Source organism: Protomyctophum bolini (assembly GCF_963924005.1).
Source record: "Protomyctophum bolini genome assembly, chromosome: 5".
NCBI classification, from domain to species: domain Eukaryota; kingdom Metazoa; phylum Chordata; class Actinopteri; order Myctophiformes; family Myctophidae; genus Protomyctophum; species Protomyctophum bolini.
Genome location: NC_137866.1, coordinates 48,161,276 through 48,233,364, shown reverse-complemented (window position 1 = coordinate 48,233,364; position 72,089 = coordinate 48,161,276). Strand labels below are relative to the sequence as shown.

The window sequence follows — 72,089 nt, the reverse complement described above, 5'->3', positions numbered from 1 at the left end:
GTGCTTGCCCGTTTTTTTCCTCCCGGAATTTTCCCCAGTGAGGGGGATAACTTTGTAATAATGCTATTGGCTGTTTGTATTCTTTTTGGAAAAATATAAAAAGATACTCCTGTGGAAAGGCTATATTATTTGACTTATATTGAACCTATAAACAATTTAGTATTATTTAGTATATGTAAGGTTTTGCCCACTCAAATGGTACCTCGTCAGATAATCCCCACATATCCTACAACAACTTCTGTGAACAGACTTCTCTGTAGTAGCTTTTCATAAATTATATTTGTTACTTAGGCTGTCTGCTGTCATGAAAGTTTATAGTTAGAGAAATTCTATGTCCAGCCGTCTGCTGTCCAGCCCTCTCCCACCCCTCACTGGGGAAAATTCTGGGAGGAAAACAGAAACTGGGCGAGTAGTCTTGTTACCACATACTGTACGTGCTGTATGTTAAGTATTGCATATGCACAGGAACATCATCATTTCACAGTGTATTATAGTCTTGTCTCTGACAAAAGGAGAAAGCAATGATTTGTAAATGGGTAATCTGACCCAGCCTTGCGTATACCCAGCCTTCATCTGCCATCAATGAATATTACCCCCACTGCCCCAGGCAGATTGGGCTCCATTTTCGTCACCGCTATAAACCCCATATCCCTAAACTTCTTTGCCTTCTTTTTTTTTTTACTATTTCGCAAAACATTTTTGAATAGTTAAAATGGCCAGTCTACAAACTCACAACGTGTCAATGTAGATTGGCTTAGTTGAACTATTCAAAAATGTTTTTACAAATAGTAAAAAAGGCAAAGAAGTTTAGGGATAAGGGGTTTAGTGCGGTGACGAAAATGGAGCCCATTGAGTCTGGCCCTCTCAATTGTGGGAGGAGTTCACGGTCGCCCGAAGTGGTAGCCTGGTAAACCCCTCCCCCTTGAAATCATTACATTTCATTCACTCTGCGATAGAGTGAGAATAACATTTTTGTCTAGCAAGGGGGATAGGTTTACCAGGCTACCGAAGTGGTGGAGGGCCAACCAGATTCGTCTGGAACCAGGCTATAACCAACAAGGGCCCAGTATGCAAATATGGGGCAGGACAATGCAAGAGATTTGTTCCTTTTTCACAACAAAGATGGATGCCACCATAGCAGCAGTAAACGGGACATTTGTGCTCGTACTGGTTAAATGTGATAATGAAACATTATGAATTTCTATCGAATATCTTAGTTACAATTAAATTGCGTTGAAGTGGGGTTTTTTTTTAGGGTAGCTGTTGTGTCTCCGAGGGGAGACCATAGGCTGATATTGTGTTCGACTGTCCGTATATAGGAGACGATGTTTTTTTAGGGAGAGCTTATTTTACACCGTCGGGTACTACTAGTCCCGCGCGATAGAGGGACAGTCAAGGGGGCTGCGCTGCTCTCAGTGCTCTGATTGGTTGTAGGTCTAACCAGGCCCGGCGCCACGAGGGGTCAAAGGGGGTACTTGACCCCTCAAACCGACCTCCTTGAACCCTAAATAAACAGAAGAAATAATAAAGTTTTTTTATTTTTTTTATTTATGTCAATAATAAAATATAAAACTACCTTTTGTGCTGGATTGGTTTTCCAGTGATATTTGGCAGTGATATTCCCTATAGCAGCACTAGTTATAACAACTCGAAACATGCATGCTGTATAAACAAACAAAAAAGTATTCTGCAGGCATGCAAGGAACATCTAACATGGCCATCTCCCATCTGGAAAGAACAGGAAGTATGACATTCCTGAGGCACAGGGATTTAACACATGTTAATTCGGATCAACTGAATGTATGCGTCCGACATGACTGTCTGCCATGGGGGGGGGGGTGCTATTGATGCAGTGGATCAGAGAGAGTGGCAAAGTGGGCTGTGGACCGTGGACTATTGTGGACACGCTGAAGAATGTATTCTCTGAGCACAGACGCACTTAATGCGGTCTGCAGGTTAATATCAGAATACTGATATGTTATTGATTTCAGCTGTTACAATTCCAAACATGCATGCAAACATGACCCGCTTTAATTACTTCAGTCTATATTAATATAGCTTAATGACTAGTACTGTTTTTAGACTACTGTCTTTTTTATGTCCAATATTTTCATTTCAGTTCATAATCATAAAGTGATCATAACATACAAGCTCAAAATGCGTCACACTGCGACACGTTTTGACCTTGTAGATCAGCTATTTTTTACTATATGCATTGTGACCCTCTGGAGTGAGTTTGAAATATAGTGGCCCTCTCCATCATCAAAATTTCCCACCCCTGCCCTGTCCAATGTTTTGTTGCTGTAAAGATGATAATAATCTAATATGATGTGTGTAGTTCTTTATAGATCTAGCCTCTTCATTTTTTATCTCAAAGTGCACCAGATTGAAGCATTTTCATCGCAAAAAAGTAAAATAAAAATGGAGCATTATAATCATGCATATATAGGACCACCTGAGTCCTACAACTGGCATTGCCTGCTTGATATAACAACGCAATGTGATTTTTTTTGGCCCCCCTCAAAAATCTCAATTGACCTAATCTAACCAATAGAGTCCATTTGAATCTTTTGGTAACCGCCCCTTGAACAAAAATCAAATACATATACGCACGGCTAAGGCCTCAATTACACCTATACATCTAGCATACAACAATGTTGCATGGTAGATGTAAGCAAGGTGTAAGTGTCATGGCCGCCCCAATGCATTTCCAATAGAAGTCACATGGTTTGATACAACATTTGTGTTCCTGTGAAGCACCGAGAGGGTAATCAGGGATCACTATTGGCACTGTATACTCACACTGACAGGGCCGGCAGGGATCACTATTGGTGCTGTGTATACTCACACTGACAGGGTCATCAGGGATCACTATTGGTGCTGTGTATACTCACACTGACAGGGTCGGCAGGGATCACTATTGGCGCTGTATAATCACACTGACAGGGTCGGCAGGGATCACTATTGGTGCTGTATACTGACAGGGTCGGCAGGGATCACTATTGGCGCTGTATACTCACACTGACAGGGTCGGCAGGGATCACTATTGGTGCTGTCGTTGGACCCAGAAGAGACGGAGGCACCCAAGGTAGCCAGGCGGGCAGGTGGCAGGGCAGAGAAGCCTGTGGCTCGAAGTCCAGACTGGCCCGGTTTGATCACGGGGGCCTTGTGGGTGGTCGGTGACCCTGGTTTCATCACCAAGGGGGCCTTGTGGGTGGTCGGTGACCTTGGTTTCATCACCAAGGGGGCCTTGTGGGTGGTCGGTGACCTTGGTTTCATCACCACGGGGGCCTTGTGGGTGGTCGGTGACCCTGGTTTGATCACCACGGGGGCCTTGTGGCTGGTCGGTGACCCTGGTTTGATCACGGGGGCCTTGTGGGTGGTCGGTGACCCTGGTTTGATCACCAAGGGGGCCTTGGGGGTGGTCGGTGACCCTGGTTTGATCACCACGGGGGCCTTGTGGGTGGTCGGTGACCCTGGTTTGATCACCAAGGGGGCCTTGTGGGTGGTCGGTGACCCTGGTTTGATCACCAAGGGGGCCTTGTGGGTGGTCGGTGACCCTGGTTTGATCACCAAGGGGGCCTTGTGGGTGGTCGGTGACCTTGGTTTGATCACAGGGGCTTTGTGGGTGGTCGGTGACCCTGGTTTGATCACCACGGGGGCCTTGTGGGTGGTCGGTGACCCTGGTTTGATCACCAAGGGGGCCTTGGGGGTGGTCGGTGACCCTGGTTTGATCACGGGGGCCTTGTGGGTGGTCGGTGACCCTGGTTTGATCACCACGGGGGCCTTGTGGGTGGTCGGTGACACTGGTTTGATCACGGGGGCCTTGGGGGTGGTCTGTGATCCTGACCGTCTGTGATCTGCTTAAAAGATAATATGAGAAGAGGCATGAGATAAACCCCCTATGAAACTCCTGACATAATGCTATACTGATCTTTAAAGTCCAGCCATCTGACTTCCACTTAAGCAATATTACACGAGAGGGTGTGGGTTAACGTGATTATTGCCACGACAGTGATGCGGTCAGGAACGAGACGAAGTCGAGTTCCGCAAGCATCACTGAAGTGAGTGTAATATTGCAATTATACAACAGTTACCCTAAAAACGAAGAAAAAATAAAACAATGACAGATGTAGTCACTACGACCACAAATGTCCCAAGAAACTAGCTAGCCTAGCCACCGAGTTTGCTAGCGCTCTGGGAGAACAGAGCAGCTGAATTATTTGTTTTGATTAGGTGATGAATGGTGCTGGTTTAACCCACGGCTAGAAGGCTGTTTCAACCAATCAAGATTGCTTCCTCGAAACGACCTGTGGTATTAATTTGACACATTCACCTCCCCAGTTTGGATACAGACTAAACCAGTTTGGATACCTGCCTGAGTTAACTATACGGTGAACACTGTGGAGGCCTAATCACTGTGACTAAGCTGTGACTGAAATCATTTGGGTAATCATAATAATCCAATAAGTAACATACAGTATGATCTACTCTACTCTACTGGAAATGAGAAAGCGCTTGCGCGCACACAGACCATTTCCCACAATAGCTTGACCACTCGTTCAGAAAACACTGGCTTGGTAATGACATGGGAGTACAGTATGTATGTACAGTATGTACAGTATGGAAGAATAAGCTCTCGTCATTCTCGTGTCTTCAGTACACGCCAAAAAAATCCATTCGAGATAATTTAACTCCCCGGATTTGACTGTGTAGTAGAAAAGGACATGCATTCTTTTTCTTCTTCTTTTTTGCAAAACAGATAATGACGCTATAGGACAGATAAATACCGGGTCGGAGCTCCGGACCGCCCCAGCCCACTTTCCCCCCTGCAGACAATGACGTAGGACAAGGCTATAAGGAATAAAATTAATTATTCCCAGATAACTTTATTTTTCCTCTTCTAATGATCACTGAATAACAAATTAAACAAAGCACGCTCAAACAATTGTGAATTGTGTTTGGACTGAGAAGTAGAAATGTGCCATTCAGACAGCGGGCAGCCATCTCACCTGGCGAATACTGGACACCTCACCCCGGTGCTTGCCCGTTTTTCCTCCCGGAATTTTCACCAGTGAGGGGGATAACTTTGTAATATGCTATTGGCTGTTTGTATTCTTTTTGGAAAAATATAAAAAGATACTCCTGTGGGAAGGCTATATTATTTTACTTATATTGACCCTATAAACAATTTAGTATTATTTAGTTCAAACAACTTCTGTGAACAGACTTCACTGTAGTAGCTTTTCATAAATTATATTTGTACTTGTAGGCTGTCTGCTGTCATGAAAGTGTATAGTTAGAGGAATTCAAAGTCCAGCCGTCTGCTGTCCAGCCTCACCCACCCCTCACTGGGGAAAATTCTGGGAGGAAAACAGAAACGGGGTTACCCACTTGTTACCCACCTGGCAGGTCCTGGTAGCCGTGGGTGGACACTGCAGCTGCCTGCAGGTCCGACTGGTCGAAGGCCGTCTGAGGTACCCTAGACTTGGTTGAGGTCTGTCTGCTGACAGCCCCCAGACCCAGCGTAGGCCTGAGGGCCCTGGAGGAGTGAAGGTGACCACATGCATCTCGAGAAGGGTGCTGTTGAAGAACAGTAACGTCACAAATGATCACTGCGACACACTGAACATAATACATGTTCAGCGAATGAAACTATGTGAACCATACGACACTGTGAAAAGCCGTTGGCTGTCTAACGAGGGAAACTGAAACAAAATGGTAACACGGTTAAATTACATGACGATTATGACCATACACAAAATCATCAATACTTGTCTTACCTCCTGTAGATATTTCTCTGACAGTTCTCCATGGAAGCTCTCCGATTTTTCACTACTTTTCCGAGGGACAGTGCTGTGTGCAGCCTTCGTGCCAGCCACGGATATGCCTGCCGGGTAATAGCCTGTCTTCTGCATCTCTTGCCGGTCGGAGGAGAGTACATGCGGGGCTTTGAGCTGAGCGGAGCCGACGTTTGGTTCTTTATGAGCTGGGGGACTGCCGGGGCAAGAGGGCAGCTTAGAGGCCTCAAGTGGGGCTTCTGTGACCTGGCCCTTGGTCCGGACATAGCTGGGGGTGATCTTTGGATGGACATCTTTTGGAGAGGACCTCCGAGTCTCAGTTTCTTTCTGTTGGGGAGCAACAGGTTTCAGAATGCTACTGCTCACCTTACTAAGCTGCTTGACACCACCGATTCCACTCTGGGAGGGGTCGCTACGCTTCAAGCCGGGTGCCCTGGTGCCCTGGATCTTGGCTGGAGGAACAGGCGGGGGCCTCTCGTTAGGGGAACATGAGCTTTTGGGGGACGAAGGTGTAGCTGGTGGACTAGGAGTTCCCCGTGGCTCGGTCTCCTGGTCACTGGCACCACACAGAATGGCCCTCCTCTGGTCTTCGGTAGTGTCGTCCGCTGCTGGCTCCGCTGCATCCCCACTGAGAGATACCGTCTGACCACGAAGCTCCTTCCGTTCTCCAAGCCCCTCCTCCCCCACCAGGGGGAGGAGCTCTGGGTCGTCGCTCATTGGCGTCGGCGTCCCCCATCGGATGTCACACGGTCCGGCCGGTTGTTGTTCCACGTCCGCCCCGCCCCCGGGACACTGCAGGGCTCTCCTTGCTCTCTCATTTTACAAACAGCACGCGGGAACAGAACTGAACAATCAATCAACCATCCATCGCATCAGACTAAAAGGTCTGTCTCTCGTTTCAGGGCGTGTCACTAGTCTGAGTGGCACAGTATGAGCCGGACCTGATGCTGGTCACATCCCTCCTATCGGTATTTTCAGAGGGTAGAACACTGATGTTTTTTCACCATGAAATCTCGAGGCCCCTAAATCCTGTACAGAGTAAAGTTGAAAAGAAAAAACAATCACATGCCCGTGTGAACTTTTGAGGGGCGCTCTTCATCATCAAACATCATTCTGGCCATTCACCCCGGGCCAATCACAATTTGCGTCCTCACTTTTCCGTCTTCACTTTTATGCCCTCACTTTTAAGGCCTATTCATAGTCTAGTTTTTCGGTGGTGAGCTGACCACCGGAGCTGAAATAACGTTGAGCGGTGGTGAGTAAAAACAGAGAGAAGGGCTGGAGCGGTGGCGGTGGTTTGCTCTTCACCGCGGCTAGTGACGTCATGTTGTAGTTCAGTTGTCACCCAACCGCACCGAAAATCCAGACTATGTATGAGCCTTTAGCTTCAATATGTACTTTGCTCGGCCATTCAAATCATCGCTACGGGGTAATCAGCCAATGACAAGCCAATGTTTGGGTTCACACAAACCCGGAAAGGAGAAAAAAAACATAGGAGGAAAAAAATAAAGAAAACATTAATTTATACAATGCAAAACACACACACACAAAAAAAACACACCCGTGTGAACTGAGTGGTGCAACTCTGTGTGGGGGGTCCCTGGGAACTTCCAGACCCATATAGGAACGCGCCCAGGGTGAAGGCCCGGTTCCCGGCAAGGCGCCCCCCCCACATCCGAATCGGTCAAGAAATTACAGAGTTATACCGTGTGGGGGAATTAGCAGACAATAACACCCTCTCTCTCACATGAAATAGAGTAGTATTCTCTATCCATCCCTCCCTCCCTCACATAGTAATTAGCAGGCAACAGTTTGGCACCTGTTGGTACCAGGCTAAACATACATTATATAGGGACATAGCACACAGGGACGGACATTGCTGTTCTTTGGAGTGACTGCACCGCTCAAAAATAGCACGCGCACAAACGCACACACACACACACACACACACACACACACACACACACACACATATATATATATATATATATATATATATATATATATATATATATATACATTGTGTATCAGTTACATCCCGAAACCATAATATAGGTTTGAATAATCAAATGCCATCCTGTTTTATTGTTTTTACATGTGTAGGCTACTATGTGCCTTTTTACTGTGTTTGTGTGTTTCATGTTACCTGCCTGTGTTATGCCAATTGCTGTAAACCAAATCGCCCCACGGGGACAAAACAAATACATGAACCTGAACCTGATGAACCTGAAGCTCAATTGCTGCACCGAGGACAGAAAAGTGAAGACGCAAATTGTGATGCAAAAATGTGGGAGGAGCCTGGGAGGTTCACTCACCTGACAACATTCTAAACATAGCAGAACGTGTGTGTGTGCGTGTGTGTGTGTGTGTGTGACAGTGTGCTGGTATGGCCAATTAAATAATTAATTCATGAAGTAATTATTACTTTTGGACTCAGGCCAACTTTAAAAAAATGCCTTTAAAATCCTGAAAAACTTCAAATATTTCTATAGCAGCATAAGATTTTCGTAATTTTTGAATACTGTACATACTGTACAGAACACCAAAAGGGGTTCCCGCCCAGAATGGGTTTTAATATAGCAAACATATAGTTACAACGTGCTTTAAAGACAGGTTATAAACAGCAATCATAAAGGACATCAAAACAACAAAACATCAAGAATCAAAAACAATTGAAAAAAAAACATATTAGGAAAAACACCTTGACATAGAAATGTTTTTAAAAGTGTTTTAACTCTGCTATAGCCTAACAGACAAGGGCAGGGAGTTCCAAAGCAAAGTATAGACATACTAACAGACAAGGGCAGGGAGTTCCAAAGCAAAGTATAGACATAATAGACATCGGAGAGAGAATCACAGGGTGAAATCAGCCGACACTTTTTGTCAACATTCTGTTTGCCACGGACACACAAAATGAGAGGTCAAAAGATATATGTTCACAAATCTTGCTGCCGTGTCTCGTTTTCAAACTCACTTTGAGTGTGTGCAGTGCATTCTCTTACCTGTTCTGGTGTTGCAGTTGAAGGTGTGTGTGTCAGCGTGCAGATATGCAGAAACTGACACACACACACACACACACACGCACGAGCGAGCGCACACACACACACACACACACACACACACACACACACACACACACATACCTCCTAAGGTCCCCATGAAGAGAGATGTACGGAAGCACACAGTGCTGTAAAATATCATAATAGATGGTTGTGTAACTTGTGTTGAGACTCTGGACATGATAAAACACAGTAATATAGGCCATGTCACAGCCATCTTTTACAGTACATTGTGCTTCAGTGTGTTGACAAGCTTCACGGAGATGCAAATTTTTCTTTCCAGCTCGATTTGGCACCTGCCCACAGTGCCAAAACGACACGCAACACATGTCTCGTGTTATTGTAGCCTGGTCCAATGTTCTCTGCATTGTCCTTGACAAATCTAATACATCAATTTAGCTGCCTTTGACAGTCTTCCGTCAATTAAAATCCAAACATTGTCTGCCTTTGTTGGAATTCTCCGTCAATCAATGTACTTTATTGATATGAAACGGGTTAGCAGAAAATCAACTGGCCCGGTTGCTAGGCAATGCCTTCATTGCCTTGCATACCCCCAGCACCAGGAAACGGCCCGGTAATTTCCGTGTGAATTTGGCCAAGACGGGCCCACCACCACCAGCGTGCAGATAGCAGAAACTCTACCGCCCGCTCTGTCGAGGCACACACAAACAGGGCGGCTGTGGCTCAGGAGGTAGAGCAGGGGCCTATTTCACGAAACTTGGATTAGAGATTAAGCCGGGCTTTAACACATATCCTGGCTTAATATATCCTGGATCAGTGCTTAACCGGTTTCATGAAAGCTGGTTGATCTTGCCAGATTAACTTAACCAGTTAACCTGGATATGTTGAGGCTTGATTCGGTTTCATGAAAGTGATGCTACATTAGTTACCATGGAAACTTATGCTTTGGACTTAGCCTGCTCCGGACCAGGCTAACAGCCAGGTTTAACCTAATCCTGATGTCTTTACTGTTCATTAAGCAGTCAAACTGATCACAAACCAATGATGTTTTCCAGATTTATTCAATTATTATGGGTTTATGTTGCCTTATTTGTATCGGTCTGCATTAAAGGACTAATTTAAGCACTATAAAATCAAATAACCAAAATATATAGGCTGCACAACATCATGACAGCTTGTGAGCTTGTAGATCAGCTGCTTTTGGTGAATGTTCCCCATGAATAGGTTTGCTGTCGTGCAAGTGCACGGTTAAGAAGAATTATTATATTATTATTATTTTTTTGTAAAAGTGAAAACCACTAAATATTACCATTACTCATTGTTTAACAACATATTACCATTATAACGTTTCACCCATAGTCCTACATACTTACACCTAGAAACCCCATTCAAACCTATTTAGGTTCATCCTACGGTGGACATGTGTGCCTGAAAAGGAATCTTTGAAATGTTTCCTAGTTTTAGAAATATAGTGCTTTCAAATTTGAGACATTTATAGGCAGATAGTGGCACTTCAAAAAATCACTTTCACCTAGAAACTCCATTCACACTTTGTAAAATTCAGCTTACTGTGGAGACACATGCTGGAACTTTTTACTTTGAAATGTTTTGTAGTTTCTGAGTTATTTAACTTAAACGCCCAATGTATTCTCAATGGCAATAGCACAAATTTTGGCATGCTACATGAACCCATGACCCTCACCAGTCTGGCCCCTGTCTGGACAACAACCCCCTTCCCCAAAGGTAGCTCCCTCAGAGGAGGGAGTTATGGCCAAATATCACAATGCGACAATATTAAGAATTCTGTTTTAAGTTAATAGTAGTGGTAAAATGTAAACTATATTTTTGGGGTAGTTAATCATTCAGTCTATCCACTATTGAGAGTATGTTCTCTCTTTAATTACAGCAGCAGTATTTATTTTAGAAGCTTAAGTCCTTGTATCAGTAAGTCTTGAATAGATTAGTAAAGATAATGAGATATACAGAAGGGGGCTGTAATGCAACTATTAAGGATGCAAACTGCCTAAATACCCAATGAAGAAGAAGGATCAGTAAATCTGTGATCAACATAAAGGGTCTAGAGACAAAAAGCCAGACTGTCTATTAAGCCAGGCTTGCTGATCCCGGCTCGCCAAATCCGTCAATTCTGAGCCTCACTTGCTTTAGTGGAACGGAATAAACCAGGCTGTAAAGATCAGGATTTAAAAAGCCTGGCTTTGGCCTATATCCTGGATTAGTTAATCCAAGATTCGTGAAATAGGCCCCTGGTCGTCCAAATGATCCATGGGTCAGCGGTTCGCATCCCGGCTCGAAGTGTCCTTGAGCAAGACACTGAACCCCAAATTGCTCCCGATGTGCTGGTTGGTGCCTTGCATGGCTTCCGCCGGCAATTGGTGTATGAATGGGTGAATGTAATGCACAATCTATGTAAAGCGCCTTGGATAAAGGTGCTATATAAATGCACCATTTACCAAATAAACAACAAACAACAATACCACCACTTTTACAGAACAACATAAACGATACAAACCAACTGACAGAATGACGATGCTGGCAAAAGGATTCAAGATAGAAGAGGGTATATTTGTCACTCACTCAGTGAAATTATCATGATGGCACTGGCAGAACTGGACTAGCTAGTCCGAATGTATTAGACTAAATCCACTATGAATGCTTCCACCCGTTTATTCATACAGCATATCCACATTACTAATAATCTTTTATCAAATGTCTTACGTCGTGTATGTATGTTATGTAAAATTGCAATGATCAGACATGTGAGTTTGCTCCTTTACTCGAGTAAAAACGCTCATATACTTTCAAGTTTGAATTCCTGTCTCGCCTCATTTCTGTATGGTTTTCCTGAACATGTAGCAGATCCTGCAGATAATAACAGTAGTCTGTCATTTCTAGCAGGGGCGCTGGAAGGTATACCTAGTTAACCGAGTTAATCATAATAACAGTAGCCTATGTGACTCTTATTGTGTTGTTGTTTGGGTTAGATTTATTTAAACCTGGTGCAGGTGAAAGTAAAACTACAATAGGTTTTTGCTGTCTCGTCGTGTTGTGTCTATCTGTCAACTCACTCGCTGTGCATTCTGCATTCATAGCACTCTCTGATAGACTCCCCCCTTCCAGAGCTGATGAAGCTCACAACACATCACGGCATGTTGTGAGCTTGTAGATCAGAAATCCTCTTTTCTTTTTAGCCTCTAATGACATAACCAGAATTGGGACGTCAAGGGTTAAAGTGGTTAGCTATAGTTAGCCAGCGAGACTGTGGGGGAGTTATCCTCTGCATACCTCTGCATTTGTTTTATTGTTTTGAGTTTTTGTTTTGTTTTTGTCTTCTTCCTTTTCTTCTTCTTCTTCTTCTTATTATTATTATTATAATAAGTACTATTATTATTATTATTACTATATACAGTAGGCCAAATCTAAGCCCTGCTTAGATTTATTTTTCTCTGAATCTATGGCCAGAACTTTATAGTTTTTTCTTTATTTTTTTATTTCTTTATTTTTTTTCATGGAATCTAAATCTGACACTATACTCTGCTTAGTGTATTCTGAATCTTGTTCAAACATGGGTAGGCGAAATAAGCCTCGGCTTCAGCCTTCACCTTTTCGGTACCACTAGTAGGCCTACCACTAGTGGAAATGAATGTATGTACTGTAGGTCTGTATGTACTCCTTTTATTAACCAAAATAAAATCTATCTATCTATCTACTGGCAGGTACAGTCCCGAGACAGGCATTATGTGACATACTGTATATCCAAGCCCAAGTATAGGTCCAAGTATATTCCATGTTTGGGATTTCAATAATTGGGTCTTATCAGTACAGTTGCAGGAGAAAAATAAAAGGCCACCTATATAAATGTGAATGGGTGCGTATTAGTATTACAGTATACATATTAAGGTTATTAGTTACAGCAGGTAGATGCATGGCTTCTTAGAGGATAGTGTTGTTACTTAAAATCAATATAACACATTTTACAAGCAAAAACAGCAGCACAAGATTTTCGTTTTTTGGTTACGTATATACTTTTATATACATTTCTGGCCTGTAACAAAATACTGCAGGATATTATGAGTAGAACTTTTAACCCAAAGTTCAGAAGGGTATTATCTATTAGCTGACTTCTTATCACTGCCATGCGGGTGCTCAACGGAGCACCAGTCCACAGCCAAACAGGTTTAATGCCTGCAGCACTCCAGCATCCAACTCACTTCAAGGGAGAGGCTCGCTCAACTCAAGTTGACAGAGTCTACACTGGTGTATGCTGGGTGCAGATTCGTATAGAAAGAGAATAAAGTCTGCACTCCAGCACCCACTAAAAGTCAGCGCCCTGACAGTATGGCTGATTCTGTGGCAGCGGATGGACATAAATTCTCCATGAAAGAAGTTCACGACTCGTTCAAGGGATGTCTGTTGGAAAACAAAGAAGTCTCCGTTGCGCACTATGCTACCGCGTGGCGTGGGCTAGTAAGGTAAGAGCTTTAGAGTTACAATAACACAGGTCAACCCTGTTCTTGTTCTGGTTTTAATTCTGCCTCTACTATTACGTCTGTTTCTGTTTGTCATGCAAAAAGTATTTTCTGCCATCATTGAGCAGTTATAATGTACCTCATATTGATCATGCTGTATAATGGACCAGCTATAGGCTACCATTTAACATGATATGTTATTTTATTTTTTAATATTTATATAGGTTTATGAATAGCATGGGCAGTGTGTTCACCTTCGTCTCCAAGGACGCTGTCAGTAAAATCCAGATCCTAGTCGACTTCCTCGACGGTGAGAACGGCTCCCACTATGTCACCATCCAGTCTATGGTCAAATATGAGTTGGAGAATGAACTGGTGGACGTCGACAAGAGGGGCAGTCACCCGGAGTCGGGCAGCCGCACCCTGTTAAGACTCCACCGCACCCTGCGGTTGTTGGAGCTGTTCTGGGAGCGCCTCCGTACCAGTACAGAAGACTGTAAGACCTCAGTCATGTGCGCGGAGTCCTACGATGAGTCCGTGGCCCGGCACCATCCCAGGGTTGTACGTACGGCTGTGAGAACAGCACTTCTTGTCCTGCCGGGCCGTGACAAGTTCTTCAAAGCGATGAATGCAGGTACCCAGGAGCAGGTGGTGGCCATGCTAGGTGATGCTCTACCGCTCATCTCCGAGGTGTACAGGATCACAGAGGACGTCTATGCTCGACACAAACTCTTGGAAATACCTTAGAGTTTGAGAATAAAAAAGGTGCTTTCCCCCCCCCCCCCCCACTGGGATGTGGCTCAAGTTGTAAAGACATGATGAAATGATACAATTGTTCATGTTAGTTGTTGATTTATCAATGGGCATTGTATCCAATCTGCCAACATTCTCTGGTTGTACTGTCCTGTAAATTCCTGGCACTGCTTTGTTCCACCTACATTACATTGTTAAATGCTGAGTGTTCATTTATCTCCGAGAGTGAACAAATGGAACATAATTATCTGCGCTCTTGCACCAACAAATATTAAAAAGAGAGCAGAGTCCACACACTGGATCCAGCTCTAAATATATATATATATATTTTACAATTTTATTTATACATTTTCAGACATACTTTACAAACAATCACATCACATCACCTATTCAAAGGAAAAATAATGGAAAGATAATACATTTAGCACAGAAACAAAAACAAAACATACACACATGAAAATAATATTATACAATAGATCACAGTTAAGAGTTTTTTTAGAAACTAAAAAAATGAAATAAAACATTCATGTGCATACATACTTCAGCCGGTTAATGATAGGTGAGAAAAAACGGTTGCCACATTCTGTCGAATACTTTTGTTTTAAGAGAAACGTCATATCTTATCTTTTCCATTTGTAGCAGGCTGGTCAATTCTGCTATAGCCATACATTAAAAGTGGGTACTTCCACTCCTTTCCAATGGGTCAGAATATTCCTTTTTTTTTGTTGGTAGTGAGTCAGAAATGACAGGTCTTGAAATCCACCCAGAATAGCACAGTAGGGGTCTGGGGAGCTCTAAAGAGCTTCCTCAAATGCCTGACACGGCAAAGGTACCGTATCTCATTCCCATCTTTGTCCATCGGAAGGTCAAAATGACCTAAATTACGATGGACACTTGCTCTACAATTAATGCCTGCATAAGCAATCACACAAATGTTGCAAACTTTTACATTCTTAACAAAGGTTGGAAAAAGGCTCTAAATGTAAACTTGTTGGTAATCTTAATAAGTCAACATTAAGAACTAAGGCATTGGTAGACCTGCAGGGTCCATTTTGTTCCATTTGTACACTGAGTCCAATAAACACTAAAGATTTTACTGTGTGCCCCAATTTGTTGTATGCTGTCTGGGCCTATACTTACTAGACATAATGGTGAAATCAAGTCAACTTGAATATATGCTGTTAATGTTTTTCGATGGAAATCATTTATGATGATGGGACATCTTTGTCTAAATTCACATTCAGCTTTTCCCTTTTATAGCCTTATTTTACATGAAGGGAAACATGTTAAATGTAAACTAAGTGCAGTAGCACAATGACTATGAAGTAATTCATCCTGATACACTGTAAATAATGAAAACTACCTGTATATATCTGCTGGTTGATTCAAAATACAGTCAATTATTGTGTTACTATGCATGCTGGGCAAGACCTACGCTGTAGACGCTATCATTTGTTTTGGGCGGAAGTTGCGGGATTTTGGCGGAAGTATACCGCTCAAGGAAATTATGTTGATACTTTACAAATCAGTTTACCTTCTCCGTGAATGAAACAAGTGTTGTGAATGGTCGGAACGTCGTATCCGGGGGAAATAAATCTGTCGGATGTTCCGGACCGACACTTCCGCCGATAGCGTCTCTGCCTTAGGTTGTGACCAGGCTTTTTGGAAGATGAGCAAGCCTGGGAAGGACCGATACGAGGCTAGTTAGTTACTATGGTACGAAAAAGATGAAATGACAAAAAGACTACTGTAATATACCTATATTTGAAATCATTGTAGCCAAAATAAATTACAATTCATGGGATTTCTGTCCTTTACGTTTTTTGTTTTCAGATTTATCTATGCACAGTTTTGCTTCCAATGGAGACCCAATTGGCCACTTGGCCATTGGTGGTTAATGTATAACCTGCACCTGATGAGATGTAATCCTAAGTATTATAATAAGGTTTTTATAGACTATACTGAATAAGACCCTTCTTTGTTAGGTGATGTTGTGTGTGTCTGCCTTCATGTACCCTCGTGCAGTGGCGGAAGGTTCTTATAACGGCAGTGGGTGCCCCCAGCCCGCTCCCCTCCCCTCTCTCCCGGCTCATGGCTCTTTACAGACGGGCCGACGGCACACAGACAGCAGCCTCTCCGCTGTCCGTGTCAGTGTTGCTGCAGGAGTGTGAATGAACCGTTTGAATACCTGTGCTGTGAACACCGTAAAGGTGTGTGCCTATACGTGACAAAATGACCAGGGGGAGGGGAGCTTCAGCCTTCAGCTGACTGCAACTTGTTCCTGTTCGCAGATGACTCGGCACTGCTGGTCTCGGACAGGAACAAACTGCAGGTTGAAAAAACCCTCAGCTCTGAACTCGGTAGAATCTGCACCTGGCTCGCTGATAACAAACTATCCTTACACCTGGGAAAAACTGAATCCATTCTCTTCGGATCAAATAATAATCTCAGCAAGGCAGATGACTTCTTGGTTAGAGTGGGTGACAATATTATCACACGAAAAGATGAAATTACCTACCTAGGTTCCATCCTGGAGGCCAATCTTTCCGGTGATAAAATGGCCACCAACGTAATCAAAAAAGTCAATCAAAGAACAAGATTCCTTTACAGGATCTCCTCACTGGTCAACAAAAACACCCTGAAGACCCTAACAGGAGCCCTCGTACAAGGTTTCTTTGACTATGCATCCACCTCGTGGTACCACAGCACCTCAAAGGCCCTTAAAACAAGGCTCCAGACCTCCCAAAACAAACTAGTCAGGCTCCTACTTGGCCTCACCCCCCAAACCCACCTCACCCCTGCCCACTTTGACAGGCTGGGATGGCTTAGGGTCGACGACAGAGTACAGCATCTTGCAATGGGTCTGGTCCACAAGATTCGATACACCACCAAGATACCCATGTACCTGTCTAAATACTTCCTTAATGTAAACGAAGTCCACACCCACAACACCAGAGGGAGTGCAACAAACCATGTACAACCCAGATTCGGCACAAACAAGGGACTAAATTCTTTTCGCTCCTATGCCACCAAAATGTGGAACGCCCTACCAACAGTCATTAAGACATGTGAATCCCTTGACTCCTTCAAAACCGCTCTCAAAGGGCACCTACGGATGGCTGCAATTCGAAACTGGCCTCTGTAAAATCTGAATCCCCCCCACCGCCCACCCCTTTTCCCCTCACTGTATATGTATCCTTTCCCTTTTTGCCTCCTACATGATGAATTCCTGTTCTGTTCTTTGACTACATAGAAGTGTCTATTTGTATGTCTCTAAATGTTTTGATGAATTGAACAATGTGGACCCTGTTGTAAACAAGTGTAATGCTTAATTGGGTCGTCCACTCACAGTTGACAGTCTCTGTATTGAGTTTGTGCTTAAAATGTACTGTAATTCTACAAACTGTTAATAAATATTTCAATCAATCAATCAATCAGCCAGTGGGTGCTATTTGGCTTACTATTGTGTCAGTGGGTGCTTCAGCCCTCAAGCACTCCCGGAGTTGACGCCGTTGATTTCTAGCTCTTGGATAATAATCAGAACATACATTTTCAGGTTGGTATACCAATTCCATGCAAAACAGGAGGGAGGACTTTGAGACAAATTAATAAGCAGACAACATTGGAACTATATATATGATAAATGATTTTTCAATGTGTTTTCTCACCTGATTGGATGAAATTTGCAACCCACCTGAAAATCAAATGTCTGTTTATTCTAGAGATATAGAGCTTGATCTTTTATCAAACAATATCACTTACAACAGTGGCAGCAATTTATCAATATCAGCTCATCTGCAAGCTCACAACATGATGTGACTTGAAGATCTGCTGAAAAAATCTTAAAAACAAACAAAACCCATGCACTAATCTAGTTTGACCCCCATCTGAAAATACTTTGTGCAACGGACGCCCGTTGCACAAGGTATTTTCAAATGGGGGTCCGCAGACAAATAAACATACAGTATATCAATCTGTGGGGCCTTGACATGAAAAGGTTTGACAACCACTGTCCTTACACCATCTTTACCCATTTTGGGCAGGAACGGCCTTTTGGTGTTTTAAACATTGTTAATAATTTAGCTATTGAAAAATAGCAGATCTACAAGCTCATAGCACGGCACCGAGTGCCGAGCTACGAGCTTCTAGGTCTATTTTTGAAAAATCGTGAAAATGTGGCACAGATCTTTGAATATATATTTCAGAGCGAACATTTTTAACTAAAACGTTGGCTTCTGGGGGGTCCCTGGAACTACATATTTTGAGATGGGGGGTCCGTGGCCCAATAGAGATAATTCTGTGGGGGTTGAGCACCGCTGACAACATGGGTTTTTCAGAAAAATGTTAGGGTTTTAAAGCCTTTTTTTCAATCGACCTCAGTCCAAAATGGGTTAGTAAGAATGATGTTGTGCTTTGACTTCCTGGTCCGGCGTGATTGGTTGTTCAGAGGCGGCGTGCGTGCGGCTGCAGCAGCGCAGGGTCTACCAGGCTATGCTGCAGGGGCAGGTCTGCTGATTGGTGGCGGGGGGGCGGGTGGCGACCCCCCCCTCTCTGAGGAATGGGAAGCTCAGAATGGTGAGCGGGGAGAGGAGAGGAGAAGAAGTACGAATGGACAAGAGCCTGGAGGGAACAAGAGAGAGAGAGACTTTTACTTAAGTACAACTATCAATACTGCAATGTAGAATTACTCCGTTACAAGTAAAAGTCCGGAATTAAAAATGTACTTGAGTAAAGAAGTACAAAAGTATCGGTATCAAAATGTGCTTAAAGGGACATCGTCTACTCAGGGTTTTATGAACACCTCAGACAGTTTTTAAGTTGCTTGATTCAGTGTTCAGATTAGAAACCCATACAAACCCATTCTAACTACAACCTCCATTTTTAGATTCATCGAATATATAATTTTCTGGTGACTCATACTGCCCTCCAACACACACACACAAACACACACACACAACACACACACACACACACACACACACACACACACACACACACACACACACACACACACACACACACACACACACACACACACACACACACACACACACACACACACACACACAAACCTGTTCTGAGAACAGGTTGTAAGTACCGGAAAAAAATAAACACGGAATAAATGTGTCTTTAGCTTTCCTCTTAACTCATAGAATGCTGAAAGCGTTTTTAAACGTTTTATTATAGCCACCCCTAAGAAGCGCATAACGTTTTTATACGTTTTATGGTCCAAAAAACGTTTTTTTATTGATTACTATAGTTCAACTATATTTGCGCCCGGACAACTCATAATGTAACACCGATCGGCTCTAAAAAGAGTTAAAACCCCCCCCTGCTGAAAAGAGGTGTTGGTCTGAGAAGCGTCTGGCACCGCCTATTGGTTGGTCTATGCGAGGACGTACGACGTAATGGAGACGGCCGTCCGGCATAGACCAACGCAGATGTCAGGGGATCTAAAATGGATGGGACAATGCTCTTGTTTGTGTGAATACACTCGATTCCCCCTCCCCTCCTGTTTCTACATGGTTTCTCCCGAGGGAGAATGGTGGGGGGGGGGGTCTCTTCCTCTTGGATCGCATTGGCAGTTCCCCCCCCACTCCCGAGTCCCCACTGCTTTCAACTGCAAGGCTTGCACTCTCATTCTCGGAACAAGATACAACGCGATTTGCTCTCTGACCGTATATAAACCTGCAACGATCGGCATTTGATTTCATAACGTAACGTTTGCCAGACACATGTGGAGTTAGTCATGGACAGATTGCACATCATTATCGAGGGCCCGCCATGATACGTTGGTCGCTGATCGCAAGCCGTACTGCTGCTGCTGCTGCGCTGCTCGCATCCAACCATCCAATCCATCCCCCTTTCTCGTTACAACAGGCTATTATAAACTCACCGTCGAGCAGCCTGCCCTGCACCTAATGTGATAAAATGAACGGCAGGACAAAATCGGATCGATTATTATCTGTCTATCAGCAACATACGGGTGTTTGTCTTGCAACGACAGGTGGTGCTTTCTCGTTTTTTTTCTTCCAAATACGTTGACGTGCTGCTTCTGCTGCTGCCGCATCCATCTCGTTGTTTTTCTTGTTGTTTTTTTTCCCAAACATGTCCAGACACAATCCGATCCAGTCTCGCGTCTCACCTTATAGATACGCGAGACTGGATCGATGAGGTTAGTGGTATGTCTGGACATGTTTGGAGCGGCACACGACAATCGACAATAATGTTGATTATGCAAGATCATTTCCTCAAAGCCTAGTTGCCCCCCCCCCCCGTTACTGCGATTGTAGCTCGAATCACAGAATGAGTTCAATGAGCGTAGGGAGAGGGCACATATGGGGCTACGATTGAGGCTGATTTATATTTTCTAACAACTTAGGAGAGAGACTGACCACGATGCAGGCAGAAGAAAGTTTCCAAGTCCGTTTTATGATCAGATAATGTGCATCAAGACTCTCTGCTTTCATAAGAAAAAAACTAATACTGTAATTGCGAATGCAATGAGCACTTACTATGAGACCTAGCAGATCACGTCTGTCTGTCTGTCTGTCTGTCTGTCTGTCTGTGTGTGTGTGTGTGTGTGTGTGTCTGTCTGTCCCGCTTACTGTATATGTGGACCTGGCCCTTTTGTGCCCATATATGGAGCTGAGTGATTTGTGAGTCATGGTGACATGAGTGTGATGGCGTGGTCCTGCTTTGGGGACTCCTTATATGGTTATGGCTGAGTCATGGTGACATGAGTGTGATGGCGTCTTTTGTGACCATATATGGAGCTGGCGTGGTCCAAGCACTAACTATGACACCCTGCAGATCATGTCTGTAATTTATTCTAATTGTTATTGCAATTTACGATCTGCGTTCGCCTTCCGCGTTCGCGCGTCTTACTCGTAATAATAAAAATCACACCCCTGTGAAGTGAGCAGTGCAATGTTGTGAAGTGAGCAGTGCAACATTGCACTGCTCACTTCACTGGGGTGTGATTTCTATTATTATTACAGTATTAGTATTTTTCTTATGAAAGCAGAGAGTATTCTGTTTCATACGGTATATAGTATGTACATGTCGCTATAGGCCTTATTTTGTGAATATTTAGTTGTTAGGTCCATGCTCTCTAAAATTATCTTTTTCAGAGAACTTTAGAGATGGCATGGGCCTGAATAACTATTATTCACAAAATAAGGCCTATAGCGACATGTACATACTATATACCGTATGAAACAGTCGACTCTCTGCTTTCATAAGAAAAATACTAATACTGTAATAATAATAAAAATCACACCCCTGTGAAGTGAGCAGTGCAATTGCACTGCTCACTTCACAGGGGTGTGATTTTTCTGGGTGGTATTTTTCTTATGAAAGCAGAGAGTCTACTGTTTCATACGGTATATAGTATGTACATGTCGCTATAGGCCTTATTTTGTGAATAATAGTTCTTCGGGTCCATGCCTTCTCTAAAGTTCTCTGGTGGGCGCAAGCTGCATTCAATAGCCAATTAGTGACAAACTGTATATGTGTACAATGTGTACTGTTTTCCTCCTAAAAGTAGACATTCAGGGCTTTCATTCGGTATATGGTTTGTATAGGATATTATTTGTGCTCAATTTTATATCGGTCTTTTGAACTAAAAAAACTGAACTGAAATGTCTGTCAACTTCAGGCCTCCATATCTCTGTTGTTTTTTTTCACAAGCAGCGTGCAGGCAAAAGCAGGTGTTAGAAAAAGGTCAATATCTCCAGAATGGAAGATGGTAGAATCATAATTTTTTTTTTAAATTGAAGTGGACAAGTTGGGCTTTCTTTTTATTTATGCGATTGTGATTCTCGCTATAAGAGGCCCCTCGCTGTGGGCCCCCCAAAAAGTTCAAAAAGCCCATGTTAAGCCTTCAGCACCAGTAAGCCATGGTCCGCTAGAACCTGTAGCAGTTAAAGTGTTAAAAGAGTCTACTGACTCAGCATTTTTTAACATGAGGGGCAGGGCGTTCCAAAGAGTAGGAGCAACCACTGCGAAAGCCCAGTCGCCCCTTTGTTTTCAGTTTAGTCCCCCAGTATCTTCAGTAGGTATTTGTCTGAGGACCTAAGGGTTCTCACATTAGACTTTAAAGCCCAGTCGCCCTTTGTTTTCAGTTTAGTCCCCCAGTATCTTCAGTAGGTATTTGTCTGAGGACCTAAGGGGTCTCACATTAGACTTTAAAGCCCAGTCGCCCTTTGTTTTCAGTTTAGTCCCCCAGTATCTTCAGTAGGTATTTGTCTGAGGACCTAAGGGGTCTTTGTTTTCAGTTTAGTCCCCCAGTATCTTCAGTAGGTATTTTGTCTGAGGACCTAAGGGGTCTCACATTAGACTTTGGGGGCAGTATAGGTCATGAATATATGAAGGGGCCAGCCCGTGCAATGCTTTGTAGGTTGTTACAACTTAAAATCAATTCTGGCCTTAATTGGAAGCCAGTGCAAAGAGGCTAAATACAGGAGTTATGTGGGCCCTATACGGTTGGTATTTGTGAGTATTCTAGCTGCAGTGTTTTGAAACAATTGAAGTCGGGATAGAGATGAATGGTTTAGCATGGTGTAGAGACCGTGACGATAGTCCAAACGGGAGGATATGAATGCGTGTATGATTTTTTTTTCCCAGGTCTTGAGGTGACAGAATTGACTTGATTTTTGCAATGTTGCGCAGATGGCAGAGTTGTGAGGACAGTGCGGTCGTTAATTTGTAGTTAGATACCAACGTGTGTGTGTGTGTGTGTGCATGTGTGTGTGCATGTGTGTGTGTTTTGTGCATGCTTACCTGTGTGGCTGAACAGCGCTGTTTGGAAGGATAAATGAGGAACTTATTGAGCAGGTCGACAGCCTGCGGGGGCGCATCTGGAACTATCTCCTCCAAGGGGATTGCAGGATTCTCTTTAAAGGTGATTTTATTATAATCAGGCAACTCCACTATCTCCTAGAGAGAGAGAGAGAGAGAGAGAGAGAGAGTTTAGGTTTGGGCATATAGAGGCTTTAGGACGGTGTTTAGGGGTTAGAGTTGGAGTTACAGTATGTCTGATTTATACGTGTTTTCACAAAGTAAATCAAGAAATTACACAGCAACATATTTTGAGCTCGTAGATCGGCTATTTTGGTACGCGACACAGGCACTCAACTGTGTATAGGGTAGGCCTACATAAAAATAAAATTAAATAAAATTAAAAAAAATGTATATATAGCACCTCTCTCTTTGCCCCTACCAGGAACCTGTGTGTGTGTGTGTGTGTGTGTGTGTGTGTGTGTGTGTATCTTACAGGCCAGACGTCCTTGTTGGGCGTTCCCAGAACACGGAGGACGCAGCAGAGCTGTTCGATATCGTTCTCCCCGGGGAACAGGGGAGAGGAGTTTAACAACTCCCCAAAGATACATCCTACTGCCCTGGAAATGCATGCGCACGCACGCATGCACACGCACACGCACACACACACACACACACACACACACACACACACACACACACACACACACACACACACACACAGTCAATATAACATAACATGCCATCAATGGCCGTGGGTAGCGATTCAGGGCTAATTTATGTATGGTCTAATTATCTTTATGCATTAGAGATTAGACAACAGTTTTCTCACCACAGATCCACTCCCTCGTCATATTTCCGGGCTCCGTACAGCAATTCTGGGGCCCTGTACCACCTACACACGCACACGCACACGCACGCACGCACGCACGCACGCACGCACGCACGCACACACACACACACACACACACACACACACACACACACACACACACACACACACACACACACACACACACACACTGTATATCTTATCTAGAGATATATTTTCTCATGCACACCCACATGTAGTACACCATACCTGGTAGCTACTTGGTGGCTGTACAGTCTGTCTGTCTGATTTGAGAACAGTCTGGCCAAACCAAAGTCGGCGATCTTCAAATGGCCTGAAGAACTGATTAACAGGTTGGCTGGCTTCAAATCCTGCACAGACAAGACAAGAAGACAGACAGACAGACAGACAGACAGACAGACACAGACAGACAGACAGACAGACAGACAGACAGACAGACAGACAGACAGACAGTAAAATCAGCTGGTGGAAATGTCATGAATTTAATGAAGAGGGGGTGAGTGGGGGAAGTCCAACGTTGCTGACCGCGACACAACGCCACAATACCCCGGAACAGTAGTTTATTTAATGTCAGGTAAACATTCCCTGTTTACCGACATTTTCGGCATTTACCATTTCCGCCAAAGCTTGAAATTGAACTTGACAAAGCTGTCGTACGCTTTGTCCTCACCTGTTTTTCTGTCGTAGAACAGCGGAGCAGCATTGTTTGACCCGCTGCGAGGCTGTCACAGGCATCTAAACATAATGTTTTCACTCCTAAAATGTATAAAACTAATAATAGCCTACATGTGAAAAATATACATTTTGTAAAAGCATGTCATATGAAATTGGTATAGGATATTATCATATTTCCAAGTGTGCAAGCTTATTGAAATCGTGCAATAAAAAACAATGCTGCAAGTCATGCTTAAGCCATTTAAACAGTGTCTTGCATGAGCGCATACTGTGCATGCAGGTCACGACAGTGACAGAGACAGACAGAACAGGAGCGGAGGAGATGCAGAGTTGCAAAACAGCATTTGTCACGGGCTGTGCGTTTCCAAACTCATTCCAATGACGTGAGCAATGTTATTTAATTAATGCTTCACATAATCACAGGTTCAGGTTTTCGTTCACGAATCTTGTTGCATATTAAATGAATAAACATTTTAATAATTGCATATACAACTAACACACAGTGACAGTTGCTTGCATGCGTCTGTGTGTGTGTGTGTGTGTGTGTGTGTGTGAGGCGGTCAGCAAGGCAAGGAAGGCTTGACTTCAGACTTGACTCATGTAACTATGGTTTCCAAGGTCGTACTGCAGTTGTTCATGTCGCAAAAACGAGGGCAAGGCTTGATTTCATAGGGCGTGCCAGGTAGATTTCAGCCGTCACATTTATTACCGTCGGAACGAAATTAAGGAAGGATCAGCGATCACTTTATAAATGCCGTGGCGACGTGGGTGCACTACGAAACCTACACTCGAATATGTGGCAGATTTTACAATCGATTGATAAATGAGGGCCTTAGTCTCTATAGTGACAAAGGTTTGTTTTGAGAGTCAAATAAACGTTGGTCCTTTGGTGCGATATCTTCTTAGATCATTAACATTTATAAAAGTAACGGGTCGCACTCAGAGTGGCAAGAGAGAGTTTACTTTTTTTTATTATTTCTTACATGTCCGCACCAAGCCCCCCAGTGCAGCTCTCCAACGTTGAAGCACTGGGCCCTAGTGGTAAGAGGTGGGACTACACACACACACACACACACACACACACACACACACACACACACACACACACACACACACACACACACACACACACCCCATACCCGGTGCATGATATTGTTGTGATGGAGGAAAGCCACTCCCCTCAGCAGCATCATCATGTAACCTTTGACCTGTGACGGGGTCAGAGGTCGTCTCGAGTTCCTGATGACCTCAGAGAGGTCTGACAGCATGTACTCAAACACCAGAACAAAGCCTGTACCATGAGGAAAGCCTGCCTTTAACTTCACTACCTGCGGAGGAGAGGAGAGGAGAGGAGAGGAGAGGAGAGGAGAGGAGAGGAGAGGAGAGGAGAGGAGAGGAGAGGAGAGGAGAGGAGAGGAGAGTTAATTGTCCTTCCATTAGCAATATTTCCAAGTTTACAGTGTTTCTCAACCAATGAGCCTACAGCATATAATGTTCTACTTCTTACCGGGTGTGTGTTGAAGTATTGCTGAGCAAGATAAACACTCTCTAGGAGCCATAATGCTGCTAATATTTAAGATGGTAAATGCAGAGGAAACATTTGATGTAGACAGAGAGACAGACAGACAGACAGTGTGTGTGTGTGTGTGTGTGTGTGTGTGTGTGTGTGTGTGTGTGTGTGTGTGTCACCTACATACTGGTTGTCTTCTATCTCCTGCAGGGCTTTGATCTCCCTGAGAACCTGGGTTGGAATTCCATCCTCCAGTCTTCTCAGCGCTATTTTCTTCAATGCTACCGTCTCCCCAGTCTGAGAGAGATAGACACAAACAGAGGGAGAGAGTGAGAGGGAGAGAGCAAGAGAGAGAACAGGAGTGATTGAAGAGAGAATTCTATGGCTATGTTTGCACATACGTTGCATGAAGCAACAGTGTAGAAGCATTGCATGCATGGTATTGTACTTTTCCCCCCCTATTTGATCCAAACATAAAGATAATAAGCAAAGAAAGAGAAGCACACTAGTAGAGAAAGAGATAAATGGAGTAACAACAATTAAGGCACAGTAGAAGAGATGAGAGACTTGTATAGGAGAGAGAGATAGCAGCTAGGAAACCTGAGAGACAGACAGTGTATAGGAGAGACAGACAGCAGCTAGGAAACCTGAGAGACAGACAAGTGTATAGGAGAGACAGACAGCAGCTAGGAAACCTGAGAGACAGACAAGTGTATAGGAGAGACAGACAGCAGCTAGGAAACCTGAGAGACAGACAGTGTATAGGAGAGACAGACAGCAGCTAGGAAACCTGAGAGACAGACAGTGTAAAAAGCGACAGTTTAGGAGAGATCGACAATGTGTGAGAGACAGGACAGATCATTTACCTCGATGTGTTTGGCTTTAAAAACGATGCCGTGAGCTCCTTCTCCAATCCGGCCCAGAATACTGTACTGGTCCATTTAGGCTACTGGTCTATCACTGGTTAATTTGGTTCATTACTGCTCCAATTAGTACATCCTGTCGAACAAGAATAGAATACTATTAATCTAATAGTATTGCTCCATGTTCCTGACACCAAACTGCGCACCATGGGGGACCGGGGCCTTTTGCTCAGCAGCACCACGTCTATGGAATAGCCTCCCCATGGACCTGAGAGTGCCGCAGACTGTGGAATGTTTTAAAACAGGCCTGAAAACCTTCCTGTTTCGGAAGGCCTTTTTGTGCTGAACTGTCGCTTTGCACTGTTTTTGTTAACCCTGTTTTTAACCTTTTATGATAGATCATATGTTTTTAACCTTGTAGCACTCTGAGATTCCTTGTGAATGAAAAGTGCAATATAAATATAAATAAAATTAATTATTATTATTATTATTATTATTATCATCACTGTTTCTCAACGTCACATATACTGATTGATGATTGAATTTGATTGATTGAATACTTTATTAACAGTTTGCAGAAAAAAAGCACATGTAAAGTAGCCTATAGTTCAAAGGTCTGCTGTAATGATTTAAACTCAAGTATAAACCCAAGAAAGCCTCATTTCCATTGGGTTCCTTCATACTCAATTATTTGAAACATAAAGACATACAAATATACTTATATTATGCAAAAGAAACATCATATAAACGACTTCATTATTATTATTTTATTACTTTAGTTGCAATTTTGTCACTGGATAGTAATTTAATCTTTTCTCGTGTGATAACATTGTCACCCACAGGATTTCAGACGTGATGACAAAATGCCGTTTTTCCCCAGACCTTTGTAATGATAGTTTGTTATCAGCGAGCCATGTGCAGAATGCAGATGCTACCGAGTTATTTATCTACCATTCACAATCACATACCTGCTTTGCTAGACTACTGTAGATGTTCTATTATTTTATTTTAATAAAACACAAACGAATCGTCGTCTGTCCTCCGCCATGTTTGTTTACATTGACAACGAGTCTTGTCGCTACAACAAAAAAACCTAAAATAATAAATACAGGATAATCTCAACAAAGAAGCTGAGCCAGAAATCATAAAACAATTAAGATATATGTACAGATTTTTAATAGTATTTATGATTTCGTAAGTTACTTATTGGACGCATATAATATAAATAAGATTAATATATATACTTTTACTTTGGCATAAATATTGATATTTATTTTGAAACTACTTTGCCGGATGTATTCTTGCGTCATCGCCATGCGACCCTTTCAGCATGCGCGACGCTACATGCGCGACCGTGCGCGACACACACACACACACACACACACACACACACACACACACACACTCTTTATTAGTAAACAACAACACTTTTTTTGCAGTTTTCACGAGCCCTGCTTTGGGTGTAAACGTTCAACATCTGAACGTTCATGTTATATCAAATCAATTCAATAATAATACGTTAAAACGTTAGGCTGAAGTTAAGTAAGTTAGTTAGATTTCAGCTTCAGTAAACAGTCAGCATGGGCGATCTGAGTGTGGAGCAGAAAGTGTTTAAATATGAAACGTTCATCAGTGATGTTCTCCAAAAAGACTTGCAGTAAGTACACACCGCGCTTTTGTTATTTTATTGTTTACGTTAATGTATAATTACATTGCTTTTGCTTAATTACATTCGATTTGCAGGGTGTTAAGTAGTACCTATACATTTGGAGATTGTTTACATATTAATCTAGCCCAATATGTGCCCTCTCCTAGCCCCATATGTGCCCTCTCCCTACGCTCATTCTGTAGCTCATCTCGGAGCTAGAACTATATGAGCGTAGGGAGAGGGCACATATGGGGCTAATATTAATCGTGCATGTACGCTTATGCTATTCTCTTACTGTTAACTCAAGCTGCGCAGTTTATGTTAAAGATGTGTCTGTGCATTGGTTATTACGACGTTTATTTCTACTTGTCTATAATGACTGAGTTTGCATACATGTGCAGTTCAGTGCTTCACAGAAGGGTCTAAAATGGAGAAGAGAAAGACAGGCCTGGTTGTGTGTCATGTTGTGGTTGTACTTGTGTTAATGTGAATATGTTTTGGATGTATTCTTAATGTGTTTTTCGTGTAAAATTGTGATGTGTGTTGATGTATTATGGTTGTGTTCATGTTCATCACATTTTGTATCAATGTGTTGTGTTTGTGTAGGAGAGTGTTGGATCAGAGAGACGGTGTCTATGAGAAAATCTCTCAATATCTCCAGTTGAAGAACACCATAGAAAGTCTACAGGTGAGTTTACACTACATGGGTCTTAACCCATTTTGGACTGAGGTCGATTAAAAAAAGGCTTAAAAATCCTATTTTTCCCCGGAAAAATCCATGTTTCTATGTCAGTGGTGCTAAACCTTTTTCATGTCAAGGACCCCCAGAATTATCTCTATCGGGCCACGGACCCCCATCTCAAAATATGTAGTTCCAGGGACCCCCCAGAAGGCAATATTTTAGTTAAAAATGCTCGCTCTGAAATATATATTCAAAGATTTGCACCACATTTTCATGACTTTTAAAAAATAGCAGACCTACAAGCTTGTGGCGCGCTACGAGCTTGTAGATCTAGTAAAAACGGGGACCCGCGCTTAAACCCCCCTTTTTTGTCTTTCTTTCCTACACACACACACACACACACACACACACACACACACACACACACACACCCTCTGACAGTCTCGTACTGTGTTCTTTGTTACAGGAAGCTGAGTCCAAGGATCTGAAGACAGAAATTGATCTGGGTTGTAACTTCTACGTCCAGGCCAACGTGTACGTTCTCTGTGGTGCTAAACGTCGAAGTAGAAATGTCTTCCTAACTCTTCATTCATTATGCATGTTGCTATCGTTCTCGTTGGGGATCTCCCACGAAAAAGATTCTAGCTGACAGCTGCCACGTTACAGCATGATCGCCATGATCGCTGCCTCATTCATGTGACCCAAATAAATAAGGGACCTTCTGCATCAGAGGTGCTTTGATGTGGAGGGGGAGGCGTGGTGCGACACCTGGTGGCTGAATGTTGTATAGCACATTTAACATGTCTACGAGTGTAATTATTGTCTAGTAAATTGAAGGTTGGTGTCTCTGACAATAAGATGTAAAATGTAACCTCGTGAGAACACACCAGCGACGTCGTTAATGTCTAGATTGCCTGCAAGCAAACCTCCTGTCTGGGGCTAAAAGTGTATATTTTTTTCCTGGAGGTTGAGCTTGTGTATCAATGCGTTTCAGGGAGGATTCGTCTAAGATCTTTGTGGCGGTGGGCTATGGCTTCTTTGTTGAGATGACCCATGCAGAAGCACTCAGGTTTATTGAGAAGAAAAACTGCCAGCTCACAGCGTAAGTAAACACACTTATATAATTGTGGCGAGCTGTTAGCATAAACCCCAGTTCCAGGTGCCACCATACACGTTCACTTTAAAATACCATAGAGTATCATTGGAACAAGCACACACTGTTTACCTTTCGCCAGAAGCTTTCACATGGCGGGAGCGTCGCGGTACAAAGGCACAAATTAAATTTGAAATGTGGATGGCAGAAGATCCACCAAGGACAGCTCTCCATGGAGTCCGACTTGTGGAGGTTTGAAAATCCTCCTTTTGAACTGCTTTTACACCGTGATTATATTTTCAAACCCATAGCCGGAGCGGTGGGGCCGTTGCCATAGGAACCGGACCAATGTTAAACGCTGCGGTGGGACTCAACCATTACATAGACGGAGTATACATTGGGGTCCGTATATATATACACGGACCTGGGATATGACGTCCCCTAGCGTCGGGGTACGGGTGCTAGGGACATGGGAAAGAAATAATCTTTTTATTTCTAAACGGTGTTGATTTTTCACTGTGAATCAACCTGCATGATTTAGGCATCACCAAAAATGTATACCTAGTTTGAAAAACTATATTGGCCCAGGCGGTTTATTCATTTATTCATCACACGGACCTTTACACACACACACACACACACACACACACACATTTCGATTTCTTTATTTGAATCCACAAATTACAATTAATTTGACAAGGAAACAAATATAACGGGGTTGACAGTTCATGTTCACTTAAGGATACACATGGCACCTCCTTCTCCACACAGACAAACTGCCTATAACAGACGAGACAGAACAGTATTTGGCAAGTTGTTTGGCTTTGCTTTTTGTCATGCCAGCTATTCTTAGGCCACTCATGGTCAGTTTATGCACATGGCCCAGGCTTCCGAATATCAGTATGGCAAATCTACAGCGATACCCCAAGTTTGTTATGCTTCCAAGTAATGGTTGATACTTAGAATATTTATCTTGGAATGCCTGGTCCATGTACAAATCAAAGACACAGCCCACCTCCAGAATCAGGACCTCCTTGTGTCTGGTGTCAACAAAGACAACATCAGGTGTATTCGGGATGTTAGCAAAGACAACGCACACACACACACACACACACACACACACACACACACACACACACACACACACACACACACACACACACCACTTATGGGAATGTGATTGTATACAGTATGTGGAGAAAAATTGTAATAGATGATAAACAATGATTGTTTTCATGTTTCAGCTTCACTGAAGTTCTCAGCAAAGACTCGTCCAAGATCAAAGCCAACATCCGCATGGTTCTAGAGGTCACTAAATATAATACAAATAACATTAGCATTATTCTATCTACACGCCGATACCAATTTCTCAGAATCAGAGTTCTAATGTGGTAGTTTTTCCAAATGCAGAAACACTTCAGAAACGTGATTGGCTGTGTCTTCTCTTCCTTCCATCTCTCCAGGGTCTGAGAGAGTTGCAGGGACTGACAGTCCTCCCAGAGAGTAGAAGAACGGAAGTCTTGTAGAGCTTAAACCTCACTGGGTATGGGCACATCTAAGGTTCCATGCACGCGGCCAAAGGAAGCTGACTCCTGACGTCTCTTCCGGGTTTTTAGACAGCTTGTATGGATGGAAAAGAAGCTCCACCCATGCGGCAGGTTGCCGTGTCGGCCAGATTCCCGGAAAAGCTTGCCCCAGCGGCAACCTGCCATGTGGTTGGAGCTTCTTTTCCATCCACCAGCTGTCTAAAAAAACGAAAATTACGCAAAACACAGCTTCTTCTGTCCGCGCATGGAATCTAAAGTGTGCCCAGGCTGTCTGTGGAAGCAGGAGGCCTTATGGGACTTCATTGGGACAAGACATACAGACTGGAGTCAAAACCAATTCATGAGAAGAATGTCTTATTTACGGCTGCCAGCATCAGTTTGTTTCTTAGACTACGGTATTCATGTTTTTTTTTTAAGAAATTGAATAATTGAGAATCATCATCATTGTCTTATACAATCTACAGTATCGATGAATCACCCCAAAAATGCCCTAATTTATACATTTCAACAAAGAAAACTGCTATTTTTGCTCTTGTATATAAAATAATAATAACCTTATTGACCATAAGCCTGGGACATGGGCACAGAGGGGGTAGTTTACCACTGGTTGGATATACTGTTATGTGATCCCTGGGTCAATTTGGGTACATTTGTAATTTTGTACATACAGTATGCTATCTTGGTGTATGCAATTAAGTATAAGTTAAGTTGAAGAAAAGTTGACTTAATACTCTTGTCACACAATGTTGATGCTTGCTGAAAACGTGTTATAAAAACAAGACTGAGTCATATCAGTGCTGTCAGGCTGAAGACCTGGTTTATTTCGGTGAAGAATTCTGTGACCTCCCAGAAGATTTCCTTTCATTATTATTGTCTTTTGTCTTATGACTTACGGCTAACGTTTTTCAGGCCAAGGACCCTTTAACCGAGAGAGAGATGAAGCAGGGCTGCTATAAATATTGCATAAACAATTTGTTTCAGATTAAACATTGTCATTAACTTCATAGATAATGTAACCCCTCAAAATAGGGATGCGAAGGTTCAAGTGGTTAATGTAAAACAAAATCTCTGAGGACCTCCAGAGGGGTTCAGACCCCCTGTCGAAGACCCCTGGTCTACGGTATTATAGAATAGATGTAGTGATACCTGCATATTACCACCTAACCACAGCATGTTCGCATTATTATTGGTGTCCCACCCATAAAAGGGTCGCTGTTGCAGGGTGTAAAGTCTACAGCTCCCTTGTGAAAATTGACTCTATAACAGCATGTACTCTGAGGGTCACAATGAAAATAAAACTCCCAGGGTCAGGGAAATCTTTAACTTTATTCATCATCATAGGTTTCATTTGTATTTGTGTCATACAAATTATATAATGGCAGTGAAATTGAATCATATTGAAATTGAATGTAAACATGTAGTTTGATAACAGAAGACCGGCTGCTTAATTTATTGCAAGTCTGTGTTTTTGGCTTTTTGCATGTCTTATTGGTTTGACAATAATTGAGTGTCAACCCAACTTGTTATGATGCAGTCACTGCGTCCAATGAAATGCCCGGATGATGGATGAGCTGGCACTACGTCAGCGGAAGCCGGAAGTGTACAGAGTGTACAGTCAGTTTTGTCGAAAAGCCAAGAAAACATCAGCGTCCTGAAGCGTGAGCTGCGTGTCGTCCCACAAGTTCCTCGTTTTTTTCTGTTTCTGTGTTTTGTTCTTCAACGTGAGTTTTAACACTGAACACCTCTAGCTAAATGGTTTTAATCTGCTAACATTCTGCTATTAGCCTAATTATCCCAGTGTGTAGTTAGCTTCCTCTTGCTAGTTAGCACCAGAGTGTAACTTTTTAGTGTCAGTCTAGTGTTCTATATAGTTCAAATTGTTTTTCATGAATTGGTGGTTTTTGCAAAGTTGCATTTTAATTCGTTCAGGAATGTTTAGTAAACCTCAAGCCACATTATTTGACTGGGATCAATTGACTTTGGCAATTTGCATATCCGGTCTGTAGTGGATACGGAAACGACTTGTGTTCGTGCATTTATGTGTGCGTGGAATGGTCCGGATTCAGGTTTGGACTAGTGGGCAGGCTCTAGACCGGATGAGTAGAATGGAAACCAGGAGACTAGTGGGGAGGGGAGGTTGTTCATACGAAATTAGAACAGACTACTATAGATTAGATCTACTACAAGCTAACAACGCATCAGCTTCTAGATCTATCCTAGGGGGCTAGCATTTTAAATTATAATTCGAGTCACACTTTCTAATTACCGTAACAGCCTGTTCACATGGTTGTACCATGGCAGTCTTGTTAAATGGCTCAAGAGTCAAGATTAAAATATTTGATTTGTCACATGATTAAAAGGAAAAAAGAAAATAATCTTGAATAAAAGGGGCCATATTATGATTCAAGAAAATATAAATTGAGGAAAAAGGCCATTTACACAGGACTCATGAATGCTGATGTTTGACGACAATCACTACTAAGTGATACATAATGTCTTATTTTTTATGTTGACAAATCCTTTGACAACATTCCAGGGATGTCGCCAGACCAGTTCAGTCTAGGCCATTAGTGGACAACACGTTACCCCCCCCCCCCCCCCCCAAACTCCCTCCAGAGGCCTTTATTGGCTTAGATAAAGTGAATAAAAAGCCTATACTTGTTGTAACACACAGTGCTGACTTGGTAGACACAAAATACTGACTTTTTGAATACAGCTGAATGTCATTGATCTGGTGTACTCTTGAGGTCACAATGACTAAACATATAGTTGAGTTTTCCATCATGTATGTCTTGTGATATGCCAACCCGTCACACACCCTGGCTGTACCCTTATAAGGACCGTATGCACTGCACTGGGGATGAACGCCATTGAGATATTTGCCATACATGTTAAGGCATGACATTGTGTCTATAGCCTACCGTGGGCCCACAGCGTGAACCCCCTCTAGTAGCACCTATCTAGACGGTGTTTTCCAGCTGCATTCACAGTGAAGCCTCCATGGTCAGATTAAAGTTCTCAGTGGCCATGACTTATTTCAGTAATTTTTTAATTAAAAGCGACGCCCGAGAGGCATTCTAACCAGATCGCCCCAACCACCTAAGCTGGCTCCTTTCCAGGTGAAGGAGCAGCGGTTCTACTCCGAGTCTCTCTCGTGTGACTGAACTTCTCACCCTATCTCTAAGGGAGATGCCAGCCACCCGTCGAAGAAAACTCATTTCGGCCGCTTGTATTAGCGACCTTATTCTTTCGGCCATGACCATAGGTGAGAGTATAGGAACGAAAGATTGCTCGGTAGACCGAGAGCTTTGCCTTCTGGCTCAACTCTCTTTTCGTCATAATTGGTTCAATTATTGATACTTCGAGTCAATGTTTTTTAAACATAATGTTACTATTATCTTCACCACTGTTCAAGCATATAAGTAAGTAGCCTTGCCGAGCCATGAGGCCCATAGGGCAGGAGCCTATCTCCTGTTTCTGTAGCGTGAGGCAGCTTGATGTACAAGTACACCCCCTGGACATGAATCTGTTCAAACATATAGCATGTTACAAATTTACTTGCATAACATGAATGGAAAAGTGCCTGCAAGGCCTTTTTATATTTGAGTTGTGCACGGTTGTCGCGGTCGTTTATTTATTTGCAAAGGACTTTTCAAAACAAGTTTGTAGTACGTATTATCAGATAATGGAATAAGTCCATAAAACACGCAAGCAGCAACAACGTAGATAAAAGCCATTAATGACATACTGTAAAACAGAATGAGGCCATGAAGCAACAACACACATAGATAAAACAACTACATAGTGTAAAAGCTGCACTTGTTATCTAATAGATTAAGATCTGTTCAAGAGAAGACATGAAAAGAAGGAATTGGGACAGTTGAATTTAGCACAGGGCAAGCAATAGTTAAGATATAGAAAAGTTAGAGGCAGAGCATAAAATTAACGTGATACAATGGTCTCCAGACAAGAAATCAATAAGAAGTAGAAATGGTGAAGGGATTGCCAACAGATTGTCTCACACAAAGTTCTCTGGAGAATTTAAATGGCATTCAATTTATACAGTCAAATATAAATTCAAAATCAAAAAGTGCAATAACAGAAGCCAGGATGGGCCCAAATCTTCTCTAATGCATATCTAAGACTTTTGGGAAAGGAAAAACTTTTTTTTTTAAATGTATGGACATTTTTCAACATGGAAACTAAATTGACGATTATGAAAAAAAGTATTGTGATTATCTCGACTAATCGCAATCGCCGGTATGTAATAATTGTGACGGGCCTATAGTGGCCTAGTCATTCACCTAGACTAGATGTTCTGCAGCAACATGAGACGTCGTCACATTAGCAACCATCCATTTCCTCATGGGAAGGGGTCTGTCCGTGGGAAGCCCTAAACCCTAGCAGTAGGGTCTACTCTGTACGTACTCTGTAGTGGACGCCTGGACACCGGTAGTAGAGCTTGTTTTGTATTAGCCCATTATTATACCGGTTTAGGCCGATTCTACAGATGCCTTAAGTTCTAAATGAGTAGTTCTTTCACGATTTATAGCCGCGCTGCAAACACGGATGCTTTTCCCCCATTTTAATGTCTTATGCTTTTAAAACCCATTTTGGGGCCGGGAACCCCGTTTTGTTGTTGGCATCACGTCGTGCTTTAGCTATTGAAAAATAGCAGATCTACAAGCTCATAGCGCGCCACCGAGTGGCGCGCTACGAGCTTGTAGGTCTGCTATTTTAGAAAAATCGAAGAGCGACTGACATACTGTAGAAGACATTTTTTTTTAAATCTGATCTCAGGTCAGAATGGGAAAACTGTCAGGATGTAGAAGACATTTTTTTTTTTTAGAATCTGATCTCGGGTCGGAATGGGTTAACATACGTCAGCCCGAGCAGTGGACACGGCGGTAGAGACTGTTAACAGATTAACATATTTATGTTATATTTTTTATATATTTATTTGTTTTTTGTTGTAGATCCGTCACCATGAGTCTCCAGTGGACGGCGGTAGCCACGTTTCTCTACGCCGAAGTCTTCATTGTTCTGCTACTCTGCATTCCGTTCATCTCGCCAAAGAGGTCAGTACTGTACTGTGTCCGTCTGGGCTTATTCATCAGAACGTATACAGTTATTGTTTGAGGATGCAATAATATTATATAGAAGAGGTGACGTTGCACGTTTTGACAAAACATTTGGTAATCCAGGACTCTTCGGACAGACTTACTGAAACAATCTTACTTCCTTATTCTATATGTGTACTACCGTATACATGTACGGTAGGCCTATATATGTGCAATTGTGCATAGTATATTTGATTTTCACGAAATAGACTATAAATGCATTCCACCCACTTTGTTACACCTGTGATGTTCTAACCCACAGTCATCAATCCGACATTGATCGTTCTCTACTCTACGTGACTGATTAGATTAACGTCACATCTCATGACTATACCCGGTGAATTGTCCAAACTCCAAACCTCAGGACTCTGATTAACCCATTTTGGTGTTTTCTAAGCGCTACGTTATACTTTTAGCTATTGAAAAATAGCAGATCTACAAGCTCACCGAGTGGCGCGCTTATACGAGCTTGTAGGTCTGCTGTTTTTGAAAAGTCATGAAAATGTGGCGCAGATCTTTGAACAGAGCGAACATTTTTAACTAAAATATTTGCTTCTGAGATGGGCTGTCCGTGGCCCAATAGAGATAATTCTGGGGATTCTTGATATGAAAAAGGTTGAGCACCACTGACATAGAAACATGGGTTTTTCAGAAAAATGTTAGGATTTAGAAGCCTTTTTTTTTAAATCGACCTCAGTCCAAAAAACACCCACTTCTAGTTGGACAGGAGATTAACTACAAAGACTTTTATTCCCTTGTTTTCATAGTTGGTGTGTGTCTCTGTAGCACAATTTTAGCCTTTTTCCATTGCATAGAACCAGCTCAACTCGACTCTTCTTGAGTCTGACTACTCTTCTTTACTGCATTTTGTAGCTGGCCACTTTAGAGATGTCCAACTTTCACCTACAGTTCAACAAAAAAAAAAAACGTTCTGTTGACATTTTCAGTGAGGAATAGGCCAAGCAGTTGCTCAATGTCGACTCATTTCACATAACTCTGTTCTAGTTTACACACAAAACAAAAGGCAGGACTAAAATAAAAGCAAGGATCAGTTTTGATCAATACTTTTGAAGTCAATATCCTCCTAGACCCAGACGTTTCTTTTTAACTATCCTCCTGCTCTCCTGTCTTGATTTCCTAGCGGTTTGGCCACTAGGTGGAGCCATTTACCCGTCTAATAGAACTACATAAGCACTATAATGCTGTGTAATTCAATGTATTGTACACCCTCATAGTTGTGTTAACATAGTTATGCATGATTGCATTATAATGAATGTTGTGTGTGTATTTTTGTTATTGCTGCTGTAGTGATGTATTTGTGTATCGTGTTGCGTTTCCAGATGGAATAAGCTCTTTAAGTCTCGGCTGATTCAGACCATCGCATGGTATGGAAACACTTCGTTCATGGTCGCCATCGCTATACTGGTGTTCCTCCTCATAGGTGCGTATGTGTGTGCATTGGCATGTGTGTCCCCCCCCCCCCCCCCCCCCAACACTTACAACAACACATTCGCCACCTTATTTTAACCCATTTAGGCCCGATGTCGAAATATAATAAATGTCTTCTAAAATCCTGACAGTTTTCTGAAAAACCCTTGTTTCTATGTCAGTCGTTCTCAAACATTTTCATGTCAAGGACCCCCAAAAATATGACATTGGCGTTTTTTCAAAAATAGCAGACCTACACTAGGTGCCGCGCTATGAGCTTGTAGATCTGCTATTTTTCAATAGCTAAAGTATAACATAATGCTTACAACACCAAAAGGGGTTCCCGCCCAAAATGGGTTAATTTCAGGCACCCCAATTTGATATGCATGATGCCAAATAATATGCATTATGCCAAATGGCAAAAGCACTAAAATGTTAATGATATAATATAACATTAATATTAAAACTAAATTTAAATGTGATACTTTTGGTGTTGGCATTATGTTATGCTTTAGCTATTGGACAATAGCAGATCTTGTAGGTCTGCGATTTCTTTTTTTTAAATCGAAGAACCACTGACATAGAAACATAGCTTTTTCAGAAAACTGTCGGGATGTAGAAGACATTTTTTAGAATCTGATCTCAATCCTGGTCTCTAAACTGCCTCCCCCTGGCCAGCCGGGGGGGCCTGATGGAGGGGAAAGGAACTGGTTGGAATAACGTGTTCCTTCCACGCGCTATACGTCCAACCAGGGAAACCCCCCCCCCTTGTCAGGTGTAAAAGGAGCAACTTGGACACTCGGGCATGAAGGAAGTGTGAGTTCAAGTCCGTTGCTCCCCCCTTGTCCCCCATATATGGGGACTAGGTTGGTGGAGGGTGTGTAGAGCCCAGGATCACATTAGATAATTGACACAGGGGTGAAAAATGGGTTACAAAATCGTGGGATAAAAATTATTAAAAAAGAAAAAATAATAATAATCTGATTTCAGGTCAAAATGGGTTAAGGGTCCATTAGCTGGAGACCCCCCCCCCGAAGTACAGTCCATTCCAGTGATTTACGTGTGTGTGTGTGTGTGTGTGTGTGTCATTTCAGATGCGTTTCGGGAGGTGCGCAAGTACAGCGTCTCGGAGAAGGTGGACCTGACCAACAACCCTGTGGCCATCGAGCACATCCACATGAAGCTGTTCAGAGCCCAGAGGAACGAGTACATCGCCGGCTTCGCTCTGCTGCTCTGCTTGTGAGCGCACGCACGCACACACGCACACACGCACACATGTACACAGCACCCCTACATTCACCCAGCAGATGGCTTGCTCAGATGAGGAGTATGGTAGCCTAAATCTGATAATTAATGTGTGCGAGGGGTAATGATAATTGTAATGAAAACAAAACGATAGCTGTGTTATTTTACAGAAGAAATGGCCCATATGTACATTTTCCACCAAGGCCAAAACGCGTCCCCTAGTATCGATATTTTATCCATATGATATTTAGGCCCGACGTCGAAATAAATAAAAAAAAGTCTTATATATATTCAAGGATTTGTGCCACATTTTCACCGAGTGGCGCACTATGAGCTTTTAGGTCTGCTATTTTTCCAATTGCTAAATAAATAATGGCGTATAGTTAAAACACCAAAACGGGTTCCCGTCCAGAATGGGTTGGACTGGATATTGTCTTATGATTTTGGGATATTGTGCTATCGTGATGTGGCATAAAACGTGTTCTATATAAAATATAAATATCGGATCGGGGGGGGAAATCGATATCGGCCGATGCTCAAAGTCAAATGATCGGAGATCGGTGGATCGGGAGCCAAAAAATGTGATCGTCGGTACATCCCTAATCCCATGTGTATACGTCCCACTGTTTTCTCAACCAATGGTCCATTGACTACTAATAATGTCCTGATGATAACGGACCACCTGTTGACTGGAGTCGCCTACAGCAGGTGTTTTTAACTCAAATCTTTGCTTCTGGGGAGGCCAATTACATAATGCTTTTTGGGGTCCTTGACATGAAATATTGAGCACCACTGATACAGAAACATGAGGTATTTCAGAGAATTCTTTATTTTTATTTTGACGTCGGGCCTAAATGGGTTAAAATTAAAGTGTGAGAACCACTGCCCTAACCCTGTGGAACGTCGGCACAATCTAATTGGGAACACCGATTTTGTGGTTTATGTCAGACACACACACACACACACACACACACACACACACACACAGGGCAAGGCCTTGCTGAGTGAATGACATTCTGTGTCGGGGTCAGTGCACGTGCTTGTGAGCACACACCAACGCTCACGGGACAACATACACAGAGTTCCAAGCATAGCCAGACAGAATGGCATACTCGCACTCAATTACTTGGAACACACTCGCCAACATCACATCTCACCCCACACACACACACACACGCAGACAGACGTCTCTAAATAGGGATGTGTTTTACAGCACTAGGATGGATGGAAATAATTATTGGGCCTCATTCAATTAAATTCAAACGGCTTTATTGGCATGAGAAAACATACGTTTACATTGCCAAAGCAGAAAGAACAATACAGCAATACAATCAAAACAAAAATGACGTACATTTGAAGGTCAGAATCTTCAATAGATCAAATTCTATGTACCAAGGTCACTCAATGCAGGCATAGTGCAGGAATATACACAATGATTAGTCTTCAGGGTGGTTGTGTTCCATTTGATATCCTTCTCCTATATCACAGCAACTCACAAATCTTGCTGCTGTGTTTGCACATTGTTGTACTTGGCCCAGCAGATATGGTAGTTTTTTTTGTCATTGGTCATGTTTTCAAAATCTCTGTGTGGTTGTATAATCTGTGGGAAGTATGTGTCTCTGATGTCTTGGTACAGTGGACAGATGGATCATTCACTAAGCTGGTCCGTCAATTGTGTGGAAACAAACGGACTAAAAGGGGTGTTTACTTTCTCTAATTAGTGTGTAATTGACGAGAGGAGAGTGTGTACAGCCTTTTGATATGTGAACTGGAGATCTTCTGATGCTTCTTGAAAGTCACATGGCGACCTGTAGATCGGCGCAAAGCGAGTCCTCCACGAGACGGATCCGCTTGCTGAACCGTTGACTCGTTTAGGCCATGAACGTCGAAATTAAAAAAAAAGTCTTCTAAATTCTGACGGTTTTCTGAAATACCTCAAATGTCCTTGACATTTCATGTATATATAATGTGTTGTTCAAAGGAACCAAAGATTTGAGTTAAAAACGTCCTGAAAAAAAATATATTCCACATTTGCAACACATTTTCACAACTTTTCAAAAATAGCAGACCTACTAGCTCGTAGCGCGCCACTCGGTGGCGCACTACGAGCTTGTAGATCTGCTATCTTTCAATAGCCAAAGTATAACGCAATGCTTAAAACGCCAAAAGGGGTTCCTGCCCAAAATGGGTTAAAAGAAGTTAAATGGCCAACTCTCACTTGTAATTACAATAAGAGTTTACAAAGTTATAACTTCACGATCCAAAGGCTAATATAACTTGAAAAGCATATTATATAAGCCCTTAATGCCAAACAATTGCTCACTCCCCTATAGCGAGGTAAACGGATGCTGCTGGAATCCGCCAATATCTGATAATGTTTCTTTTTTTTTGTCTTACCGTGTTGACTCCCGGTGTGTTTTTACAGTTTCTTTACAGTTTCTTTTCACTTTTTTTTTTTTACAGTCTGTGATGATTTTGGATGCCTTGTGTTGGTCCACTGTGTAGGCATGTAACTATTCACTCAACACACGATACGATTCGTATCACGATATGAGGTTCACGATACGACTTTTCACGATATTAAAAAATATATATATATTTTAAAGAAAAATTACTGTTTTAAAAATGTTACATAATTTATCTCTCCCCCCCCCCCCCCCCCCTGATATTTGTTATTGAACTACATTGCAAAAGAAGTAGCATTACTTTTGACAGTGCAGAAACATAATTGCCTTCCTTGATGAGCATCACCTGGGCACAGTCACAGACACACAGCTCCCCTCTACAGTGCTCTACTACTGAAAGTGACTATCGTTTCTCTCCAAAAGCACCTACCGCATCACTGTCGTGGCAATAATCACGTTAAACGACACCCTCTCGTGTAATAATATTGCTTAATTCTATCTCCCCGTGCCCTTTTTCCCGTCCGTCCGTCAGGTTGTTGCGCCGCCTGGCAACCCTGCTCTCCGCGCAGGCACAGCTGCTCGCGTCCAACGAGGCGTTCAAGAAGCAAGCGGAAAGTGCTTCCGACGCTGCCAGGAAATACATGGAGGAGAATGACACTCTGCAGCAGGTACCCGCACAGTGCGCACACACACACACACACTCCCACACGTATACGTAAGCTCATGCACACCTGCATGTAAAGACACACCATATGCATGCGTATACACACACACACACACACAGATGAAATAATCTTTATTATTATTTCACTTATTTCATTTGTCGTGCAACTTGGGGTGTCAAGAGTGCCTCGCGGGGGGGGGAACAGTGGCCGCCTTTGGAATCCGAAGGTTCCAGGTTCAATCCCCCGGCTCCTTCTGGCTATGTGTCAAAGTGTCCTTGAGCAAAACATTGAACCCCCCCCTAACTGCTTTTGTGTGTGTGTGTGTGTGTGTGTGTGATACATTGTAAAGATCTTTTGAAAGGCAGGAAAGACTGGAAGAATGCTATATAAATGCCAGCTCCTATCTCAGTTGACCACCAAGAGGCAGTACTGCATGTGTATCAAACTAAACACACTGACACTCTAGGCAGGCCTGAAAGGTCTTTAAAGTTCAGAGCAGCTAAAAGAAGAACTGACTTCATCCACATGTGATGACAAGTCACGCTCACACGTGTGTGTGTGTGTGTGTGTGTGTGTGTATATATATATATATATACAGTATATAATATACATACATACATATATACGCGCATAAATAGTTTTATGTGTTTTATGAGTCAGTGTAAGGATGACATTGAAGTTATAACAAACAACTCGCTGATCAGAAAACGACACATTTTAACAATGCATTCATTAAGGAGAGCATACAAGGGCACAAATACAGTAGGATAAAAATGGGGAAAAATGGGGGGGGGGGGGGGGGTTTGCACCACTCAGTTCACACGGGTGTGATTTTTATATTATAATCCACACTCCCCTTCCCACGGTTTTCGCGGCACATAAGCCTTGTAAATATGTCAAATCAACAGTTTCATCAAGAACAATAAAAAGTGTGTGTGTGTATGTATATATATATATATATATATATATATATATATATATAAAATTCAACGATGTTTTGTAATTTGGTATACATTAGTCAAGTCTATTGTCATCATGCATAAAAGTGTCTTTCCGGCACCCCAGAGCTTTTATTTTGAAGGAATCCCGGCACTGATTGTGTATCCTTCTTTGGATCATGACCCTTCCAATCCAGACGATAATATTATCGTGTCATGTTCATTTCTGGCCAACGTCTCCCACCCATTTTATTGACTTGACTTCAAAACACAGTTTTTGCTGCTCATACTCCTGTGGGGTATTTGTGTAAATTCAAGATTTTGTACACGGTCAATTTTCAAAATAAAAAAAATTGTTAGGTACATTTTTAACCCTTTCTGACCCGAGATTCTAAAAAATGTCGTCTACATCCTGTCAGTTTTCTGAAAAAAGCTACGTTTCTGTGTCGGTGGTTCGGTGATTTTTCAAAAAATAGCAGACCTTACAAGCTCGTAGCGCGCCACTCGGTTTCTGAAACTTAATTGGAAATTATCTTCCGGGCCACTTGAAGTTGTCGGGGGCGGGACTGCAGCGCTCTATTTACTACGGTATTAGTCGAACTGGCTCAGCTGACAGCCTGTGGTGCCGAGTCACACACGGAGGTCATCAGTCATCACCATGCCAGCTGCTTGTGAATGGACATTTTCATCCGTTTCATTTTGCCACAGACATTATACGAAATAAGTGAGCAATAGTTTGACCATAAATACATAATAACCTCCTAATGTGTCTGTCTATAGGCTATCCCAATGTGCTGCACATTATATATATTTAAAATGATAGTAGTATTACTTACTGCCTATAATAATGACATGCCCAAAACGGGGATGGCAGGATTCTGCAGACGAGGGAAAACCTTAAGACCACCCGATGGCTATAAGACGGGCATTAAATGTGGCGTGGTGAAGGTCTTATTGCTTATTTGGGATTTCAATAATTGGGTCTTATCAGTATAGCTAGTGCGAGTGCTTCCGTCGCACGAGGTGAGCGGGTGCATGTCGTATCACTCATATGAGGATGGTTACTTGAGGTCAGGAGGATATCAAGTTCTACCAGTTTAATAAGGGAGAATTAGCTATAAATGGGGTTTGCTATAAATTTGTTCCAACCCGACTCCCTTGGGATTGGGAAACCTTGCGACAGCTGCTGAAAGTTGGGGTACCATTAAAGGAGAATTCCATGCCAGAAGGCTTTCTTATACCTTTTATTTGTAGTTGTTATACGTCCCCAACAAAGAGGTCCAGGTGTTATTTTGTGCAAAAGTGCATTATTGGCTATTTCCCCCTAATATAAGCCCTCAATGGGGGGGTTGGGTTTTTGTGCTAATTCACTTATTTCCATCGAAAATAAGTAGTAAAGTGTGCCGCTCGGGATACTATTTACATTATGAAGAGAGGATACAACAAATATAGATTTTTGAGCGATGGAAATAAGCGAATTAGCATAACACCCCCATAGCCCCATTCAATTCAATGCAATTCATTGAGTGCTTATGGTAGGGGAAATTGCCAATAATGCGCTTTTGCACAAAATAACACCTGCACCTCTCAACCACAAATAAAGGTAAGAAAGCCTTCTCGCATGGAATTCTCCTTTAACAATCCATATAAATAAAATATTCCAAATTTCATTATACTTTAAGTAGCATGTGACGTGTCAAACTAGGGGTTTTCTAGCCGCAATTTGCAACTCTAGATTTTTTTTATAATGGGATGAATCTAGAGTTGCAATACCCTCCATTGATTCCCCACTCATCTTTTTTGGTTTGTGATCTGCTTGTCTTAAACGACGTTTAACTCACCAACATTTGCAGCTGTAGTCCAAGCTTGAATTATTCTCTTTCAATCTGCTGAGCTTGTTTTTCATAAAAATCCACGTAGATTCTGTCAAGACATCCTCTGCAAGTGATTATTTGCTGGAGTTTAAGTGGAGTTTGGAAGCACTCGTCGTACGTCACTGAACGGCCCTGCGTTCCACCTGTTTCGAATTTGCACATAATGCAGGAGGCAGCAGCGCGACCCGTTAACAAAAACGAGTGCTTCCAAACTGCAACACTTAGAAAAAGAATCACTTGCAGAGGATGTCTTGACAGAAAGTAGCTCACAACATTTCTACGGTGGATTTTTATGAAAAACGAGCACGGCAGATTGAAAGAGGATAATTCAAGCGTGGACTACAGCCGCAATGTTGGTGAGTTTAACGTCGTTTAAGACAAGCAGATCGCAAACCAAAAAAGATGAGTGGGGAGTCAATGGAGGGTCTTACAACTCTAGATTCATCCCATTATAAAAAAATCTAGAGTTGCAAATTGCGGCTAGGGGGTTTTCGTGATTCTGAATCAATTGCAAGCATTAGTTTTGCACGAAAAACACTCCTTCACCTAAAAATGGCCATAGCTAACCTCTCTGGTGGTCTGTAGGGTTTGCGCTACCCGAGCGCAAAACCAAAAGCCTGTAGTTTTGCAGAGGTTTTCTTTAGTTGTGGATTCCAGGCAGAGGGATCGGAGAACATGAAGGCCCTTTTCCCCCCAAACTCTCAATGTGGATTCTGGTTGAATTGGAGAGGCTTAACCCATTTTGGGTGGGGAACCCATTTTGGTGTTGGCATCATGTCGTGCTTTAGCTATTGAAAAATAGCAGATCTACAAGCTCATAGCGCGCTGCTATTTTTGAAAGATCGAAGAGCGACTGACATGGAAGACATTTTTTTGAATCTGATCTCGGGTCAGAATGGAAAACTGTCAGGATGTAGAAGACATTTTTAGAATCTGATCTCAGGTCAGAATGGCTTAAGTGCACATGACCAGGAGCCTAGGCCAGTGATAAGGAGCTGGGCTGACTCCTGGGTGAGGAAGGGTCTAATCCTTTGAATGTTCTAGTTGTAAAACCACAGGATCGAGTGTGACCGCTGTGTGCCTTTCACGTTGTTTTTGGCAGCAAATTTCTATTTTAGTTTTAGTCGCTGTCTCTTGAATAGTTTTCACTTCACATTTTAGTCGCCTGGAATGTCCTAGTGTTTAGTCTAGTTTTAGTCGACTAAATGTCATACGATTTTAGTCGACTAAATCTACAGTTAATTTAGTCGACTAAAATGTGTTTTGACAGGCCTTGATGTCGTTGCAATGACATATTTTAAACTTTAGATGCATGCTGAAAATAGCAAAACAAACAATCTCACAACGCGTCGCAGCGCGACGCGTTGTGAGATTGTAGATCTGCTATTTTCAGTATGCAACCCAGCACAAAACTGGATCTCTTGTCCACTAGTCCCTTCCTAACATTTTAGTCTAGTTTTTATTTGTTGACGAAATTGTCAGTATATTTAGTCTTAATAGTTTTAGTCATCATAGATTCGTTTTTATTTAGTTTTAGTCAGTGAAAAAAGGTAGTCGACGAACATTTTTCGTCTTAGTTTTAGTCGACGAAAACAACACTGCTTTCACGAGAGCCGACTTGTCCAGGACAACACCAAGGCTCTTGGCTGTTGTTGGAACTTGAAGTCACCAGGGCGTTGTCTATATGGAAATGGTTATAGATGCTGCGTGGGGCAGCTCTCTTAGCATGGATGGAAGAAGAGAAGCTCAGACGATGGGCTTGATGTAATATAGTGACGTGTGAACCGAGGTGAAAAGGGAGCTGACCTTTTTACCTCGGTAATAATGATATTGAAGTTATTTTACTGTGTGTGTGTGTGTGTGTGTGTGTGTGTGCGTGCTTCAGAACATGTACAAGGTCAGGGTGTGTGTGCGTGTGCGTGCATTCAGCTGTTCCTGTTTCCAGTCTTACTATGATTTCATAGTCGGAATATATTGCATCAGAACATTTCATTGATCCCTTAGGATAAATTAAAGTCCTTCAATAGCCAAGAAATGCAAAACAAAATAATACACAGTATACTTTTGCACGCATGTGTGTGCTCTCACACACACACACACACACACACACACACACACACACACACACACACACACACACACACACACACACACACACACTTAACAGCACTTAACCATTAAATTGTTTCATATTTTGAACTCTTAAACATCCCTGGCAAATGTAGCAGATCTACAAGCTCAAAGGTTAAAATATGGAGGTAAGAGGTTTTCTGCCATACAGCTACGATAATAGGTTTTTACTTTTTAAGTTGTTATAACCTATAGGCCACGTCCACATTACGGTAATGTTCTTGAATTTAAAAACACTGATTTTTGCTGCAGCTGTTATCCACACCTCTGTGTCACATTTGAAACCCTAAAACGGGTCTTTCAAAGCACAGCTGGCTGACACTGGTTTGTTGTTGCATTGCATTGAAGTCTGGGTGTGTTGGAAATGATGACACACACGCCCACACACACACACACACACACACACGCCCACGTTAACTTCCTGATTGGGTATTTCTTGACTTCAGCTGGGACTATAGTGTCCCTTTTTTCGGCATGGTCATAATGGGCAAACGATTAAAAAGAAAAAGAAAAGCCAAAATGTTTCAAAGTTTTTATATGTATACATTTAAAAAAGATAATTTAAATTAAATGTGGCTTGTAGAATGTAGACCACCCTTTTTTTTCTCTCTAGATGTTAATGGAAATTAAATGAATGAAAAGAAACGGATTAAAATGATGTAAGAACCGAACAATAACAATAAGTTCAGCTTAAAAAAACAAAAACATTGACTCGACAACTCCGGGGGCGACGACAGCAGAGAATCCTTGGTCGTCTTTTGGTTTTGAGGTGTTCGTTGGGAACAAGAACTATGTTTGGAGGATGACCTAAAAAAGTAATTTTTACAAGCTCATAGGTCGAGCTTGTAGGTCTGCTATTTTTTGTTTTTAATATTTTTTATTGGTTTTTAAGTTTTTTCACATACAGCCACTTAACAAACCTTTACAATGGACATACTTTGCCAAACTGACATAACATATAAACAAACAGAAAACAAAACACAGGTCTGCTATTTTTGAAAAATCGAAGAATGACTGACATTTTTAGAATCTGATCTCGGGTCAGAATGGGTTCATCAGACCAGTGTGTGTGTGTGTCCAGTGGAAACCTCGTATGAATCTGATCTCGGGTCAGAATGGGTTAAAGTTGACCCGAGGGCAGAAGGTGGAGGCGGGCAGATCAGTGACGTATCATGGCGCTAATCCATGTAGAGAGCTTGCTTCATATGAACACTATACCATTTTGCGCGGGAACCCCTTTTGGTGTTCCAAGCCATCATGTTACGCTTTAGCTATTGAAAAATAGCAGATCTACAAGCTCATAGCGCGCCACCGAGTGGCGCGCTACGAGCTTGTAGGTCTGCTATTTTTGAAAAGTCGTGAAAATGTGCCGCAAATCTTTGAATATATATATATATATATATATATATATATATATATATATATATTTCAGAGTGAACATTTTTAACTAAAATATTGGCTTCTGGGGGGGGGGGGTCCCTGGAACTACATACTTTCAGATGGGGGTCCGTGGCCCAATCAATGGAGATAATTCTGGGGGTCCTTGACATGAAAAAAGGTTGAGCACCGCTGACATAGAAACATAGGTTTTTCAGATTTTTATTTTTATTTTATCGACCTCAGTCCAAAATGGGGTTTAAAAGAAGTATTTCACTGACGACCAGTGCAGGTCAGCGTGGGTTGTCTTTTTATTTTTTATTTTTTATCCGCATTCACATTTTGAACCATCTGGTAGTTGAGAAAGGATGGACTGAGTCAACCCCAAATACGGGGAATTACAGTAATCCAGCATGAGGTGATAAAAGCCTGGGGTAAACCGGCTTTTGTTTGGCTGTGTGGTTCTAAGCTGATGGAGAAAAAAAGACGTCCATCAAAATAGTACAGATTCTCGTTTTCTTTTTCGTTTATTTATTTATTTTAATCAAAGAGGGGTCCAAGAAAAGGGCCAAAGCACACGGATAACTTGACGTTCCTCACCAGTCAAAAAAGAATCACTTCAACTCTAAAAGGACGTTCCTGTCCTTCCCATCATTTTGTGTCATCTAGAGTCTAGACCGGGTGGTTCTCCTCTGCCTTTTCAGGCTGAGACACCCCAAAATGGTCCCATGGGAGCCACCCTGGTAAGAATCATAAAACACGGGACGTGATGTTAAGACTGTCCATTGTGCCAATAGATGGTGTGGGCTCACATGAGATTGCCTTGATGTTAAGAGTGGCATTAGGAGGTGCATTTCAACTAGGGTATGATGTCAATATAGGAGTCCGAGGCATAACATTTAGTTTGACTCTTCGCGAGGAGTTGTGCCGTGCGCTTGTAGATCTGCTTATTCACAATATTTATCCGTGTGTAATGCCTTGTAGAGATCGGCTATTTTGACCGTTTTTTTATAGTGTGTTGGGTCTTTTGCTTTGCTTTTCTTTATTTCCTTTTTTTGTTGAGGTATTAATCCATTTTGTGGCGGGAACCCCTTTTTGGTGTTAGCATTGTGCTATGCTTTAGCTCTTGAAAAATAGCAGATCTGCAAGCTCATAGCGCGCCACCGAGTGGCGCGCTACGAGCTTGTAGGTCTGCTATTTTTTTGCAGAATTACAGTACATTTCAAGCACAAACTCAATACAAAGACTGTTAACTGTGAGTGGACGGCCCAATTAAGCATTACACTTGTTTACAAGAGGGTCCACCTTGTTCAATTCACCAAAACATTTAGAGACGTGCAAATAGACACTTCTATATATAGTCCAAAGAACAGAACAGGAATTCATCGTAAAGGAGGTAAAAAGGGAAAAGAAACGTATACAGTGAGGGGGGGAAAAGGGGTGGGCGTTAACTTTGCCGACCGGAAAGAGATTTGACGGCGACTACGATAGACCCCTATCGACAAAGTATAGAGTTTAAGTAGTTACACACACACACACACACACACTAAACCCTAACCTATCGCACATAAATGCACGTTCAAACCAAGTCTACTTCATGTAAACATACATTAAAACCTAGCACATGCACACGCTTGTTGAATCTCCGCCTACGTACTGTGCATATGTGCACTCGCAGACAGACAGAACACCAAAATGGGTTCCCGTTCAGAATGGGTTAACCCATTTTGAACTGACGTCGATAAAAAAGAAAAGGCTTTTAAATCCTAAAACATTTTTCTGGAAAAACCCCAAGTTTCTATGTCAGCGGTGCTCAACCTTTTTCACGTCAAGGACCCCCAGAATTATCTCTATTGGGCCACAGACCCCCCCCCGCCATCTCAAAATATGTAGTTCCAGGAGCCAATATTTTAGTTAAAAATATTCGCTCTGAAATATATATATTCAAATATTTGCACCACATTTTCACGACTTTTCCAAAAAAAATAGCAAACAAATAACTACAAACTCGTAGCTCGTATGAGCTTGTAGATCTGCTATTTTTCAATAGCTAAAGCATAACCGTAATGCTTTAAAACACCAAAAGGTGTCGTCCCCATCCATGCAAACGGCATTCGAGCGTGTCAAATGGGGTCCATAATTCCAATCCAACATGGTTGTAAATACAAGGTGGTAGTTTTCCACTGAAGGCTTTAAATATGAACACAAACGACGTATGTTTTTGCCTCGCTTGCCAGAGGCCAACCCATGTTAAAACCCATTTTGGGGTCGGGAAGGGAACCCCTTTTGGTGTTTTTAACTAAGCATTGTGTCACGCTTTAGCTATTGGGAAAAATAGCAGATCTACAAGCTCATACCGAGTGGCGCGCTACGAGCTTAATTGTAGGTCTGTAGAGCGAACATTTTTGTTTATTTCGACGTCGGGCCTAAATGGGTTAATATGAACTATATATTCTGCAAACTCTTTTCCTCAGATTGACTGTATAGTTAATTTAAAGTACAGACTCCTCACCGTGCCTGTCGTAAAGGACCACTTCACCACTTTTCAACCTTTCTTCATATAGTAGGTCCTCACAAATAATCATGAAAAAATGTCGCAATCCTTTTCTACTCTGTCTGTGTCTCATAGGAGGGGCTGTGGGCAGTTCAGAAACCGTCTTCCAGTGACATCATCGATGGGGAATACAAGCTAATAGAAACTGCAGGCTTACTAGTCCTGAAAAGTTGCAATGCGAAAATGGAAGCCATCGTTCTCACGATAATGAAAATCTAAACATTTTTGTAAAACAAAATTGTTTAAAAAAAAAAAAATGTCTGCCTAATGATGATGTCACTGGAAGACCTGCCCACCTGCCCACAGCCCTGCTATGAGACACGGACTGAGTAGGAAAAACTTGCGCCATTCTATCACGGTTATTAGTGAGGACCTATTATATGAAGTTGAAAAGTGGTGAAGTGGTCCTTTAAGCAGAATACAATGGAACTGAATGAACTTACTCTGGCCATTGAGCTATACACAGAATGTCTGTATGGGTTCATACATATAGGTATAAGACAAGTCTATTTGTGTTGCACGTTTCAGCGAGCAACAAGGACATTCATTGTGCTTTTACTCAAAACATTAACCCGTTCTGAACGGGAACGCATTTTGGTGTTGGCATCATGTTATGCTTTAGCTATTGAAAAATAGCAGATCTGCAAGCTCATAGTACCGAGTGGCGCGCACCGAGTGGCGCGCTACGAGCTTGTAGGTCTGCTATTTTTTTGAAAAATCGAAGAACGACTGACATTTTTAGAATGTGACCTCAGGTCAGAATGGGTTAATCAGACCAGTGTGTGTCCAGTGGAAACCTCGTATGAATCTGATCTCGGGTGAGAATGGGTTAAGCAATGGAAGCACATCATAAAGGAACATTTCAATTCAGTAGGGGAAAAAAAGAAAAGAGATGGTATACAAAAGGAAACGACGCAGGAAACACCTATATCTCCTTGATAGGAAACACAATATAATATATAAAAGGACATTTGAAAAGGCCCGAGAGATGAACGGACGGATAATAAAGATGAATAGAAGGAACAGTGGGGCTGCCGAGATTTGAAACCCGGGGGAACGGCACGTGACGTGCCTCGCCTAAAACTGTCCCATGGAGGGTAAAGGAAGCCTTTACGACCTAACCCAATAAACACACGCGCACACACACACACACGCACACGCACACGCACACACGAGAGCAAGCAAACGCACGCACACCCCACCCACATGGTAACGTAGATGATGCACCTGCTGCCCTCATTCAACCTCTTGTGTGTGTGTGTGTGTGTGTGTGCATGTGCCGTTAAGCATATTATTCAGGTGTTTTAATAAACTTCTAACCGAATGACCAACCGAAGTTCCGCCCTGTAGACGTGTTCTGCCTTATGTTTTTTTTTCTTTTTAAAAAAAAAAGGTCTTCGCGTATTTTATTTCATTTTGATGTTTTGTTTTCAATTTCATGATTTTAAAAGGCGTTCATTGGTTAATTGATGAGTTCAGTTTTTTTTTTAGTTTGTAGTTTAGTATCGTATTCTGCATTAACCGGCATTAACATTAAAACTCTTCCATCGCCACTAGGGGGCGCAAAAAGGCCCTGACTGCCAGTTGCTATACATTTTTATTTTTTTCATTTTAATTTAAAAAAAAACGAAAAAAAAACGTTATACACGTTTTAAAAGGGCGTTAATGGCGTTGTTGGCTTAAAAAAAAAAAGTTCATTAAGTCCCTGGCAGAATTGAGCATTGAACGAGGGACTTTGTTTTACATTTTTGCTATTGAATATATATTTTTTGGGCTAGTTTTAGTTAACCATTTAAAACCCTGGTTGTATATATATATATATATATATATATATATATATATATATATATATATATATATATATATAAAAAATAGCAGACCTACAAGCTCGTGGCGCGCCATGAGCTTGTATATCTGCTATTTTTTCAATAGGCTAAAGTAGAACATAATGCTTTTAACCCATTCTGAACGGGAACCCATTTTGGTGTTTGCATCATGTCGTGCTTTAGCTATTGAAAAATAGCAGATCTACAAGCTCGTAGCGCGCCACTCGGTGGCGCGCTACGAGCTTGTAGATCTGCTATTGTAGGTCTTGTAGGTCTGCTAACCTCGTATGAATCTGATCTCGGGTCAGAATGGGCTAAGCCTTTGTCTGTCCGTAGACTTGTAGGTGCTTTCCACACGTGTAAAGGCTGACCGCTGGCATCCGTGTAACATGATTGGAGTGGAGATGTTTGGTATTTACACCAGTTGGTTTCTGTGTGGGTGGGGGCTCTATCTCTGTTACCCTCTCTCTCTCTCACACTCACTCACACACACACACACACACACACACACACACACACACGTTTCTTTTACTATACTTGTGAGGACAACATTTCAGAATGTGGCAGCAATATGATTATGAATGGCTTATTTTTGTTCTGACATTTCTAATATAAAAACTATACTTGTGGGCACATTTTTTGAGTGTAGTAACAACTTGCACGCACACACACAGTCGCACACACACACACACACACGCACACACACACGTTTATTTTACTATACTTGGGAGGACAACATTTCAGAATGTGGCAGCAATATGATTATGAATGGCTTATTTTTGTTCTGTGACATTTCAAATATAAAATACTATACTTGTGGGCACATTTTGAGTATAGTAACCACACGCACACACACGCACGCACGCGTGCACACAGTGCAGCTGGTGTCTCTGGCTGAGGGGTGTGTGACGTTCGTTAGGAGTGTTTGGTATGAACACCTGTCCGTCTCTGCTGGTGGGGTCAGCTGGGCTCAGGCCACTATGTCATGTCATCATTGTATGACAGATATATAATGTAGTGAGGTAACTAAGAAAAGTCCGCACTCTAATTTTGACTGCTCTCTCTCTCTGTCTGTCTCTGCCTCAGGGTTTTCCTCTGGGTGCCTTCTCTATTTGTATATACTCTAAGACTGAACCACTCTCTCTCATTGAACTGATTTCTCACATTGGAAACTGATCAGTCGTACGTCTCTCTCCTGTGTGTGTGTGTGTGTGTGTGTGTGTGTGTGTGTAGAAACTCAGAGATGCTGGCGTGGAGCTTCCAGACGCCGGGGGGAAGAAGAAGGGAGGAGACCTGGAGGAGGAGAACCTCTCCCTGAGAGAAGAGCTGAAGGCCCTGCAAGACGAGCTGAACACCACAAAGAAAGGTACGCGGCGCGGCGATACATCTTAAAACCCATTCTGACTTTGGCTCGGCCTTTCCTTCTTAAGCGATCCTATAGACCGGATCACACATTGCACGCTATGCCGTCCACCTCCCGTTATACAGGCATGGACTCTAAAAGCTGAATAACTCCTAATCTACGAGCTTGTAGGTCTGCTATTTTTGAAAAAATCAAAGACACTTTTAGAATCTGATCTCGGGTCAGAATGGGTTAATAATGAAACTGTCGGGGATGTAATAGACATTTTTATAATCTGATCTCGGGTCAGAATGGGTTACTTAATTTACAGTTAACTATGGAATCGTGCATTTCCCTTCAGTGTGTTGGTCGGGCATGTGACATCAGGAATGGAGCACGTGACATCACGATGAATATTAAGCCCATATATATATGGAGATCCCCGATGTCACATCAATATTGGCCAGCAATTCTACATCTGACCTCAAACCCTTTTAGATCTCCATATATGGAGCTGACCTGTTCTGACGTTCCATTATGTTGATCCCTATCCATCCATCCATCCTTCCTCTTCGATGTCTCCCTTTTGACTCGGGGTGGGTCGTGAACCTCTGGACCAAGCGCGTACCGAACCGACCGTGCTCGGGTATAACGGGTACCCATTACGGTAACAAGACAACTCACCCCGTTTCAGTTTTCCTCCCAGAATTTTCCCCAGTGAGGGGTGGGAGAGGCTGGACAGCAGACAGCTGGAATTTCTCTAACTATAAACTTTCATGACAGCAGACACTAAGTACAAATATAATTCATGAAAAGCTACCACAGTGAAGTCTGTTCACAGAAGTTGTTGTAGGATATGTGGGGATTATCTGACGAGGTACCATTTGAGTGGGCAAAACCTTACATATATTAAATAATGCTAAATTGTTTATAGGGTCAATATAAGTAAAATAATATAGCCTTTCCACAGGAGTATCTTTTTATATTTTTCCAAAAAGAATACAAACAGCCAATAGCATTATTACAAAGTTATCCCCCACACTGGGGAGAATTCCGGGAGGAAAAACGGGCAAGCACCGGGGCGAGTTGTCCAGTATTTTCCATTACAATACCGGTAATTAAATTTCGGTTCTGTATCGGGTTCCCACAGACACACAGTCGCACCGCTATTTATTTATTTTCTTCCCTTTTTTTTAATAGACGCGCAGAGGGAACGATCTACAAGCCTACACCGCGTTGCGTCAGCGCCGCGCTGTGGGCTTGTGGCTTTGCAGAGGCGGAGCTATCTCTCTGCGTGGTCAGTTAGTTGTCTAGAGACAGATACGCGCTGCTGTGCCTGGCAGCTGGCACTGAAGCAGAGAAGCATTGAAGCAACATAATTATTAAACGTAATTTTCATTTGTGTGTCTGTGTGTGTGTGTGTGTGTGTGTGTGTGTGTGTGTGTGTGTGTGTGTGTGTGTGTGTGTGTGTGCGCAGGTCTTCAGAAGTCAGACAGTGATGTTCAGGCCATGAAGAAACAAGCTGAGAACCTGACGGTGGAATATGACCGACTGCTGGGCGAACACGACAAACTACTGGTAACACACACACACACCCCACATACAGTACCTAACTACGTATCCTTGCTGTCTGGCAGAAACCAGCTAACTCCATTTATTAAATAAAAAAAAATCATAAAAAATATTGAACAAATGAAAATGTATTGTAAGTGTTACTAAACAAAAGAGCTACTCCTACGGATCCTCAAACTGTCGACTGTACCAGCTAACTCCCCCCCCTCTGTCAATAATTATATAAAGTCACAATATCAACTAATTATATAAAGTCACAATATCAACTTTGATAAAATATACAAGGTTTTCTAAATTTCCAGGATATATATATTTTGTTTTTCCTGGAAAAACTTCCAATTTGGAGTTAGCTGGTTTCTGCCCGACAGCAGAGAAACGGGCCACAGAAAGTGTTTTGTTGAGATGTTTTTCTGTCATGCATTTGTATGTGCTAAAGACACGCTGAAGTGCACCAGCAATGTGATTTTTGCGCTCTTGGGGGCCATTTACACTGGCAGCCAAATCCAGCCTCAATCTGATCTGTGCCACATCCAGATTGGAATCAGATTTGTTTAACCCATTTAGGCCTGACGTCGACATTACAAAAATGTATTTTTAAAATGTTTTGTTTTTTTTCTGAAAAACCTCATGTTTCTATGTCAATGGTTCTCAGTATTTCATGCCAAGGACCCCAAACATTTTACGAAATTGGCCGCCGACCCCCAGCTGCACATTTTCACGATTTTTCAAAAATAGCAGACATACAAGTTCATAGTGCGGCACTCGGTGCCGCGCTATGAACTTGTAGATCTGCTATTTTTCAATAGCTAATGCCTAAGTCACCAAAAGGGGTTCCAGCCCAGAATGGGTTAAATAATTCTAAACGCAAACAAGTCGCATTTTCGTAATTACAATCCGGATGTGGCTCAGATCTGATGCAGACTGGATTTGTCTGCCAAGTGTAACACACATCTGTGACGGAATCCCATCTGGTCACTTCCAAAAGCAGTGTGAACAGTCGAGCTCACTCGCAACCCATTTCAATGTGTAGCTCTGTGAGTTTGTAGACTTTCGCTATTCTTTAATGCAACAAGAAGTATGTTACATGTTGATAGTTCAAATATCAATATCAATGAATCGGGTGTGGAAAACACCCCATTCCTTGTCATACAAGTAATGCCAAAATAATTAGTCCAGGCCCACACACACACACACACACACCCCTCTCTCTCACACTCACACACACACACACACACACACACACACACACACTGGTCAGCTGAAGAATGATAATGTGCTGGACTTTCTTGATAAGCTTAAGCTGATAAGCTTAACAGGAAAGATCACGCACTCTCTCTCTCACTCACACTCACACTCACACTCACACACGCATGCGCCGCGGCACTGGTGTGTGTGTTGTTCAACCTTTGACATTTTGGGAGAGTCAGGATGAACAAACTCCATTGGGGAAAAGTGTGTGAGAATCACATGTACCGTCAAAGCAATTAAAAATGTTGGCCAAAAGAAATACTGTACAATGGTGAGTTAATTTAATCTCTGTCGTGTGTGTGTGTGTGATGTTTCCTGTTAAGCTTATCAGCTTAAGTTTATCAAGAAAGTCCAGCACAGTATCATTCTTCAGCTGACGAATACAACCAGTCTTCTACTGTTGTAGTGCGTGCGTGCGTGTGTGTGTGTGGGCAATAAGCACGAGAGGTCTCAGGTTACCGGGTATTTTACACTGGCTGGGGGCGTAGGCAGACCCGACGCGCAGCGGAGGGTCTTATTGCTTTTCTAAAACGGTTACAAACGTATAGCAATACTAACCTAATAAAACTATTAAATTCACAAAAGTAGCTACGCTTTGCGCCACCAGAGCTAGCCACATCACTTCCTTGTTTTGCTGCAAGTAGGCTATGTGACGGGAGAATAGCGCTTGATGTATTTACGGGGCTGCCTGGAGCCCCACATTCACAGTCATATGAGCCGGGCGGTGCTTAGACGCCCGCACGGCATGTGTTTGTAAAGCAATGAAGCGCTCCCCTTCCCCAGTTCGCTACAAGGCTGCAGGAAGATACAAAGTGATTGAAGGAGTGGGTTATCGGTGAAATTTACACCGGTCACGTGACAGTAACCAGCCAATCAGAATTAAGTATTGGGACTACCCGTTTTAGAATCATTATTTTGACATTACTTGTATGACAAGGAATCAAGAATAGTTTGTTTCCACGCCTGATTCATTGATTATATTTGAACTTTCAACATGTAACATACTTCTTGTTGCAATTATAGAATAGCGAAAGTCTACAGACTCACTTGTGAGTGTTTAAAATTATTTAACCCATTTTGACCCGGGAACGATTCTACAAATGTCTTCTAAATCCTGACGGTTTTCTGAAAAACCTCATGTTTCTACTGTATGTCAGTCGTTCTCAAACAGTTTCATGTATTTGGCCGCCGACCCCCATCTGAAAATATGCTGTTCCAGGGACCCCCCCCCCCCGGAAGCAAAGATTTTAGTTAAAAACTCTGAAAGAATATATATTCAAAGATTTGTGCCACATTTTCACGATTTTTCAAAACTAGCAGACCTACAAGCTCATAATGCGCGCAGTTGGATTTCAAACGGAAGGACAAATAACCCACATACACACAGTCTCCCTCTGATACTGACACCTACACACATGCATACGTGTGTGTGTGTGTGTGTGTGTGTGTGTGTGTGTGTATATATATGTTTATATAACTTCAAATTGAACTACTTTGTCGCTCTCGCTCTCTAGGCTGGCAGTGAGCAGGACAAGAAATCAAACTGAAGAGACCAAAGTTGCCGAGACGTCGTTCTTCTATTCATAACCCATCGCCGCCCTTCATCACCGTCTCCCCCAATCGGCGCCTTGCCCCGATGCTGACATCACTCCGTGTCCGCTGATGTCATCACAGCGAGGCGTTGTGATTGGTTGGCGTGCGGGTGTATCGTACTGTATTATGAACCTGTTTGAACAGGATTTAATGATTCCAGCCTGTCTTTAATTTGTCACCGCATGGAAATTTGGACTTGAAATGACATTAAAAAAAGACACTCGTTATTGTTCCACTTTACATTCCATTCCGCTCTGACCAGAGTCCACGCCTGGTTTTCATCAACGTTTTCACGTTTCCCCGTTTAAGAATGAACGAGCGGCAGTAATGGATTTGAATACTGATGCCTGATTTAAGCGGTGTCGCACGCCCCAAAATCACAGATCTACAAGCTCACAGGGTATTTGCGGTGTGTGTGTGTGTGTGCGTGACACAAATAAAAACCTAGTATAAATCAGGCAAACCTTTGCTAAACATTATCCAAGTGTTTAATTGTTGTCAGGATAGGACATTGTTACACAATTGGATAATAATGCCTCTGCAACTTATTTACATTTCAATACAATTTGGGTCCAACCTGTCAAAGTAATTGTAATGGCGTCTCTGCTCCATGGTCCCAACACCACTTTATGCTGTGGTCAATTAAATTACTGGTGTTATTTGTTAGACAAATCTCCTAAATTCATCTGTAAGTTGAGAATACACAATGTATGTCTCTGTGAATTAAAATAGGTTATTTTCATTACATGCAAGGAATCTTCATTGTATTGTCTGCTTAAATGCTTATCACAATTTTCTCATCTGTTAAAAATAGTAGACTTACAAGCTCGGTGGCGCGCTATGAGCTTGTAGATCTGCTATTTTTTCAATAGCTAAAGTATAACGGTTAAAACACCAAAAGGCGTTCCCGCCCCAAAATGGGTTAAGGGGTTATCCCAGGCCGATGACATTGTAAACGCTTTCATTGCACAGAAAAAAATAATAAATAATAATAATTTATAATGATAAATAAATAAATAATTGTAAATCTACAACCTCACGTCCATGACACGTTGTCGTTGAGCATTATTTTTTCACGATTTATCAACCGAGACTATATACATCTGAAACATTTTCATTAGAGTAGGTTTCAAAACTAGGTTTCAAAAGATAAAAAAATGGCGGTTGGTTGTGTTTTTGGTTTTGTTTTGATAACTTGTAACCTTCGTCGTTATTATACAGTGATTTGTGTTCAGGAGGGTGTTGGTCAAATCAACAGCGTGTTTACATGAAACTAGGCTTTTCTTTGTTAATTTTCTAGTTAAACAGTGGTTTTCATTTTCTTGGGAGGTGGGGTTGTGTTGTGGTAACCGGTTATTAAACCACAGGGCACGAGTTTCAGGATTGTAATGAACCCGCTCAAAGAATAAACTGTTAACTAGTCTCCTCCTCCTCGGATGTAGTTGACCTCAACTTGCATTCAAGTCGGTTGACGCCTCCTCCTGGTCTCACAAATAACCTCCAAAGTCTCTCTGGATTTCTGCTCGTTGTTTTATGGTTATTTCAGTGTTGTCGTTTTCGTTGTCCATTGGATACGACGGTGGTTCCCAAATGTTTTACCGGTCATTTCAATGCTGACATAACTCTCGAGAGGCTAAAAACGGAACCTTATGGGGACAATTTGGATTGGATTCTGTTGGGGCTTGGGGGGGGTCCATTTGGAACTCCGTAAAGAAACCCTGAGGTTTCCTTGGAAGCCCACTGTGGGAGAACCACTGAGATACGAATTTGACATCTTTATATTTTTTTCCACTAAGAATGGTTCCTTCCGGTTTGTGGGGCTAATGTGACGGTTATGGGGGTTTGGGGTTTTCTAGTAAAGATTTCAATGTTAATGACACAACTCTAGCTCTTGCCCTGAAGAAATACTTTCACTTAGAAGTTCAACGAGAAAAGAGGTGTGTCATTTGTTGGGTTTCCTCCCCTCGCAGGTTGATCTGTTGACTGTGACAAAAAAAAGAAAACATGTGAAAAATAAAGTGCTTTTGCTTACTCGGTCACTGCTGGCTGTCAAAGTGTTTCAAAGCATATTGTTTAAAAAGCTATGTATTAAACTTCTTGGGTAAGATCACAAAAACTCTGGTACAGTACATCTTATTTGCTGTACTGCTTTGTCTTGAGTAATTCTTTGCTAGAATTAAACATGCCCACAGATGGTTTTCATAATTTCTCTCGTAATGTCTCGTAAAACCATGAAAAACGACAAAGTAGTATGATGTTGAAAACCATGAAAGTTGACATAAGCCTACTAACGTAATTTTCATCTTTTTTATTATCGACAAACCATGAGGAACGACATACTATGTTTTTCATTTTTCGTCATGGTTTCATCAAACCATGAAAAACATGTATAGTCCATGGATTTTGACGACATACTACTATAGTATGTCGCTTTTCATGGTTCTCGACGATTAAGAAACGACATGACGACATACTATACAGTATATTACTAATGATTACCCTAGAATCAAATTAGGTTGTCAACAATACCCTTTTCCCAGTGAACCTCTGTGCAAAAAGCCAAACCCTACTATAAATGCGCCACGTCTCTGTGTGTGTGTGTGTGTGTGTGTACGGTTGTAATGCACATAACTCGAGAACCGCTTGACCCAGCGACTTCACGTTCGACGCACATGTTCCACACCCCAACAGGGAGTGCAGTGCCCAGTATCGAGTCGGTCGGACCCACGGGTCTCCAGAACCACCACAAAAGGCTCTGGTCAGGCTCTGCCAGTGGGCCTAATGAGGCCAACTAATTGTCTCCACCTGCAGGCCGAAGGCATGGGGAGAGAGTATGTTTTGCACTCATGCATCCGTGTGTGTCCATCTGTCCTTCCGTCTGTGAACAGCTAATCTCCGGCACCGTTTACCCAGTCGATGCCAAATTTTGCGCACACACACTCCCTGGATGCCAACGATGAACCTCTGCCCCAAAATTTCCAGAACGGCCTGTTCTAGCGCCACCAGGAGGCCGCTTTGTACAAAAAAGGTTTTTGGACAGTACACCTACAGATTTTGTCCAAACATCACACAAATTGGTCCACAGTCTCTCTCTAGAGCCATTCAACGAAACGGGTCTTACAGATTTCTCAGACTCCATCCTGATTGGCTAAGATTAGCTTCCAAAGTTCCAACCATTACATCATTCATTAACAATTGGATTGTTAAAGGTAGAGTAAGTGATTTCACTTAATTCAAATATCACTTATTTTTTTGTTTTGTTGTGATAATCCTCTCTACTATAGAGTGTGCTGACCATATAAGGAGTTCCTCCCTGTCCCCAGTTAACCCCTGGGGGTCAAAAAACCTTAGGTTTCGTTTTTGACTCTCTATCCTGATTGGACGAAGGCTTAGGTCCCACAGCCAAAAACGAAACCTAAGGTTTTTTGAGTGAAATCACTTACTCTACCTTTAAACGTCAGAGGTAGAGGATATAAACTCAGATTCCCAACTTGAAATGTTGGATCTAATAGCTTTTACTGTAACACACCTAAAGAATCATAATAACTTTACTTTTACATTAAGAGAAATTAATGACAGAAAATGATAGTCGGGGGAGAGATGTTTGTTATTAAAGAAGATATTTCCATTTAAATAATTCAAAATAAAAACGTATTAGAAAGAGTAGAACACGTGTATATATGTATACGTGACAACACATTTTTTTTAATCTGATATCCATGACTTATTTATTTTTTAGAAGTGGATCCTAGACACTATATACTGTATATATATATATGGAACTATATTTTCTTTAGAGATAGACGATTTTACCATAGTTAAAAATACTACTTTTTTTCCTCCAGAAGCAAGGTACATATAGCAAATAGCTAAATCTAATAATTAAATATGTGAGGCTAATATTTGAAAGTTTGTAGCGGTCTACAGCACTTGCACGCTCTGCTTGCGCACAAGTAGGCACTCGACAGAGTGCAGTTCTAGTTTATTTTAAAGTGAATAAGATGTTGCATGTGTTGTTTTACATTTTAAATGTTAGTTCTAGAGGGCAAGTATAATGTTTAAAGCCATGTAAGTCTTATCCCCCAGGGTTCCTTTTAAGGCTCCAATTTAAGTCTTTTTTCCCTCTGAGACCGTAAGCGCCATATTTACAAGAATTGGAGGGGAGGAATTCATTGAAGAGTAATTACATCAGTACATCAGTAATTTCATGGTGGCGCTATAACAGCCCACTTTACGTTTTCCCCGATAACTCTTGAACTGTAAGTCTTAAAATCAAAATGTCTCTTTCCATGGATTCCTTGGGTCATCATGACGCAAGGAATTCCGCCACAGAAGAATTTCCACCAAATTTGAATTTTCTTCAAAACATACTTTTTGCTCCTCCTCATTTTGTCCAAATCTCTCAAAAATCGGTACACATGATCTCCGGACCGATCCGATTAAAACACCACAAGCAGAATATTGATAGTGCGTATCGTTCGACCATAATTGGCTTCCAAAGTTAGTGGGAGGGGCCTATTTTAGAAAAAATGCCACAAATCATGAACCAAACATCCAATCCATATAGGGGATTTTCATCCATAGGGGGGCGCGCAAAATGTGTAACCAATTTGTTGCAGAAAAATGTTTTTTGGGGGGATAAATCCCCTGAAATTACTTACACATGATCACAGGGGTGACGTGACATTGTAATTGGCTAACACAATTTGTGAGAGGAGCCTATAAGCGATTGCGGCAACCACACTTTGTAATTTTTTCCAAAATTGCGACATTTCTAGTTCACAGTTGATTTTATGTTGTTAAGCACTTTGTGCCTAAAAAGGTGCAATATTAAATAAAGTTTATTATAATTATAGTGTTGTATTGTAACATATTGTAGTTGACTTGTAGCGTAAACCTTGGTGATCTTTTCAGGAGCAGTAACATTTCCAAATTACAGTTGTCAACATGTCACTAAATTCGAATTTGAGATATACAACTTTGGAAATAGGTTAAAGAAAAATACCTTCAAAACAATATTTTAAAATACATGAACTGCTCACGAGTTGGACTGTCTGCACCTTTATGTATTGATATGACACCATAGACGTTCAACCGGTTATCCCCCCACACTGCAAAGGTTACACATTTACAAAAAAGGTACAAGACAAGTGCCGATCCATAATACATTTATAAAGACTACTCATCCTATACAAACCATTGCACAATGCTTCCAAGCCAACCAAACTATCATTTAGCTTCCTTCCTTTTAACTTTACCACTGTTGTGGTCTGTGTTTCTTCCCCCTGTCTGTTGTTTAGTGTTTTACTCTTTGTATTTTGTATACTTGCTTACTGAGTGTACAGCACTATGGTTCCCCATTTTGGGGCGGGAACCCCTTTTGGTGTTTTAAGCATTATGTTATGCTTAAGCTGTTGAACAATAGCAGATCTACAAGCTCATAGAGCGGCACCGAATGCCACGCTAAGAGCTTGTTCCACGCGCTGCACAAGGTGCCCTTTTTTTTCACTTGAGCACCTGCCCCTCTAAATGTCTGCCCCTAATGGATGATGGGTGGATTTTCATGACACTTGGTGACCTTACCTGACAAGGTAAGGTCACGACCAAGGGCAAGGTAAAAATTGTATAACTTTCTGTCATACTATCTGCTATTTTTTTTAAGTATAACATAATGCTTAGTTAAAACATCAAAAGGGGTTAAAATGTTTGAAAACCGCACTGGTATAATTGCATAGCAGACGTGAAGTCGGAAGTCAACATATACCGGCTCTGACTGCGATAAACCGGTTCTGGAAACGGTTCCAAATGTGATCGAACTCAATTTCCGGTTCCTCTGATTCCTCCTTATGCAACCCGACAACAGGGTAACATCTCGGATATTGTGTTTGGGGATGACTATGCAATACACAATCTACAATTTAGGCATTTAGCAGCTCTAAATCCAGAGCGATTCTAATTGCAATGAAAGTTCAGAATCATTAGGCCTATACATTCATGATTCATGCCTTCATCACATCCAGACTCGACTACTGCAATAGCCTCCTGTATGGCGTCACACCACCAAGGTTCTCAAAAAACTACAGTATACGTTCAAAACTCTGCCGCCCGCCTGCTCACCAGAACCAGTCCTCACACCCGTCCTCCGTGAAATCCACTCAAGTTCAAAATTGAGTTAAAAATACTCACCATCACCTACAAAGCCCTCAACAACCAGGCCCCCCCTCTACCTCTCTGAACTCATCAACCGCCATGTCCCCTCTCGCTCCCTCAGGTCAAGCACTGCCAACCAACTGGGACCCCACAAGTCCAACAAACGAACTTGGTTGAGACATAAGGGCCTTCGCAGTGCAGGCCGCCCCTTCTCTGTGGAACTCACTCCCAACTCACATCAGAGCTGCTCCCCCCACCCCACCTTCGAAATGTTCAAAAGCACACTCATAACCCCACCCCCCCCCCCCCCCCCCCCCCCACACACACACACACACACACACACACACACACACACACACACACACACACACACACCCTTCTTTGTTTGTCCTTTTTTACCTTTTAACTAGTTTTTTCTAATAAGAATGGCTGTACTTCTGTTCTGTAAAGCGACTTTGGGTACCCAGAAAAGTGCTATATAAAATAAATCGTATATATATCATTATATTATTATTATTATTATTATTACATATAATTTGGGAGCTACTGTATAAGGGAGAAGTCAGTGTCTGGTAAGCGACAGTTTTGAGTTTTCTGCACCTCTTTAATTGGGAGGGACTTTCAGCCTATACTTTTAGACCGTGACGGAGGGGGCGCCGTCTGAAACGAATTTGAGGGACGAGAGACACCGCCGAGCGAGCTAAAGCGAGCGAGTTGCCGTGTCGAACGTTGCAAAGTTCACTTGAGTCCGACTCGGCCCTCTCCAAGTTACACAACCCGATAATGGACCCAGCTCTTGTAAACGAGTGTGACGCTTCATTGGGTCGTTGTCCACTCACAGTTGACAGTTTTTGTATTGAATTGTGGCTTGAAATGTACTCTAATTCTGCAAACTGTTAATACATGCTCCAATCAATCAATCACAGAATAGTAAATCCTCGTCTCCGCCTACAACGAACACAGGGGAGCGCTCCCTATATATACCGCATTGACAGCCCGTCTCACCCAATCACAAGCCCCACAAGGCACTCCTTCCAGCCCCGCCCCAAAGCGGGGCGGAAAACGCGGGTTGCGTCTGGTAAAGACGTCAGAGTGGCATGAGAAACCCAAACTATCTTCACACCTGCATGGGAAAGACAGAGCCATCAGTCCTATACGGTAATATTGACAGTTAATATGGTTGAGTGTACAGAACAGAAACCTTGAATCAAAAACATCAAAAAGCTAGGGGGCACGGTGGGACAGTTGGTAGTGTGCTGTCGCCTCACAGCTAGAAGGTCCTGGGTTCGATTCCCGCTCGGGACGCTGTGGGTGCTGGCGGCGTGTTTGCTCCTCCGCGTCCATCGGTGCCCATACCCGAAGGCGGGGGTTGGCGAAAGGGCCTTTCTGTGTGGAGTTTGCATGTTCTCCCCGTGTCCCCTAGGGTATAGGTATACCCTCACAAAAAACATGCAGTAATCCTGGTCACTAAACTGCCTCCCCCTGGCCAGCCGGGGTGCCTGATGGAGGGGAAAGGAACTGGTTGGAATAACGCGCTACGTCCAACCAGGGAAACTCCCCCCTGTTAGATGTCAAGGAGCAACTTGGACACTCAGGCATGAAGGAAGTGTGAGTTCAAGTCCGTTGCTCTCTCCTTGTCCCCCATATATGGGGACTATAGGTTTGGTCGGAGGGTGTGTGTAGTGCCCAGGATCACATATTGACACAGGGGTGAAAATGGGTTACAAAATCGTGGGATAAAAAATAAAAATAAAACATCAAAAAGCGTACATGTTTATATTGTTTACACTTAACACTTCAATCAATCAGTCTGACAGGATGGATAAACACAAACATTTCACACCGTCGGTGCCCTTTGAGAGCGGTTTTGAAGGAGTCAAGGGATTCACATGTCTCAATGACTGTTGGTAGGGCGTTCCACATTTTGGTGGCATATAGGAGCGAAAATAATGTAGTAATTATTTTACGTGGGTATCTTGGTATCTTGGCAGCCGCAACTCCTTTTTAAGATAAGGTTCAAAGCATGGCTTTTCAAAGATATTGCAGAATGCAGTAGTATGGTCATTATATAAGTCTTATATAATGCAAGTTTATGTATTTATGCTGCCTGTAGGTTGTGTGTATAGCTCTCTTGATTGTATTTTGTATTTTTATTGATGTACTCACTGCCTGTATGCATTTTGCTGCAATGTGTTTCATGTCTCAGACCAATTAGGGCCATTAGAAATAGCTCGCACAACTCTCGTGTGTGTGTGTGTGTGTGTGTGTGTGTTGACGTTTCTCCGGTGAACCTGATGTAACATGTTTTTTTGATGTTTTTTTTTCTTCTGTATACGTCTAATAAAATAAAATAAAATCATTGTGCAGTCGTTAGACTTGAACCAATCCGAGATAGTTCCTTTCAGATCTGCCCAGTTGGTGAGACAGCTAAATTAAAATATAATGGTCCACTACTAATTAAGGTGCAAGACAGACAGCAGAGATAAAGTTGTAAAGTTTACAGACTAACAGACCTGTTTCAGTGCATGCAGCGACGCAGGATTTTTTTTATCAAGGGAAACCTATAGCCTATAGCTCTTTCTCTTTTGTGCGTACGCACGCAGGTCCACACACACACACACACACACACACACACACACACACACACACACACAAACACGCACCGTCACTCACCGTGGCGTATGTTCATAGTACATGTGTGCATAATTTACTCCAGCACGCCAGAGGGGGCGGTATTAACCCATACAGTTATGCACCTGCTACGTGCTGGAACGCACTGACACTAAAACCATTTTAAATCAATGAGCTTTATTGACATTAACGTGAATAACAGTGCTGACAAAACATATAGCCTATTACTGTACTTAAAGTCACGCAAGTGTGTGTGTGTGTGTGTGTGTGTGTGTGTGTGTGTGTGGTGTGGTGTGGTGTGGTGTGGTGTGTGTGTGTGTGTGCGCGCGCGCGTGTGCGTGTTCAATGGAGGATCTCTGGGTAGTGTAGCTATTCGGAAAGAGAGAAGGGAGAAAGAGGGAATGAATGAAAATGAGGAGAAAAGGCGGAGAGGAATTCCGATGACGTTTCTCTCTAACGGACAGACAGAGAGAGAGAGAGAGAGAGAGAGAGAGAGAGAGAGAGAGAGAGAGAGAGAGAGAGAGAGAGAGAGAGAGAGAGAGAGAGAGAGAGAGAGAGAGGAGGGGAGGGGAGGGGAGAAATCCCGATGACGTCCTCCCCCATGTCTGACGCTGCCATTTAAAGCTGTGTGTTCTGCAGAGGAACGGCTTTAATTAACACACACGGACGGACACAACGGACACTGCGCGGCGCTTTTTGGAACGGCTTTTCCATTTTTTGACACCGAATTCAGAACAAAAGCGGGGAATACCAAAGCCATGATCTGAACCCGCGGTGCTTCGGTTTAAGATGTTGTTCGTCCTCGATCCGTTTCTCTAGAGCCGAATGTAATTCCGTCACACATCCATCCATTCATTCATCCACCCAGCCGAGGAACGTTGAGTTTCCCTTTTCCCCTGCAGGCAGCCCGTTGACCTAGCATTGACAGACAGTCCGCTCTGGGGTTTTTTGTTCGGTAAAGCGGTTCGTTTCTTTGGTGGTTAGCGTTTTGTTGTCTTCGGTAAACCGCTCCCCGGTTATTTGGTGGCTCGATAAAGTGCTCGTGCCTCTCGGTTCTGTTCTCCCTCTGACTGACTGAAGTTCCCATGCGATTCTTCAGACTTACATTCAAGTGTTTCGTGGATTGTTTTTGAAGGTTGTCGTCTTAAAACACCGGTGTTACCTTTTTAAACCCCCGTTTAATTTTCTCCGCGAACGCATCTTCTCCCTTCAAAATAGTTTATTTATTTTTGAACTGATTTGTTTTTAAATTTACAACCGAATTTCTAAAACATTTTTAATTTAAAAAAAATATATATCATTAATTAGGCCGATACGAGATTAAAAAAAAAATTGAGACTGACTTTAAATCAAATCCTCCCTTTAGAGAATAAAGGAAGGGCAAATCAGCACATTTTTACTTTTTAAAGAAACTGAAAGTGTCTTGTCACACTCCAGCAGGGGACCAATAGAACACAGACTGAGACAACAGCAACAACAACAAAGAACTTTAAACACTTAAAGTACAGAAGTGTGGAAAAGGAGTAAAGTTCATTGAAAGAAACAAACAAACAAACGGAGAACAAATGGAGAAGCAGGCTTTCACTGACAGCTGCCCCGTGCTGGCGGAGGAGAAGCGAGGCCACCTGATTCCCAACGGTAACGACCACCCGGGCGTCAACGGGAGCTTGATACCGGTCACGGCCATTGCCGGCGGAGGGATGATGGGCGGTGCGACGGGCCCCGGCGGAGGCGGAGGCGGCGGCGGTTCGTGCCTCATGTCGGGCCTGGAGAAGGGCGCGGAGGCGGCGGGGAACGGGAGCGTCGTCGGCGGCGGCTACCAGGAGAGAGAGACGTGGACCCGGCAGATGGACTTCATCATGTCCTGCGTGGGCTTCGCCGTGGGCCTCGGCAACGTGTGGCGCTTCCCCTACCTGTGCTACAAGAACGGCGGAGGTAAGGACCGGGATGGGGACTATATGGGAGGGCAAAACGAACGCACCCCTTCTAATAAGACGTTTATGGACCGGTATAGTAGCCTATACTGTAAAGACAAGGCCGGCGGCATCCCGCTGTGATCCCGTTATCTCACACAAGCGCCACCATGCAGTCGCAGCTTATAGACTTAACTCTTATATATTTAATTTAATTATGGTTAAAACATGCCACGTGTTCGTCTTTGCACATGGACTGCTGGGATGTATGGTAGCCTATACACACACTATGACAGGTGCCTGTTAGTCCGGAACTTATTTTAATGAATTAAACGTGTTATGAGTATAGGCTATGGTATGGTAGCCTGTATGGTGGAGTAGGCCTATGTTAACAATAGCCTTCCCCTGCCCTATAAAACAGGTAGACCTACAGTAGGCATAGGCTTACATATGGTATGCATATGTTTGTTAATAGCCTATAGGCCTACATGGTCAGGTGGAGTAACAGAATAAACTAGTACATCATATATGGTGGAGTATTTTAATACAATATAACTGTACACAGTGGAGTTACTGGAGTATATGTTAACATTACTATAGTAGCCTATAGCCTACATGTGCAGTGTTTGGATTTGGAGGTGGTCTCCCTATACTCTTGACTCTTCCATTGGGACATTTTAAAGTCTCTGGCCAAGTAGGGTTCTCCTCTTGGTGAGCGGTAGGGCTGTGTGTAGACCGAGGGTTTGAATCCCTGCACTGTCTCTGTCAGGGAAAGGATAGAGACGATGGTGGACTCGGGTGGACTGTTTAATTGTTGGTATACAATCTATCATAGATTGTACATTATAGTCATATATATATATATATTCACTGTCCAGTATACATACAGATTATATACATAGTCCATTCATATATTTATTGGCAATGGATGTATACATTCGTGCATAATTTAATTTGTGATACATATTTGAATTGATATAATACATTATCTCAGTTTAGCTCAGTACATATATAGCTATATAGGAAATTCAAAATAAAAAAAGAGAGGATTATAACCATATAAAATTGATTTATCCCGCGGGGATCGATAATAATAATAATAATAATAATAATAATAAAAGCCTATCTTCAAGTTTAACGGTCAGGCTGTGAGCTACACGTATAAAGTCAAAGGCCACTCATGTGATTAGCGAGACAGAACAGAAGTGTATCAATGGATATACAAAGGTCAAACGACACCCTTTGGTCTTGATTGGGGAGGGGGGGGGGGGGGGGTTCAGGTCACACTGCCGACAAAAGTCATGTTGAATGTGTGGGTCTGTAGAGGCAGGGGGTCTGTGGTTCACACTTGAGCAGTGACCCTTTGGAGACATCTGTGTGCGAGTGTCCATCCCACCCTGGGACATGTGACACAGCAGCTGTAGGTAAAATGACCTACCGAGACACTTAACGCTTGCTTTATATATATATATATGCATACCCATTACCCAACTTTTCACACCAAAAGCAGCTGATCTACAAGGTGTCACAGCTGTGGCGCCTTTTGATCTTGCAAAGATCGGCTATTTTCAGCCCATTAAGACGAGGTGTGCAAACCAAGACTGGTTAGACGGGACTCATACAATGTGCACCAGTATGAGCTCAAAGTGCAGCTATAATGTATTTCTCTTGTTAATGTCTGTTGTCGTGATGGGGGTTATTATTATTATTATTAATCATGGTCAATTAAGGGCAGTATAGCACCTGACGAAGCTCACGGCGAAACGCGCCGCGCTGATAAATAAGTTGATGCAGTGAGTCTCTGTTCCCTGGAGTGTGCATAGTCCCTTCCATGGAAGGTTTTTTTTTCCCTTTTTTGATGGCAGTATATTTCAGTTGATGAGTTCTTTAGTACTGTTACTATAGATCATGGCATGGTGTTAAAGTTCTGTATATGCTCATTCTAAAACATTGGGCAAATGTTACTAAACTGATTGAGTGACCCACCTCCCCCGAAAACCCTATTGTTCTGAGATAATACTGTATATAATGTAGAGGGGAAAATCCCCTTATTTTGTGTCATCATCGGCATTACATTGCATATGACTCTAAAATCTGCGAACAGACCCACCACCACCCCCTTTTGGCATAAGCATGCTCTGCTTACTCTGATCTCGCACTTGTTGTAAGTCGCTCTGGATAAGGGAGTCTGCCTTGTTAAATTGTTGAAACCACCTCGCCTCTAATTGATATATGGATCATAATATTCCATGTTGCATCATAAACACTGTTGGTATAACTGCCTCTCTCTCTGTTTTGCCCAGCTGTCCCATCTCTCCTCTCTGCTCCTCTCCTCTCTCATGCCCACTTCTCTCGCTCCCTCTCT

General features: G+C 42.4%; 5 protein-coding genes across 7 annotated transcripts in view; 4 read left to right on the top strand and 1 right to left on the bottom strand.

The window, feature by feature from the left end:
- Window positions 1–13,072: 13,072 nt before the first annotated feature.
- LOC308316260 (ceramide-1-phosphate transfer protein-like) lies at window positions 13,073–14,055 on the top strand (the record flags this gene model as incomplete). Its single annotated transcript, XM_080764765.1, has 2 exons — window positions 13,073–13,311; window positions 13,533–14,055. Exons 1-2 carry the CDS (start codon window positions 13,178–13,180, stop codon window positions 14,053–14,055), a joined length of 657 nt encoding a protein of 218 aa, XP_080620891.1. The 5' UTR covers window positions 13,073–13,177.
- On the bottom strand, window positions 13,790–27,808 carry cdk20 (cyclin dependent kinase 20). Of its 3 annotated transcripts, XR_013964138.1 has the most exons (12): window positions 27,712–27,808; window positions 26,747–26,879; window positions 26,064–26,177; window positions 25,510–25,698; window positions 23,924–24,045; window positions 23,675–23,737; window positions 23,339–23,462; window positions 22,846–23,001; window positions 17,730–18,681; window positions 17,523–17,586; window positions 15,596–15,740; window positions 13,790–13,902 (listed from the first exon to the last, which is right to left on the bottom strand). XR_013964138.1 is itself a non-coding variant. In XM_080764763.1 (9 exons), the coding sequence occupies exons 2-9, from the start codon at window positions 26,819–26,821 to the stop codon at window positions 18,505–18,507; spliced, it is 1,020 nt and encodes a 339-aa protein (XP_080620889.1). In that variant the 5' UTR covers window positions 26,822–26,879; window positions 27,712–27,808; the 3' UTR covers window positions 16,726–18,504. The 3 variants fall into 3 exon arrangements, 1 of the variants encoding a protein (XP_080620889.1); XR_013964139.1 differs by lacking the exon at window positions 13,790–13,902 and having other exon boundaries at window positions 14,123–15,740; XM_080764763.1 differs by lacking the exons at window positions 13,790–13,902; window positions 15,596–15,740 and having other exon boundaries at window positions 16,726–18,681.
- Window positions 27,809–28,133: 325 nt separating this feature from the next.
- uxt (ubiquitously-expressed, prefoldin-like chaperone) lies at window positions 28,134–32,679 on the top strand. The gene is made up of 6 exons (XM_080764767.1): window positions 28,134–28,400; window positions 28,998–29,079; window positions 29,540–29,607; window positions 30,068–30,175; window positions 31,411–31,474; window positions 31,630–32,679. The coding sequence occupies exons 1-6, from the start codon at window positions 28,324–28,326 to the stop codon at window positions 31,690–31,692; spliced, it is 462 nt and encodes a 153-aa protein (XP_080620893.1). The 5' UTR covers window positions 28,134–28,323; the 3' UTR covers window positions 31,693–32,679.
- A 648-nt stretch (window positions 32,680–33,327) lies between these two features.
- Window positions 33,328–61,146, top strand: bcap31 (B cell receptor associated protein 31). The gene is made up of 8 exons (XM_080764764.1): window positions 33,328–33,434; window positions 36,690–36,791; window positions 38,174–38,274; window positions 39,356–39,500; window positions 42,444–42,579; window positions 54,509–54,641; window positions 56,095–56,195; window positions 58,952–61,146. The coding sequence occupies exons 2-8, from the start codon at window positions 36,700–36,702 to the stop codon at window positions 58,982–58,984; spliced, it is 741 nt and encodes a 246-aa protein (XP_080620890.1). The 5' UTR covers window positions 33,328–33,434; window positions 36,690–36,699; the 3' UTR covers window positions 58,985–61,146.
- A 7,296-nt stretch (window positions 61,147–68,442) lies between these two features.
- Window positions 68,443–72,089, top strand: part of slc6a8 (solute carrier family 6 member 8) — a 70,985-nt gene continuing 67,338 nt past the window's right edge. The window contains 1 exon segment of the mRNA XM_080764753.1: window positions 68,443–69,746. Within this exon segment, the coding sequence (XP_080620879.1) occupies window positions 69,377–69,746 (370 nt within the window). The 5' untranslated portion in view covers window positions 68,443–69,376.

What these genes read in the sequence shown, in the direction of transcription:
- cdk20 (XM_080764763.1), bottom strand. Translation starts at nt 26,821, where the DNA reads ATGGACCAGTACAGTATTCTGGGCCGGATTGGAGAAGGAGCTCACGGC. An exon ending in AGATAGAAGACAACCAGTAT is followed by an intron (nt 25,699 to 26,063) that starts GTAGGTGACACA and finishes TCTCCTCCGCAG; the next exon opens with GTAGTGAAGTTAAAGGCAGG. An exon ending in GACGAGGGAGTGGATCTGTG is followed by an intron (nt 23,463 to 23,674) that starts GTGAGAAAACTG and finishes ATGCATTTCCAG; the next exon opens with GGCAGTAGGATGTATCTTTG.
- bcap31 (XM_080764764.1), top strand. Translation starts at nt 36,700, where the DNA reads ATGAGTCTCCAGTGGACGGCGGTAGCCACGTTTCTCTACGCCGAAGTC. An exon ending in GCTGAACACCACAAAGAAAG is followed by an intron (nt 54,642 to 56,094) that starts GTACGCGGCGCG and finishes GTGTGTGCGCAG; the next exon opens with GTCTTCAGAAGTCAGACAGT. An exon ending in GCGAACACGACAAACTACTG is followed by an intron (nt 56,196 to 58,951) that starts GTAACACACACA and finishes CTCGCTCTCTAG; the next exon opens with GCTGGCAGTGAGCAGGACAA.
- uxt (XM_080764767.1), top strand. Translation starts at nt 28,324, where the DNA reads ATGGGCGATCTGAGTGTGGAGCAGAAAGTGTTTAAATATGAAACGTTC. An exon ending in GTTCTCCAAAAAGACTTGCA is followed by an intron (nt 28,401 to 28,997) that starts GTAAGTACACAC and finishes GTGTTTGTGTAG; the next exon opens with GAGAGTGTTGGATCAGAGAG. An exon ending in ACACCATAGAAAGTCTACAG is followed by an intron (nt 29,080 to 29,539) that starts GTGAGTTTACAC and finishes TCTTTGTTACAG; the next exon opens with GAAGCTGAGTCCAAGGATCT.